The 56,893-nt window shown below is 39.3% G+C and overlaps 1 protein-coding gene across 1 annotated transcript; it reads left to right on the forward strand.

The window, feature by feature from the left end:
- The first annotated feature begins 17,569 nt into the window (after positions 1–17,569).
- LOC104465181 (baculoviral IAP repeat-containing protein 6-like) lies at positions 17,570–39,189 on the forward strand. Its single transcript, XM_010078122.1, has 9 exons — positions 17,570–17,774; positions 24,521–24,666; positions 25,471–25,581; positions 26,796–27,013; positions 27,701–27,862; positions 29,982–30,059; positions 33,616–33,804; positions 37,267–37,401; positions 38,337–39,189. The coding sequence occupies exons 1-9, from the start codon at positions 17,572–17,574 to the stop codon at positions 38,514–38,516; spliced, it is 1,422 nt and encodes a 473-aa protein (XP_010076424.1). The 5' UTR covers positions 17,570–17,571; the 3' UTR covers positions 38,517–39,189.
- The last annotated feature ends 17,704 nt before the right edge of the window (positions 39,190–56,893 follow it).

Here is a 56,893-nt window from a genome sequence, read left to right on the forward strand (position 1 = left end):
TTGCACACTGTGGTGAGCTGTGACATTGATTAAACATGCACTTGGCACTTGCTGAATAAAGAAGGAGCTACGAGCCACCCTTGCAGACAGTGAGTTGCATAACAATGTGCCGTGGCTCTGCTGTTTCATTGTCAGGCCCCGCACATCGCAATCCTCCACCAACCTGCGGTGTAAAAGAGGAGAGTTAACTGTACTTGGGGGTTTTCCGAGGAAGTGCTGCATGACAAATGGTGACATTAAGGCATTCAAGCTGAAAAAAAATGCCTTTTGTCTTTTTATGCTTTGTTTGACAGGCAATTGTTTCTATGGGAAATACTACTTCTAACGCTTTTCCTCTTTTTATTCGCCACCCAAAGAATTCAGGTTAGTCTACAATTAGTGTAAACACAGACGTAAAAGAAAATATTCCTGTTCTGATTTCATAGGAAGTCGTAACTCAGTTTTTTCCTGGGTAAATCAGAGAGGAATTTTTTCCTTGCCCTGTTGGAAAGGGTGGGGGGGAGCTCTGCGAAGTCTGTTCTATGAAGGCTACCAATGCAGTGTGTTTTCATTGGGGTAGCAGAGCTTCTTGACATGAAGGCAACTGTATTTTACATATATGGGAAAACTTATTAAAAAAAAAAACAGGCCATTCAGAATTCAAAAGTACACAAAGCTTATGCATATGAAAAATCAAAAGATAATCAATTATATTGATTTCAAAGGGTAGGAATGTAACTAGAAACCTTGATCACTTTCCAGAACAGCATATTTTAGAAATTACAAGGCATTGTTTGAAATTCAGTTTTCAGTAATCTTTTTGTGAGAAAACAAAAGAGGGTAAAAATCATTGCTTTAAGTACTTCCATTTTCAAATAAATTTACTTACATATTCACTTTTTTTCTCATTATTTTTCTAAAGTGTCTGAATAGATTTGTCAGTTTCTTAGTAATGGATAAAAATGCATATTTTACATGGGTATTGTCTGAATGATAAATATCATGTTTGAAGTACCATGAGTTCTATGGTATTTGTACATGATTTGCCTTTTATCCTGAAAGTAATGTTGTCTCTTCATTCTAGAAGAATTAAGTAATTAAGTTAAATGTCTTCAGCATAGCTTCCTTAAAATATTTTGTAATATGTATATATGGCCTTTCCTTTTAAGCTCTTCCCTTATTCTGGAAAGGCTGCTGCAACTTCAGTTGTTCCTGGAATTGTTTTCTGTCTATGTATCTTGAATATATTTCTGTATTCATTTCTATCCATCCAGAGACATAAAGATGGGGAAATTTTTCCTTGTGTGTTCTGACCATTCGTGTTGCGGAGAGCACCTAGCAATAATCAGATTTTCAAGCCATTGTACTGTATTAACCCTCACATGTTAAAAATCCAATCCTTTCCTTTGTGAAAGGGGGGAAATTGTGCAATGGTTTTTAAAGATGAATGATGTGTTTGGAGGGTAGGAATCTGTCACCTTGTCAGCACAACCAGGTATAGACATGCAAGGCCAGCAGAAGAATTTCTTGCAATATTGTCAAGTATAACCTGTTGGAATGAGTCCAGAGGAGGGCCATGAACATTGTCAGAGGCTGGAGCACCTCCCCTATGAGGACAGGCTGAGAGAGTTGGGGTTGTTCAGCCTGGAGAAGAGAAGGCTCTGGGGAGACCTCAGAGCAGCTTCCAGTGCTGAAAGGGGGCTACAGGAGAGATGGGGAGGGACTCTTGTCCTACTGCTACACTCCCTGATCAAGCGTTAACGGTTTTAAGCTGAAAGAGGGCAGATTCAGGTTAGATATTAGGAAGAATTTTTTTCCTTTGGGGGTGGTGAGGCAGTGGCCCAGGTTGCCCAGAGAAGCTGTGGATGCCCCATCCCTGGAGGGGTTCAAGGCCAGGCTGGATGAGGCTTTGAGCAACCTGGGCTAGTGGGAGGTGTCCCTGCCCATGGCAGGGGGGTTGGAACCAGATGATCTCTAAGGTCCTTTCCAACACAAACCGTTCTGTGATAACTAGGGACAATAAAGTAACTACAGCAGGTCCGCTGCAGATGACCGGCTAATTAAGATGTATCCACAGAGACCAGCAAAAGATTCACAAACTATTTCTTGGGCTTGTTGTTGCCATGGTTGAAGTCTCTTAGTGGTCTGCCATTTTCATTGTTGTGGTGTAACTGGTATTTCAGTGGCTAAGGAGAACCCAGGGAAACCAATCTCTCTGGGATTCTTCTGTGTGCAGTCGAGGGGGAGTGACACCTCCTGCACACCGTGATTGAGATCCAGCGTTTGCCAGGGACCTTGGTTTGGTGGCATTTCTTCCCTCCCATCCTTCCATTGTAGTGATAGGGGTGTCTGTGTGGACATGCTGTGAACTGGTTTGGAGAACAGACCATATCCATAATATTTGATGATATCTGGGAAGGTGGGGAGATATTTTACATTTTGTGTAAAATAACAGTAGAGTCTGGGAGTACATTTTATACAAGTCAGTAATAAAACCACCACTTTTGGGGTGAACATTACGTGTTACATAGTATTTGGGTTTGGACACTGGTATCCAAAAACACCCTGAATTTAGTTCTGTTACTCCCATCTAGACAGAGCTTTCAAGCACTTAGTGAGACTTTGGCAACTCCTTGGGAACTGATTGATGTAGCATCCCAAGAGCAGAACAAATTCTGTTGATTAGAGGTCATTCTGTTCGTTACCGCTGAGGTTTGAGCATTTGTATTGCATGGGAATAGACCTTAGGCAATACAGATGAATGTCCTATTTTAAAGATATTTGTACATCATGGGGGAGTTGCCAGGCTATCTTGTAAAAACTCGGTGGTGTAAATTCAGTGATTTACAGTCTTGATCCTTAGGTGATTATTATCCTGCTATGAGTCATGTGGTACACCCATAATATCACAGTTACAAAAGGAACAAGTACTCTTACCCAAAGTTTAAGGTTTCTTTTTCCTCATGTATTGTCATGGATTTGTATACTTTTGATTTTCATGTACTCTTAAGATTATTCTGTTTGCTGTATTTTTTCATTAAAATAGCATTTTTTTGAGTTATATTGTTCGCCCTTATGGAGGGCAAATTCTCTGAAGAAGATTGCAAGTTAAAACAGAACAGGAAGGAAGATTTGAAGGAGAAAATGCAAGGAAGAACATAAAGTGCTGTCTAGACTTTAAAATCTATTTAGGTTAAAATGCTGTAATGAAATCCAAAAGATCATTCATGCATCAGTTGTCTATGAAGACGGTTTTCCCTAAGATACAGGAAACTACATGAAATGTGACAGCATATGCATCCTGTCGGTGATGCATTCCAGTTTTCTTCTCTGACAACCTCCACAAAATTCTCTTTGAGATCGGACACTTTCAGTTAAATTGCAGAACAACAGAGCAAAGCTGTGTCTGTTGGGAGTTGTAATATTATGGACAAATAAAGACAAACTGGTTTGTTTTAGCCTAAGTGAGAAATGAATATCCACACTCCTTCCTTCTTCCTTAGATTTTTTTTTGTTTTTTTTTTCTTTTTCTTTAAATTTTTTTTCTTCTTCCTCTCTCCTGAGAACTAAATCCAGTTACTGTTTTCTTTGTGGGAGCTGTTAGCCTGTTTTTTATGTTATAGATCGATGTGTGATGCCCTTGAGTCAGCAGTGAGGGGAATGGGCAGTTCGAGCCAGGTTTCAAAGTATTTTTTCACTCTTCTGTTGAGAAAAGAGGAAGAACTCGGATCCTTCATCTGTAGCAACACAAGTTGCTTTTAGATTTCTTGTTATTCTCATTCACACCTCTTTCATGTGTTTCAGCCCAGCATTGATCTGATGATTTTGACACTTCAACTACATGTCTACATCTTGTTTTCCTTCCGACTGAGGAACTTCAGTGCCTTTTGGCTATTGTTTGGGGTTTTTTCTTGATTTTTTAACTTAGTTGTTGACCCAGAATATCCTTGGAAGAACCCAGAATTCTCTCGTAACTAACTACAGAAGTTCCTCTAGTTTGTTGCCACCCGTCAGTCTTCACTTACCAGATATTTACTTGTTCCAGCCTCTCACACTTGCTTTAAAATAGTTCTGTGTTAAGAAATCAATTAATGGACACGGAGCTGTACCAGTTCTTCTGCCACACACCTTTCGATGCCAGCTTTGCTCAGCACCAGTCGGGATCAACCGCTGCCTTGTTGTCTGTGGATACGGTCAGAGTGCACAGCGGTATTTTGTCAAGAGAAGTGGTAAGTTTGGCAGTTGAGTCATAGGTGAGGAAAAACTGAGCCAACCTGGCTTTGGAGGGTGTCGAGTGACATGTCGCATGTTTGTTTTGAGGGAACTATTTTAATGACTCTCTAGATGAACTGAAGCAACTCAGAAGTTGGTGACTGCTGGATGTTCCTGAGTCAGAGGTGAGGGTTTCAGCCCCGGCTGTGTGTGGTGGCCTTCTGGATATAGTGGAAGGGAATGATGGAAGAAAGGTGGGAGGCCTTTTTCTCTTCTTCAGTCTAGTCTCACATGGGACATCAGGCAATCTTCATTTTTCTCTTCTTCACTGGTATCAAAAAGAATCTCTTTTATGGGTGTTGCACCTTAAAGAAGTAGTTAGTAACTTTTAAAATGGTTCAGTCATGATTCAGCGCTGTACTCTGCACCTTGAGGTTGTTTTGTCAAAGACAGCAGGTGTCCAGGACTGTTCACGTTGGTTTGCGCGTAGGCTGCATGCTTCTGGTCGGAGTATTCGGTCTTTCAGGTGACAGGGTTTTGAGCTGTCATGTTAACAAATGCTGTGTTAGAGGAGTCCATGAAGTGAATAGTGGGTCCTTACCGGGCAAGCAAAGGGAGGCAGAGTAGTGAGAACTAATTCGAGTCCTGGAGGGTGGCTCTCAGAGAACAACAGTGCTAAATCCCCTAGTTCCTCTTTCTCCAAAAGCCCTTGAAGCATCTTACCTTCTGAGAAAGAAGAAATCTTGTCCATGTGAATTACCAGATGACTGATCAAACAAACCTAGGTGATGCCACCATGCCAGCACCTTTTGCCACTTCTCTTTCCTATAATTTGTCATATTTAGTTGGAAATAGTTTTACAATAAGAGGATGAAAATACTATCTAATGAAATATCTTATTTTCTATTGCAAAAGAATATGAATATATGATTATATTTTCAAAGCATTTGAAAGTCCTATTTCATAGTAGGCAGTGCTTTTGGAGTAGAACTTTAATAACAGGATTTTTTTTTTAAATGTCAAAACTGATTATCCACTTGAGTGGCTAATAATATAAAAGATCTATGAAAGAACAAATTGTAAATTTCTACTTCTAGCTCTACTGTGTTGCATAAATTTGTTGTAATTTATAGGGAGTAATTACAAAGTATGTACTGAAACATGGCATTGAGATATTGAGAATGAAAAACCTAGGTATTATGAGAAGCAATGCAGCTTAGATTTGGTTTGTAACTGGGGACTGGATTGCATGGCAAATGAAGCACTTAGCCCTTTAAAGACTGAAGTTTACTTCAAAGAGCTAATGGAAATATTTTTTTCAATAAGTTATTATTTAGCAAAGATCACTGAGAGACTGTAACTTCTGCTTCAGTTCTTATCTGTTTCTGCACTGCCCATTGTTTTATATGGCTTTTAAACATACATCCATTAACTGGAGAGCTCTGCATTGATTTACACAGCTGGTGGGGGGGGTTGCAGCCGCCTGCGCAGAGCATACTTCAGACTAGCTTTCAGCCTGTAGCCCCACTCACTTGATCACAGTGAGTTAATGTGCATGTTGGATTTTCCAGAAGGGAGTTTTGTGGGAAAGATAGACAAGAAATTGTGAGGTGAGAAATAGGAGGGGTAAAGGCTAAATTTCAGTGGGGCTTCTTGCATCTCACCTTCTTCTTCGTTCTGCTTCTCACCCCCATACTCTTCGTCCTGCTGCCTAAATAATACAGAGCACAGTACTCTGGAATCAGGAGTGGAGTGGGGTTTTTTGCCTATTTGTTTTTGTGAGTGTTAAATCATAGACATTTTTCCAAATTATGATGAAGCCAATGAAGGTGCTTTACAGGACAGTCCTGAAAACATAAGTATACAAGGTTTCTGCCTTATCTGGAGTCTACTGTGAAGTTCTGGACCTCTGTGGTAGCAGAACAGTATGCCTGTCTTGAAAGCATGAGCAACAGACTGCTTATGGATCTTTATCTGCCTGCCAAGGACCTGTAGTTTTTTGTTCTTCCCCTTTGGATCCACTTCGACATCATTCTTCCAGTACTAACATGAGATGTACTTTTTTGACAGACCTTGATATCTCGAACTCCACTGTGTAAGATGTTTAATGGAAAAGGAAACTGAGCTGTGGTGTCTGCCTTCCTGCCTCCCACAAATGAGTTATCTTTTGTAATAAGCTTTCAGGAGAAATGCAGTTAGATGCTGATCCTTGACACAAGGATGTGTAGAAGCTAACAAATCATATGTGAGGTGCAGCTGGTGTTAATTTTGTTCCTGAAGTTAGTTTCTATATGTGTATTTTGAATAATTCACTTGAGAAATAAAAGGTAGGGGCTGTTGTGTGGTTTGGCCATAAGTGTTCCATAAAATTCTCTCTGCCAATATACTGTCACCATCTGGTGAGAGCTGTTGAATTCACAGAAAACCATACAGGTCACTGATGTTGAATATTCAAGGCACAAGGCAGTAAAGCTTCTGCCTTGTTTAAAGTGGAGCTTTCCTGGTCTGTTTATCTCATTGCTAAGGCCCATGAGCATTTCATCCAGGAGCTCCTGTTTTCCCTTCATTAGTTAGAAGCCAACACTGGTAGCTATATGGCTGCTTGTAGGACAAGATTTGGAGCCTGTAAGTACTTGACTGGTTTTCCCTCTGCTGGTAATTGGTAAGGACATTCATCAGGCCTTGCAATTTGCGATACCACATTGCATCTTTCAAAATTTGCAGAGTAAATATTACTTGGCCTCCCATTTTTTCTTATTTTACTTTATTCAGACAGTACCTCTCAAGTGGATTCATTTAGACTTGGTAATTTTGGTTGGGAATATGAATGCTGGGTACTGAATAGCTTGCGGTGCGGCACCATATGCTACAAACATTCACAGGTTTTACTGGAGGCATTTAGAATTAATTTTAAAAATGATGCCTCTCATTACCAACAGACTCAGTCCTTTTTGAGAAGAGAATATGGCATCAGAGGAGAATGTGACACCAACCTACGGTTCCATATTCTATCGCAGAAATGTACCGTCTGCTTCTTTCCTTTATTTTAAACTTTTGTGCCTTCCTGGTCCTTGTTGCTCAAGATACAGTCACCATTTACAGGGCACAAATGTTTTATTGGGTTTTATTGGTACACACAAGAGACTCCTGTAAGGACTGTAAGTAATGCATTTTCAATTTTTTTGTCTTTTTCCATATTAGTGGCTTGGCCAATTAGTGGCAGCACAATTGGATAAGCTGCTAAAAATTTCTTGACCAAACAAACTAGCAATTGCTTTCTTTCTGTTCATGTACAGAGCAGATTGCCAGGGTTAGTTCTAGATATTTTTCCTTTGCTTTTCGTAAGAGCGAGCTCACTGTACTTGCAGGGAAGCGTTTTGTCAGCTGAGGTGTGTAGCTCAACGTGCGTTGGAAGAGGAACTGACTGGAACGCTGAGGTGAGGCCTGGCTTTCCTTTGCAGCAGTTGAAAGTCTCATTTGTTTGGTCAAGTAATAGATCTTCATTATTCCAGGCAGCAGCAGTCTCCTTTGTCTTTTATTTCTTTTGTGTTCCTGTTTTCTCTCCTGTTTTTGAAAATAAAATATTGTAAATGTGTCTGGCATTTCCCATACTCTTGTGCAGACACTTGCCATTCATAGTATTTCCTTTCTTGCTGCTCTCTGAGGGTATTCATAGTATTGAGTACAAGTCAAAGGAAATAAATCTCTGTGGCTGAAGGAGTTAGTCTAGAAAAAGAGTTCATCTATGGCAGATTATTCCAGCACACAAACTCTAGCTTTTTTAATAGCATTTATATCTTCTTGTCCTCTCTAGAGAACGACATCAAGATAATACCGCTCATTAACAAAGGAATTTTTTTTTTCTGTTAGTCTTTATTGATATACTGTAACATGATGGAGGATCACCTGTTTTAATAAGTGATGCAGGAACTTGCGTGAGTTTGCCCAGAAGGTGCAAATTCTCCTGTTCCACGAGTCTGGGGCACAGAGGTGGTTCTCCCCATTGTACGTGGTGCTTAGTTAAGCTGGTTGATGAATTCACCACATTTGCACCCTAAGGCACTTTGGATATGCAGAGAGAGCCAGGGGTTACCTTCCATTTAATTTAGACTCAGGGAGGCTATTAGGTTTTAATTTTTCTCCTCAGCCTGCACTATGAGTGTTTACCGAAAGGCCATCTCTTGGCATTTAACCAACCAACTGTTCTCTAGAAAATACGCTGAAGTTCTCTCTTGCATGTGCCAGGGGCTTTGCCATCTTGGCCAAATGAAATAATTAGATATTTAAGGCAGAATGAGATTCCCAAGTAGAATCCTTTCTGTCCCCTGAGGATGTGATCTTGTAGGTGCGCTCACACATGCGGAGAGTTGGCTGTAAAGCACAGGAACCACACGTCCTTTCGTTCCAGTAACAACGTTGGTATCCTCGCTGACGGTTGGAACAGAAGACCCAAGTCTTGGCCTCTTTCCATCTGCTGAAGTAATGGTTTAAAAACACCCCACAACTTCATTATCTAATTTTGAATGTCCACATCGATTTCTGCAGCATGTGCAATGAAATGGCAGCTTTCCATCTTATTTTCAATTCCCATCTTACTCTAAAATACTAGTGACTGTTTTATGGGCTGGAAGGGGCAACACTCAGACTAAGGACCATTTCAAGGTGGCTGCTTGCCCACTCCTCTGCCAAAAATAGTGAAATCACTATTCCCTCCTTCAGTGCAGGGAAGATGAAAGACAGATTAACTTCCTTAAAAATACTGCCTTGTGTTCTTAGACTAGAGATACTTTTCCTTTCACCTCTCTGGAGTGCCTGCCTTGACACACTAACATGAGGTGATAGCAAGTTTGCACCTGATTTGGTTTGGGTTTATTTTTACTTTTTCAAGAAAGGTTTTTGTCTGCAGAATATTTAAATCTTGTATTTTTTTCTCTATGGGCAATATTTCTCTTATTTTCTTGGCTAAGTGGAAGATTAGTTTGATACTTCTAGCCTACCTTTTATATTAGATTTATTTCATTATATCTACCTCAAATAGAAATTATTGATCCTTTTTATCTTACTAAAAGCAATAGTAAAGAGTTGTATTAATAATGAAGTTTATTTTTATCCCCTGACCAGGCAAAAAACTTTATTCTCATGTAGTCTCTGAATGGCTTTCTTTATATATATCTTGCTTTGGATCTTTTTTTTATATTTTTTCTTTTATCTCTGCCTTTCTTTATATCCTTATGTGTTTATAGGATAATCTAGAGCAATCCTGTAGCTTGATGTTGATGCTTCCTTACACTTGTTTTCTAGGTTCGGATTCAAACATGATTTGGTTATAGCTTTGTGCTTTAATTGTGTTTCTTCATATTTTGGTGGCTTTAAAGAACTGATGTGGAATGAAACCAGCAATCTCTCAGAGGAGAGGTTCTTAAAAGTTGGGCTGGGGTTGGAGTCCATGGCAGTGTGGGCTTCTCTACAGTACTCTGCTCACATCCTTTCTACCCTGATGCCTACTGGGCCATTTGTCCAAACAAACAAGCAAAACCAGTGAATATAGAATTTAGCATTTTTCGTTTCTATTGATTGTTCTTACTTGATGATGCATTCCCCACTCCCCACGTTAGCTGGCTCTGTAGCCTCCAAGAAGCATCCCTTCATTGCTTGACCACCTTTTCAGGATTATTTGGGGCACTATTTAATGCCAGAGAGTGAGCTCTCTAATGGATTCTGTTATCAGGGACCAGAGTGGGGCATGGAAATAGTGATATCTCCAAAACTGGGACCATGCCTGTGGGGGGGACTGCTAGTGGGCTCGGTGCTGACATCAGAAAAGCAATATTTTCAGGCTGTATCTGACCAAGAATAATCACTTGGAGGCTGACACTGTACATGTTGAATTCAGAGGCCCACCCTTCCTGCATTGTTTTACTGCTCTGACACAGGATTTGTAACTCAGAACCTCTAAAGGGGCTTAACCCCTCCTTCTCCTGCTTCATTACACAAGGGGATTGGGGGTTTTGTGCCATTTTTTCTGATACTCCAAATGGTACCATAAAAATGCTTGTGTTGTTCCTATAAAGAAAAGTGAAGAAAAAGTCAAGCTAGTTAAATGATTACAAGATTACAATGTTTAGAAAGCTTTTGTTTTATTTTTACCCAAAGGCTAATGTTTTCTTAAAGAGATCTGCTTTGGAAACACTCTGTAGGCAACCTTTATTTCTCTCAAAACAGAGCAGAACACAGGGTGTTAATTAGCCCTATTATAAAAGAGGCTCGCCCTGGGTTGATTCGGAAACAGAAAATCAAGAGGCAGCAGAGCATGATGTATTTGGAACTGACACTATTGCCTGCAGCGTGGACTGCATTCATAGATCATAGTTTGCAACGATGCAGTAAAGGGAGGCTGAGGCATGGCTCCGGTTTTAAAATATTTAGCAGAAGGACGTGTGGCCCTATTGGAAAGCCAGCGTGTCTCAGTCATGCTTGGCAGTGTCTGTGCCACAAGGCTGTGTCTGAAGGTTTTAATTAAAAATACAAAATTAGTGTTTCCTTTGTGTGGCTTTTTTGAACAGCGGTGTTTGTAGCTACTCAGAGTCTTTAATATGATAATGAGATCCTGAAGCCTTTAATTTAATCATGGCTGTGAGTTTTAGCTTTGGGAATAACACACTGAGGCATCAAAAATATGTCCTCAGAAATTACTAAAGCGTGTTTTAGAAATTGACAGAACTTTAAGATGTATTTTTACATTATTTGGAGTTTAAAAAAGGTAAAATAAAATAGAAAAATTTAATAGCAGGTGTGTGTGGCACTGCAGTCATTATTGGACTTAAACTTTTTACTAAGTAGCATGGTAATAAGAATGTCTTATTTTACTTTTAGCTGCTTAAATTGATGAGACCGGTGTCCTTTAAACTTTATTACTATAGAAGAAAAAATAGGTGTCTTGAAATACAAAGTTATTTTCTTGGGGGTTTTTGCAGGGGAGGTTTAGATACACTGAAGTAAATTTTGAGCATTTGTGCATGATGTGAATAGAACGGTTTCCTAATACAGCTGCTGTGAGTAACTGTCAGTGGTTTGCTTTCACATTCCTTAAAAGAGAGGCAGGGTTAGATGGCTGCTTCTGGGTGAGTATTCCATGAAATACGATCATTCATCTTTCCAGGAAGATGCAAAGTCTCACTGAAATGGGAGAAAAATAGATCCAAAGCAAAATAGGAAATTAGAGTTGAAGGCACCTCTTGGGTGTCTGGAAGCTCTACCCCATGCAAGATGGAGGCCTCTTGGAAAGGAAGATGGGAGCGTAATTCTAAAATCAGAATTCAGCTTCATCTTTGATCATAGAGGTCAATTTGTTCATTTCAAGTTTTAACCTGGTTTTTTCCCTCCTCTGATCTGTTAAATGTAAGCCACTCTTGTAGCTGTGTACAATAATTTTTTGGTTTAAGTTTACATTTCCTGGTTTGAGATGTGCATTCTCTCCAGAGTGCCTTTTTCTTTTCAGTTATTTCCTTTTAATTGTCCATTCACAACCATCCCTCTCATGTTTGCAGTGGCAGATCTCTTTGAGAAAACAAATCAAAGGCTGTAATTCGGAAAGAGTTTGCAGTGGTGCCTTCCGCTGTGGCTGCCTGCACACCCTTCTTTCCTCCAACAAAGGCAGAAAGTCAGTCGTGTGTATTGGTCAGAAGTAAAAAAAGAAATGGCACAGGAGGAAAGCAGTCATACTTTTGTGGGCCTCTAAAATAACTGAAATGGAAGAAGTCCTTAAATGATGCAAGACCAGCAAATGAGGAATGATGGACAGGAGATAGATGGAGAGGAAGTTAAAACAGCTTTTCTTGTAGCACAGAAGCCAGGAGAGTATGCATCTGGTGATGGGATGTATTTAAAACTGGTAAAGGTGTTTGGTTTTTTTTCCCCTCAAGTGTCTATTTTGTTTTATTTTACATCAAGTTTGTAGGTGCCTTTGCGGTAGGAATTCCAAGTTTGGTCACAGTGAGAAGGTTTTCACATTAGGTGCAAGTAAAGCAGAGCTTTTCATCATTTTCTTACAAATTATTCTTCTCTATTTGTTTCTTTAATCTACTGTAAAGTGTGAAGATTTTTTGATATAATGGATACGCTATATTAATAGTTTCCTGTAGTTTAAAATAAATGCACATATTCTTTGTGATATGGTTTAAATATCCTTTGCAATGGAAATAAGTTTTATAATCTTATTCATAGCCAGTTAAGTTGTACTGAGGATGTTAAATGAATTGCAAAAAAGAAATTTATTGCTGTTCAGTACTATCTATTTAATGGGCCATTAGGCTTGGCTATTCTTTGTTTGAATATGGTATAATACTAAAAGAAAGCAAAGGAGTATTAGACTCAGTTGGGCCATTATCTTGTTACAGACGTGTGTGTAATTTAAGGTGATACCTTGATCCTATGAAACTAGCTGCCCCCGTGTGCTTTTTCATTATATTAGGGTTGTCATTGCATATGGGTAGTCTTTAGGTCTTTGTAAGAAATAGATCTATGTTGGTCATGAATATACACACATGTGGAAAGCAATTGAAATGTTCTGAAATCACACACGCAATCTCTTAAACAGTTGTTTCCCAGGAGTAAGTAGGCTGTGTCTGTAAGTTTTCAAAAATTCGATCAGTGCCTTAATATCTCGTGACCTTTAGGCATTTGTGAAGGACTGCAGTTTTCAAAAGATGGGATGCTCAGCAGCTTCTGAGAGTCGAGTCATCTTAAAATAACTACAGTCAGACTCTTCTTCCCTCCACCACTCACCCAGATCAGATGGCTTGTTATTAGCGTGTCAGGGAGATCTGGTTTTATGAAAAGTCTGGCTTTTACCTATTTAGCCTTCAGTGTCTTTCTAAATTGCAAATACTGGGGCAAGAGGCTAAGTGAATTGTAGTGATTCCAGTAAAACTTGACCATTATTACCCAAAGGAATGGGAGGAAGGGATAAGACCTTATCCCTCTAAACCATGAGATGTTTTCCAGATGTTTGCCTTCCCTACCTACCTTAGGAAATGGCTGTGACTTTGCTGAGATTTCAGCTTTTCATAAATGCTGCAGAATGAATTTTGACCTGAAACACTTTTTTGATGTGAATTGTGAGTATATACACATGCTGCCTATTGTCCAGGAAGGCTGCAGTGAACTTCCTCACTACTTATCAAGAACCGTAAGACATTGGCCTGTTTTTTTTGGACATGTCCTCTCATCCTTCTAGAACTCAGAATTCTTGCAGTTAATAAAACAAAGGTGGTAATAAAGATGCTGCAGCTACTGTCCTTTAAATCAGCTGTCTGTGGTAGCACGGGGATTCCAACCTTCACGACTGCTGCTGTCGTGCTGGGGTTGCCCACCCGTGCTGGGGTTGCCCACCCGTGCTGGGGTTGCCCACCCGTGCTGGGGTTGCCCACCCGTGCTGGGGTTGCCCTGCTGCTCTCCATCACCTCCTGGCCCCGCTCCCCCACCAGTGGCTCCTCCCGGCCCTGTTGAAGGCAGGCAAGGAGGCAGGATAAAAAGTGAGTGCAAATCCCTGCTCTGAGTCTGTAATAAAATAATTACATCTTTACCTCTCTTTTGATGTAAGTATGGGGCATATAGTAGTCATTTGAAGAAATGCTCAGGAAACTCAGCAAAAGCTCAGACGGGCTCTCTTGGGCAGCAGTTGTGTTTGAGAGTCAGCACGGGGGAGCTCCTGAACCCTGGTACTGTGGGTTGGACCTTCCTGAGCAATTCACTGCCCCGCAGCATCGGGGAGCACCGGCAGCACAGCAGTAGATGGGAGAGACCCCCCGGTTTGTGTGTGCTCACAGCCAGGAGGGTCTCAGAGCAGGGGTCTGAGAGGTCTGTTTGGAAAAGATATTTGTCATTATTTAATAAAGTTTTTGATTTGGGGATAACAGAGAATCCTGGATAATATATCCATCTGTTGTTTTTTACAAAGCCAAGAGTTTTCATCTCCCGTTTTCATTTTCTTAGGAATGCTGTGTCTTTGCAGTTTGGTGTGCTTAGGTGCGTGCCCATATGAATCCAATGCTGTTAGTGCCGCCTTATACAACTGAAGCACCCATATAAAAAAAAAATCTGCCATATTTAAAATATGCTAATGCTGTTCACATTATAGCTCTGATATAAGCAAAAGTATTTGTTTCTATTTTGTGATGTATGGGATTTTCTTTCCTACACAAGAAGCTACGTTATTTAATTATTTGAGTAAAATCTTATGCCACACCTGCATTGCCCAATTCAGTCGGGCAGAAAAAAAGTTGGTTATGTTCTGAAGGAGCAGCATTCTTTGAAGAAAACAGTGGATTACTTTTAACACACACTGAAGTTTCTATTTGCTTAAAATCCAAATTGCTGGCATCTTAGTTGGTAAGATACCTGCATGTGAGGATGGTAGTCCAGAGGTTCTGTTGCTCCTCTTCGATAGAAATAGGATTTGTTAATTTGCAGGATTTGTATTTTTTATTTTCATTGGTGTTTTTAGTATTTTAATTCAATTCCTTTAAAGGATCTAAATACATTTTTACAAAGCTGTATCACTTGTATTTCTGAAGTACTCTCCCCAAATATGTACATCATGATATCTAAAGGGAAGACATCTGTCATAAATCCCAACTAACTAAATATGCTGCAAACGCTAAAAGCAGTAAAGGTGATACATCTGGAGATGCAGCTGCCACACCAGGAGGACAGGGACAGGTCAGCAAACAGCAGCGTGGGCCAGGGGAGTGTCTTGTCCTAGTGGCTTAAACATAGTGGCTTAAAAACGGGGTGTTATCTCATTTGGAACACCTAATGGCGTGTAAATATAGAGATTAAAAAAATGCTCAAGTCGTTTTAAGCAGTCTCAGAAAGCAGCACTGTATCTGCAGCAAACGCTGCAGTCGGTCTGGCATTCTCTTTCAGTTGAAAGCAGAGCAGGCACAAAGAGGAGATGAACTGCCAAATGAAGGTAATAAACAGTAATTTGCCAGTTTTGAGTTCTTTTTCTGATACTTATCCAGGTACCCAGTCTTGTAGGATTTAGACTGGGGATAGGGCGAGATTCTGGCGTTTTGGACAAACACACTTGCGTGGGTCGTAATCCTTGGGAAGTATAATAAAGGCCTTGGACAAAAATAGTGTAAGACACATCATGATATCAAGAAATTGAGTTTAGAAGAGTCTGGCATTAAGGTAGCAGAAATTGGTAGTTGTTCCCTGAAAGACTGTTTCAATTGAAACCAAGTGAATGCATTTCATTTGTTTCACATGGGAACAATTGCAAAGCAGTGCATGTGAGCTGAACCTGCTGAAAGCAGAAATTCTCTCCTATCGTTCTGGAAAACATTCCCGTTTTAGAGTTATGTCAGTTCAGTTTCCCTCATGACAGTAGTTTTGAATTTAACTATCCATTTAGCAAGGGAGAGGGCAAGCAAGCATTGAAGGATTTGAAATTAGATATTCTGGCCTCATGAAAATTTCATGGTTAAAATAAATAAATAAAAGCTTTCCAGGAGTGAAATGCTGTGGTTAGCTAAGAGGTCGTATCTCTCCCTTCACTCACTGTCTTCCTGATAAACAGCTATTGATTAAATTGAGGAGCTGCTTGATCTTTAGCACTGCAGGGGAGAGGTGGTTTCTGGCAAGGGCTATGCGCTGTGGGGTTTTAGGGTCTCCCTTTCTTTTGCCCTGGTTTCTCCCACACACCCCTCTTTCTTTTTTCTTTGTCCTTTTTTTTTTTTTTTTTTTTAAATTCACACACCATCAGATCTATTCATGCTGACGTTAAGGACATTTTACACACTGGGGATTTTTCTGTAAGAATCAACAGATAATTGAAACTGGTTTTCTTAATGACAATCTTTAAATTCAATGGAGTTTGCTTTAAAAACATGGAATAATTTGACACAGGATCTTTTTAGAGCCATGATACCAGGCCTGACAGATTAATGCTTTGTTTCAGTAAATCTTCCTGTTCAACACAACAGAACGTCACCCAGCGAGGAGTTTGTGACGTTGGATAATTTCAAAGTACGAATACGCAGCTGTTGATCAAAGACCTCTTAGTAGAGATAAACCCAGCTTTAAACCTGGATAAACTGGGTTGCTGAATTTTGCTTGGCTCTTCATACCGTCCCATTGTGCTGAATGTCAAGCTAAGGGTTTGGTGTGACAGATGAAAGTCCGTGATGTGCTTTAGCTTGGAGGGTGAGATGTGCTAAATGAAACATTAAAGAGTTCTTCTGTGCTTTGTCCTGCCCTAATGCAGGTTGTCAGGGGCTTTTTGTTTGTTGGTGGTTTTTTGCTGGAAAAAGCGTAAATTTGTTTTATCATAAACTCAGTCATTTGTAAATACTTTGAACTAGAGCAATATTTTTCTGCAGTCAGGTTAAAAATAGCATGTCCTAGGGACAGAGGAAGCAGCTGTGTTGAAGTATCTGCGTATTGCTACGTTTTCAGTATTTCTGTTAATGATACAAAGTCAGGGAAATGACATCCATTACGTATTTGTCCAAGCAAGTGGAAAAGAAAAATAAACAGTGGCGCTGGAGAATCCATTAGAGCTGTGTGTCTCTGCCTGGCTCTCCTAGTCAGAGGAGCTGATATCTGTATTCTGCCCACAGTTACTTCTGTAATACGTGTCCATCACACTGAGCAGCACTAAGACAGTGAGGTTATATATGATATCTAACATATATTATTGTTCATCTTTACTGTTTTGAGGTTCATATGTATGCAGATAAAATTTGCATCTTATTCAGAGCCTTTGCACGCTCTGAAGAATGCATAATGGTTTTTAACGTGATACTTTCTCCGTGGAAAGAAGCAAAGCTAGACTTCTTAGTAGATAACTTTATTTATTTCGTGACCATAAGTATTCACGCAATAATGTGGACAAATTTTTCCAGAGGAGAAGATAACTATAATTAAAGTGGGTGATATGAAAGTCTGTCTTTATTAATGCTTATGCTGTTAGAATCAGCAAATGCTACCTTGCTACACAGTAGATTTTCTTCCATAGGTATTTGTTTGTGAGTACCGACAGGCTACAACTTGAGCCAGGATTGTATATTAAGCTACTAGAAATGCATATAGCATGTGGTGATCCTGTTCCATACTTTGTTAGCACTTCTGTCCTCTTGAGTCTTTTGCTAACCTTTGCTTTCCAGATATCTGACCCAATTTTTTATGGACAAGTCCATTAAAACACAAATTACAAATGGCTATTACAAGATATTGTATTTTATCATTGAATGTCATTAATATTTTAAAAATTATGAAAATCCAGCTTTTCTGTTTAAAACGTCTGTACTAAGAGTTGAAGAATCATCAATTTTAGTAACTTTTGTAAACTGCTTTTCTCTCTTAGTTTTGGATATGGCCCGACACGTTCCCCTTTACCGAGCTCTGCTAGAATTGCTCCGTGCCATTGCATCCTGCACATCCATGGTACCGTTACTGCTGCCTCTGTCGGGAGAGAGTAGTGAAGAGGAGGAGGAACAGCTGGAGTCACAAGCTTCTGTTGGGACTTTGTTGGCTAAAATGAAGACCTGTGTAGATACTTATACCAACCGACTGAGGTAATTGCTTTCATCATCCCTAACCTTAATTTAAACTGTATTTTATGCTTACATATTATGAATATAGAATTTAAAAAAGGTTCAGTTCTGTGTGTTTATCTGAATAGGTGCGGCAGTCCAGAGTGCGAACATACCACCTGTTTGATCTAAATTTCTGTTTATATGTATATGATCTGTTTTACTGTACTATTTACAAGGAAATTTTTTTGTGTGACACAGAGAAGCTGGTAGGTTTGCATACTCTTGTCCCTTCATCAGTAACTGCTCGCTGATCAGAAAGAGGATTGCTGCTCAAGAGTCTAGGAGCTTCACATCTTTCTTAAATTTCTTTCCGTCTTCAGTGAGGTGAATCTTTATTTTGCAGGACTGCGCTTTTCCTGCTGTCAGTCTGAAGGCAGGAGCATTCTTCAGGAGCTGTTGAAGCCCATTCTGTAAAAAATGGGACTGGGGAGGGCCAAACCAAATGGTAGTTTTTAAAAGAAGTGTCCCAACTGTCTTCTGTACGCTTCTGTGCTGCTTTACCCAGGGAGTAAGGACTGGGTTCCTCAGTGGATTCTCCATCAGAGGAACTGGTTAGGAGAGAATCCTTTGCCTTCTGTCAGGAAGAGTAAGTTTCAGGAGGCAAAAGATTTGGGAGTTACTATTTGAGGTGAGAACCCTAACTGCATAGAGCTGGTTGAAAAGTTTTGACTGGTGGTACCTGTTGGTGCTGCATATGCAAAGCATGTTTGTATTTGTTGGTGATTTTATGACAGCTGGTTTGTCCATTAGTACAGGCGTCAGAGGTGAAGCTGGTATGATGAAGATGATGTGAAATTACACACGAATGCCATGGAGTCATCCAGACCAGGCTTTGGGGTCTTCCAGGCTCCTCTTGTGTTTGATGGTTCTTGTCAAACACTTGCAGTCCGGCAGAGCAATTAGCAAACAAATGGAAAAGTATCCGAATATCCCATCTTGGCTGTGATGCCATAGAGCTGTGGGAGCGTTGCAGTATAATGCATGATCTAATGCTTGATAATAATAATTAAACTGCCTAATGCAGTATATAGAATCTAGTGGGAGGTGTCCCTGCCCATGGCAGGGGGGTTGGAACTCGATCTTTAAGGTCCTTTCCAACCCAAACAACTCTATGATTCTATGCTTCTAAATATTCTCCTTTGACAAAGAAAAACCAAATGCTCTGGATAAATACAATGCAGCTTTGTATTATTTTAACAGCCAAATCTACTTACTTTTACCTTCCCGATGTTTCTTTTGCCTTTTCTGACTGTTCCAAAGGTCACATCATCTCCTCGGAGCACTTCGCAGTGATTCCCAGGGTGTTGCTGTGTTCTTGCTTTTCTCATCAATTCTTGCACTGCACTATGGCTTCTTGTCTTCGGAAATGCTGCTGTCGCCGAGGTCTGACTGCCACCTTCTGTGAAATGTTGCACTTGTGTTGTGGCTCACGGGCCAGGATACCAGTCTGAGAGGGCTGGTTCTTAGTCCTTTGACCAGTTCGGTCGGTGCTGCATGTGGTTGCTGGTTGAAGGGACAGTCACCAGAGGAGCACGCGCACCGGAGCCCCGGCATGCCTGCCATACCACCTGCTCTGGGAGGCGCTGTGGCTGGTACAGGTGGCACAGCCAACTCTCCCTTTCAGTTCCTGTGGTCTTGCAATCAGTCTGGTTCCCAGAACTGACGATCCGGGCGGTTTTAACAGCTGAATCATCTTTTTCTGCCCTGAGTGAGCTGGAAAAGCAAATGCTGCAATACAGATCTTTATGGCTGTCTTTTACTAATTTTCTGCTTCCAGCACTTAATTGGTTTCTTGATTGTGTTTATTTGCTTCCAATTTAAAAATGGCTTGTTAGGTTATAATACCCATCCCTCCCTGCTAAATTTAGTGTTGTCCCCTAGCACGTGCTGAAACATCATGAAAAGAAAGTAAATGTAATGTGAGGAAAGTGCATATGTGGAATGTTCTTCCTCCCTCTGTAAACTGAGAATATTTACCAACCAATACATCAGAGATTTTTCTGAGCAGGACTCCCATTATTGGGAACTCCTTCTAGTATCTCCTGATGGACTGGACTTTGCCCATGAATTTCTCGAATCCTTCTTGCCTGAGATTGCTAGTCTTGCATATTGAGCATGGAACGTACCTGTAGTGGGGGTTTTTTTTGCTGACTTAATGCAAAAGAGAATTAGGAAGGACAAGTAACAGTTCTTTAAGTTGGATACCCATCTAAACATGTCAGCTTTAATAGGCATGGAAACCTCTATCTTCCTATGTCACTTACCCAGGATGAAGTCTAAAAAGTTTATTTGTGAGAATGGCACATGACCACTACTCATAAGCTCTTTTAAATTTGGTAAAATAAAATACAATATGACTATTTCTTCAGGGTCAGCTTAGGATCTGAAAACTAAGAAGAATTCTAGAAGCACAGTTGGTATTATTTTAATAATTGATGAATTTGATAAAAATTCCATGGTTGGTTCAGTTACAATATCTGTACAATTTTCTTGTATTACTTTGATATATCAGCACAAAAAGAAATCTTGTCTTTCACTGGTTAGTTTAAGCATAATACTGTTTGTCTCTAAAGCCGTATATAGACAAGGATGAAAACACCAACAGCCTGAACAGCCTGGAATCAGTGGGGTGGAAGGTTTTAATTCTCAGCATTTCAGTGGAAGGTTTGCCAGCAGTCTAAGTGTTGGCATGGATTTCTGAAATGGGACAATCTGCTGCCCCTGTTAGGTAAATGCCAGAACAACAATGTAATGATGGGATCTGCTGTCAAAGGCAAAACTTTATCTGAACAGCAGTTCTATGTGTGTTGGAGCAAGAGTGTCCACTTGGATCCAGAATCTGAAGGGGAACACTTTTGGGTTTGGATTCCAGTTAGCATTTGAGTCATTTACTTTCAAAGGCCATAGTAGGGAAAATTCTGGATAATGGAGAAGACATTTAGGTATGAGATGATTTCTCATGACTGTTTGTTGGACTGCTAGGGAGTCAGAAGCCATCTCCAATTTGAGAGTGGTCAGGCTCGTGCGATGGGTTTCCACACAGGCAGAGTTTGAGGCGTTCGGTTGCTATGATGGCTGAGCCCTCTGCTGCTGTGGCGCGGAACAGGCTCGTCTGAACCACCGGCTGCTAGGTGAGCTTCCTGGCAAATGGTTATATTTGGCAGCACAAGCTGATGGCTTATTTGTGTAGTGTGGAGTATAGCAAGCCTATGGCTAAAATTCCCTTTCCACATCACCCCGGCCACCCCCAGAACTGCTTAAGGCAGATCAGAATTCTGTCATCTTTACACTTCTGTCACTTGTACCACTCCTACTAAGGGTTAATCCTGCCAGTTGCAAGGTTGTCTAAATGTGAGGGCTGAGCGATACCACCACTGCAGATCGCTGGCAGTGTTATCCCAAGCCAGTGAGTGTCAATGTAGAACTGGGCTGAATACTGCTATAAGCACCATCTGTGTAGTACAGAGGGGCTGAAGGGTTCATTGGCTTTATTTTGTGGATACTTTGATAAAGGTATCATTCCATATCATCATGTTTACCTCGAAGTATCAGGCATGGGTGAGTAAGTATTAGTATTGGCTTTAAAAATTAAACTTGCCTTGGGAGTGTATAATTCTTTATTCATTTAGCACAGCGTGAAGAGAAGTCTGTCATCTTCCAGCACAAGCTAAATTAATGGCTTAAATTATTAGCATGTACCCTGCTGTCTCTTCTAGCAAGTACATTAGTGACTGTCATCCCTTTAAATATGAGTTGACGTGATTTTGTCTGCTTTTTCTTCAATGTTTGAAAAACTGGATGGGGAAGTTTCTAAGTCTAAATTAAATATTTGGCTGCTTCTCCACTCTGAAAATCGTAACATTTCGATAAAGGTTTGGCCTGTATTAAATAACTGCATTAAATTTTGCTTCACAAGCAGAATCTTGGCTGAAGGAAATGTACAGTGTCAGCCAGACATTTAAATGTTTTCTAAAAATAGAAACATGTACAGCAAAATATTCATATGATTGTATATTTCACTGTAGTTTATTATTTTATGAGTATTATTGGTTCTTGTGTTTCATTGGAATATCATTGAAAAACATACTAGAGCTCTGGAGTTTGGTACCGCCATTAGTTTTTCTGCATACATACGTTTATATGCGGGCTGCTAGAGTGCCGGGAAGGAGCCGAAGGATCTTTTACTGGCTTTATCACTTTAATTTTGGTATTTTGTCTCATTCATGTATTTTTTGGGAGAGCCTTGTAATTCCCAGCAACTCCCTCTCTCGAGCTGGGATTCTGCTTGTCCCTCTGGAACACTGGTGTATCGCGCAGGGGCTGGCGGGAGCTCGCTGCAGCTGGGAATCCCGGCAGGAGGTGACACCGAGAAGGGACAATGACATTTTCTCAACTAATAATTTGGTTTTGCCCATGTTATACGTGCTCACAAAAGGTAGAATGGTCACCAGGTTGCTTTTTCATGTGCACACCAGTGGTACCATGAGTTTCAGACTATCCTGAGAAATGGGCTTGGGGACCAGAAACTCATCTTGGGCATTGCTCCAATTTTGTCCTTAGATGTTTCCTCTTCCTACTGCTTCAACTAGATATATATTCCTTGTCTGCTTAGGTATCTGACTGTCAGTAACTCAGTGTGTCTGTAGGAGGTCTTAAGCACGGGGTTGAGCCTTTTGTCTAATGACATTTAAATTTTTGTTGTACTCTAAGACCAAGTTGGAGGAAGGGGCTGGTAGTCGTAAAACCATGTGGAAAGTAAAAGCTCTACATGATAACTCTCTTGAAAATGAATTTGTAATAATTAATTTCACTTTCAGTATCTTCACCAATCACGTTTTTATGGTTTTTCACGCATCTTTCTCTTGGATGAGACCATTGACGTTTCATTTTAGCCAAATTTTCTGCAGAGGTTTTGTAGCAAAGAGCTTACAGACTCTACACCAACAGCCGGCAGTTCTAGGTCTGTACGCCTTCCTTGGAACTGGTGGCTGCTAGCATGTCTGTGGTGTTACAGCAGGTATCAGAGAGCTTTAGTGGGATTAAATATACATTTCTGAACCTGTTTCATAGGTTATTTACAAAATATTGGCCTAGATTTCCCCAAGGAAAAAGGCAGTGATGAGGATTTTGAACAGTATGAATGAGAGAGGCAGCTGCTGCTGCTGTGTCTTAAACTGTTCCTCAAACGCTGAGCGACACCGTTTGGCTCTGATGGTTTCCTCCGAACTTTGAGCACCTGAAAGCTCAGTATTGCTTGAAGACAACAATGGGATAACATCCTTTTGGATTAAATCTGGGACCAGGAAAATGTACCATGCTGCAGTAATGGATTTTGTTATTAATGTAGTCCAGGGATACTCTCATTAGGTACAGTACAAAGAGTTTCAGCATTGCTGGAATCACCTCTGCTGAGTAGTTCAGAGCCTCATTCTTTATGCATGATTTCAGTCTAGATTAAAATACAGAAAGGATATAATATTTGGCAGTTGCTAAAATATGTTTGGGACAGAAGAAAACATTAAATTGCTGATTTTTCTTGTGTAGATAGCTCTGTTTTGCATCTAGGTATGGCCCTGGGAGAGAGAAAACCAGTGCTGCTTGGCTATTGAACTGGTTTGGATCTTAAAATGAATGAGTGCTATTAAATGTACAGAAATTACAGTAGAATAATTTGGGGGCTGTTAGCATTAAAATCTCATAAGTTTTGCAGGATAACAATGTAAATTTATGCCAGCTCTTCAACACACTCTTAAATGTGCTCTCAAAAACCTTAAAAGGTTTGAAATATGCACATTTCGGTTGCAGTGTTATCAAATACCATGGCTTCATTTCAACAGTTGAATATATATGCTAGCAAAGACTCGGTTATCACAATCAAAATATTTAAATATATCTTAAATTACCTGGCAATTAGCTTCTATCAAACAAGGGTGTTAGTATATAGTGTATTTGTAAATTATTTCATTGTAAAAGTTTGAGGTGTTAGTTACTGACATTTTAGTTTGCAATACATTGATTATAAACCTCCAATATTACATGATTCTTCCTATATTTGTAAGGCTTTAAAAATTATGTTACATTAAACTGTTTATTGAAATAAAACATCTTAGCCCAGAAGAGAACTGTAGAGAGACAAACTTCAGTTTTGACCCACTCTCTAGTGTTGCCTAGGTCGTAGTCCATCCACACGCTGCGAACTTTGGAGGTTTCCTGGTGTTTTCCCGTTAGCGTATCCTACAGAATCATTAGTGCATTGTGGAACAGGCAGGGGTTCTATGTTACCTATTTAGGACTTGATTTTGCACCGGGATCTACGTGGGCGGATGAAGTGCACATTGGTGACAATCTTTCTGACACTCATGTTTTGAAGATGCGCAAACACAATGCCAGCGTGCAGGCATTGCAATCCCAACCAGGAAATGGTTGAGGCAGAAACTGGTGTACTGGTATCACTGGCTTTGTGTTCAGAGCTTTACTCGTCATGTCGGCTGTACTTCTGTTTGCCAAATCAAGGCGGTATGTTCAGTGTTGTCACAGCTGGCTGCTCCATTCGGTGATCGAGCTGGAGATACGTGGACATTTTCCATTTCAGGAGACTTGTTTTAATCTTGATCGTTAATTTTTGGTATTTTACCCTGTATACAAATACGCTCAGTACTGTCCGATTGGTTAAAAATATCCCTCATGCTATATCTTATTTCTTTGCCAAAAAACCCCCCGAACAGGTCTAAAAAAGACAAAGCCAAAGCAGGAGTAAAACCAGATACTTCTGATCAGGAACCAGAGGGACTGACACTTCTGGTACCGGACATCCAAAAGACTGCGGAGATAGTTTATGCTGCTACCACCAGTTTGCGCCAAGCAAACCAAGGTAAAATAGAAATACTTCTGTAAATACTGCAGGGTGTTTATTTGTAATAAGTTCACAAACAGATAACTTATAAATTAGCTTAAAAGCAAGAAAAAAGGCTTCCCTCCTGCCCCTAGCCACTGACTATATTTTCAAAGGCGGTTGGAATCTTGTAGTAGTCTGAAGTGCTTAGGTCAGGAAATTGAATAATTCAAGTTAGAGTACATCTCACTACCTTCAGCACAATGATGTGGCGCCTTTTTTTATGGCAGAAGACAACATACGTGACCTTTAATAGTAAAGCGTTTGCTGTTAAAATTAAATCTTATGAATTAGATTAAATCTTAACTTAGGTGAATACAGAAGTAAAATTTAAATCATGGATTGAACCTGCAGACATTCAGAGGGCCATCTGATCGTCTAGGAAAGAAAACTAATGATTAAGGAGCTTAATCTAGGGGAGTAGATTTTGCTCCCGATTTTGGACAGTGCATCAGGAATACGTATGTGAATGTCCATCCACACCAGCGTATGTCATACTTCCTATTTTAAAATAGAAAAAAAATAATAGAAGCAACAATAAAAGAATATTCATAGCAGCAGGAGTCATGAATTATTTCTGAGCTGAGATAATGTTCTTTATTTCCTACGAAACATATAGTAATGAGAAAAACAGATTTGTACGTTGTGAGTGATCCCCAGTTTTCTCTGCAAACAATGTGACTGTAAAATGTCATTTCAAGTTCAATAATCCCCACATGCTTACTGTATTTATCTCAAAATGACATGGTTAACTACAAATAAGTATCACATTTTATGTAACAGAAAAGAAGATGGCTGAATACTCCAAAAAGGCTGCTGTGAAGCCCAAGCCTTTGTCCGTTTTGCGGTCTCTTGAAGAAAAATACGTGGCTGTCATGAAAAAACTCCAGTTTGGTAGGTTGAGAAGTGTGGATATTGGTGTCTTAGAGAGCAGATACCTAAGAAATATACAGTCTGTGGCATTGAATCCCTAATTATTTTAGAAAGTTACCAACTTTTTTATGTATGTGACCACTGATCCTTTTCACACATGGAAAATTATAGAAGTCTGCATTTTCAGGTTGCCAACTAAAGTGCTTGTTGAATTAATAAGGAATGTTTAAACATACACTAGGTTAATTCAAGGGCCTCGTTCCAAATTCAGTGATGGTGTTCATGTTTTAATTCCAGTGACAAATTGTGTGTTTTTTCAGTCCTCAAATCATATTACAATGTTCAAATTCTTTTTTTAAAGCTCAAATACAAATTTTTATATATGTTTGTTAAAAGTGTAGCTTTTATTTTTTTTAAATGGAATAGAATTCAGATCAAAATGTGTTTTTCAAATGAAATTGTAGCAAACTTCACTGTGTCCTTTGATGGAGTGCAACATGTTGTATTTGGAAAATGTGATGGGAATAGGTGCTAATTTTGGCCATAAAGGAAATGTGTTCAAAAAAAAAATTCAGAAAGAACAAGTAGTATCTCATCCAAAAAGAGCTATAAAATTATTGCAAAAACTTCTGATTTTTTTTTTTTTTTGAGTTGCAGTGACAGCATTTGCAATCACATTTCTTTGCTGTTGTATTTGTAAGGGATTTTCCTCACCAATGTTTGTGGAGTATACGCCAAGAATAGGAGGTAGGGAAGGAGGTAGGGAAGCTTTTCACTCTGGCAGCCGTGCTGCGGATTTTATGTAGTAAGTGATTAAAGAAAATCAGCTTCACTGTAGTTTTTTTATTATTCTTTAATAACATCGCAGCCACCACACAAGTAAACGCTGCTGGCACTCTGCTTCGCACCGATTCCTTTATTAGCATCATGATGTATTCCTAAAAATCCTTGTATTCCTGGTCTGGAGTAGCTGGTAGGTTTCCACATCAGCAATGGCGTACATTGGACAAGTTGCACGTGAAAGCCTTGTACATTTGCTGCAGAAATGAATTTGACCCAGGAGTGTTAACGCTTTGTTTTCTGTGATCCCTGTTAACTCACCAAATACGTATTTTTTGCATTGATATAATGCAAACTAAACTTTCCTGATTTTAATACTCAGAATCTTTATCCAAGACTAATCCATTATTAACTGCACTGTTTTCCTGATGCATTAACATTTTCTTCTCTTCTAGATACATTTGAAATGGTGTCTGAAGATGATGACGGGAAACTGATTTTTAAAGTAAATTACCACTACATGTCTCAGGTAAAAAATGCAAGTGACGCCAACAGTGCTGCCAGAGCCCGACGTCTTGCTCAAGAAGCTGTGACTCTTTCAACATCGCTGCCTCTGTCATCTTCATCCAGTGTTTTCGTACGTTGTGATGAGGAGCGGCTGGACATTATGAAGGTAAAGAAGCAAAGTTATTTTTATTTCCCTCTTTCAGCTTGGCATATAAATGCTTAAGAAGGTGCCTTAAATCTTAAAAAAGAAATCAGAGGTATTTCGTTTGTACTTTAGTTGCTGTCCTAACTTCTAAACTAATGTAAGTGGTGGTATTTTAGAGTCTGAGCCCGAAGTCTCAGTAACTTGGCCGAGCGGAGGGGGTGCCCATCTACCCCTAGAGCACTCTGTTAGCGAGGTGGAGACTTCAGAGGTCAGGATTCACTCTTGCACCTATTCTGAAGGGAAAAGTTTAGTTTTGCTACTCCATTGTGGTCCAAGTGTATCTTTGCCTACTGCCATTTAAGTCAGTTAAAAGTAGTAAGTATGGAAAAGTACCCTGAGTATCTCCGGACCAGAAGTTTGCAGGCAAAATTCTATTAATAGCGTGCAATAGGAGGTAGATTTTTAGCTCCTTCTGTTTTGCATTCCATTTTTATTCTGTCTGGAGAAATGGACGTTCGCAGAGGGCTCCACTTACGCAGAATGTCAAAACAGACAGGACTCAGAGCCTGCGTCTGACGATAACGTCTAACAGTGTCTTCTGATAAGTACCATGTGGCAATAAAATGCTTTGTGTAACTTCTAAAAATCTCAACTGTGACAAATATAAAGGTTTTTTTAAAAACTCTTTTTTTTTTTTTACAATGATAGGTTCTCATTACTGGCCCTGCAGACACCCCTTACGCAAATGGGTGCTTTGAATTTGATGTATATTTTCCACAAGACTATCCTAATTCCCCTCCATTTGTGAACCTGGAAACAACTGGAGGCCACAGCGTGAGATTTAATCCAAACCTCTACAATGATGGCAAGGTAGGTCAACTTCGTTCTTATGTATAGATGTAAGAAGGAAGTGAAACAGATGAAACTTGTCTTTTTCTTTTTTTGTGTCTTACATATGATAATTCTAAACTTCAGAGATTAAATAGTTTAAGAATGATCTTACTGGTTGGGACCAACCTTTCTAGCCCAGGATCTTGCCACCTCCTGTAAGGAAACAGTCACGACCAGGAAGGTGATTTTTCCAGCGCAAGGGATATTATTTTGTGCTCCAGGTTTGCTGACCCCGGTACTTTCCGCAAGTACAGGTTTCTCATCTGGGTGCTTTGTGACAGTGTGGAGACTGAGCTTGCTGCCCTAAAGCTGTGGCCAGCAGCGGCTCGTCGTGGGAGAGTGTAAGAAAAGGGCAGGAGTTCAGCAGTGCTTCCCCAGCCCTCAGTGATAAAAATCTCCCAGTTTGTCCCACTGCCTTTTGAAACCCATCCACCGCTCTGCCCAGCGCTGAGTTACACTGCTGCACGCTGAATGGAGAGTAGCTCCTTTTCCTTTTCTGATGTAATTCATGAAAATTGGCTCTTAATTGACTCTTAATTTTAATAGACAGCTATGTACGTGAGCCTGAGGGAGGTGTTGTGTGCTTTCTGAATTCAGAGGCGCTTGTTCGTTTTTTCCTTTTGCAATCAAATTATCAGCCCCTGCTAACAAACTGGAGAAAGCTGTTTGGTTAAAACTGGTCTGCAATGGTCTGAAAAGCAGAGTGATTGAATGGTTTCAAATGGGAATGATCTCCTTTCTGAATAGTCTTGGAGATTATTTTAAAGCCTTTATGAGCTGGATTAGACCAAAAAGCAAGTAATTTTGACCTAGAAGAATGTTCTTTTCCACTTTCTTTCCTAAATTAGCCAGGCAGAAATCTATTTTGGCTAGCTGAAGTACCCAGGGTCCTGTCCATGGACAAAGTATGCTTTATATCAGCTGCCACTGAATGTGCTTGCCAAATGCCTTGTCTCTCTTTTTCCATGCAAAAGTGCTTTTTCTTGAGCGAAGATGAAGACTTTCCTTAACCTCGCTATCCTTTATAAAAGAAAATGTAATTCTAAAATATGGACTGCATGACAGTTTTCTCAAAAATAGTAACGCTTTTGGAAATAAGATTAAAAGTTAAGACAAGCTTTCCCCCTTCTCTCCTCCCATTTCCTTGGTATGTTGTGGCTCATTCTAAAGGCTCCAAAAAGCCAACAAAAAGTCAAGTGCATGTCAGGGAGATGCAACTTGTATTTATATTAAAAATCAGCACACATTAAATTCTCTACAGAACTATAGAGATGGCTATGTGCATGTCTCCACTGAGGCACAGACCTACAAAATAGCTTTGGCTGTATGACTGTGGCACTCCTTCTGCATTTTTTTTTTTGTGTAAACATTTAACCCATAGGCTAATCTTTTTCCCTTATTCCCCTGTCATTCAAGGGTTCCCCATGGTCCCTGTTTTCGCAGGCTATAACACTCCTTTCCAGTTCTAGACATGGCATTTTCTCTTAACGTGGACACACAATGTCATTCACACTGGAGACGTCATCTCCTTTTTTTCTTTGCCCAGCATTAAGCTTGGCAAATACTTCCCTTTAAATTTATTTTCTTTCTTTAATCTGATTGTTCCGTTTTGTAATAAGGTTCAAGAACTCCACAGACTTCCCTGAAGTCCAGATCAGTCATAAAAGTTAAGAAATATTTTAAATTCCTTGATAGTCCATATGACAGAAACCACCTTTCACATGCTTACGCAGAATGATTGTCTTTAAAAATCACAACAATAAGTTTTACAACAGTACTTAAAGAGGAAGGTAAAGCATCGGATAGTATTTGGGACTTCAAAAATAAATTAATCACTAGAATCCATAGGTTTTACTTGAAGAAAAGTAATCTGCCTTGCCTCGTTCATTTATTAACATGCTGTTCTTGCTTAGCCACGTTATTTTTATCTGCTTTCATTTCAAATTGGTTTCATAGGAAACAAATTTCTCTTTTAGAATGCAGTTATACAAAAGTTTGTAAAAAATAAAATTAATTTAATGTTAACCTTCTGTTGTGCCCCAGCAGAAGAATTTCATCATAGTATTTTCCTGTGGCATTAATAATGTCATCGTTTCAGGTGTGTTTAAGCATACTTAATACATGGCATGGGAGGCCAGAAGAGAAATGGAATCCCCAAACATCGAGCTTTTTGCAGGTGAGCATTTCTTCTTTGTCTTCAGTAGATGCCATTTAGGAATTAAGTGGTCTGTCGGTCCTAAGGATTCTTTATAAAGTGCTTTTAAACCAGAATTTTCTTCCTCAAATAAGCACAAATAAGACAAAAAAAGTCCAGAAGACATCCTTGGAACACTAGAAAAGAAGCATTGTAGAGTAGACAAGTTCTTCAAAGTGCTCTTTCCAAACAATATTTCCAACCAAGAGTGGCTGTTCATGTGTGCAGCTCATTCCTCAGAGCTGTGTTCAGTAACAATTAGTGTTCAATTCGAATGGGATTTATTAGGACATACAGTCCTTATAATTTTCAGCTGCACTGACTAATAAGCACATACATCAAATAAAAGGAGAGAAATTTAGGAAACCAAATCTCAGCTGGTGTTGAAAACAGCAAGGGATGGAAAGAGGAACAAGAAGGGTTTCTTACAGGTACGTGGGCAGCAAGAGCCCCATTTCCATGGGCTTTCCTGCTGCTCAGTGGGGCAGGGAGCCTGCTGACAAGGACATAGAAAAGGCAGAGGTCATCTCTGCCTCACTCCTCAGGGGTAAGGTTTGCTTTCCCATGTCCCTGAGCCCTCGCTAGGAAGGTCTGAGAATGAGGAATTACCCACAGTAGAGGAAACAGTATCCAAGCTGATGGAACCCACAGGTTTATGGAGCCAAATCTCATGCAGCCAGGGGTGCTCAGGGAGCCAGGCAATGTCACTGCAAAGCCACTAACTTTGAAATGTCAGAACATCAAGGGAGCTCCATGGCCACTCTCACACCCAGCTTCAAGATGGGCAAGAAGGAGGATCTGAGGAGCTGCAGGCTGGTCAGCAACACCCGAGTCCTTGGGAAGATGATAGAGCAAATCCTCCTGGAAGCTGTTCTCAAGTACATGAAAGATAAGAAAATGATTGAGAACAGCCGGAGTGGATGTACAAAGGGAGAGCAGTGGATGTAGCTTTGCTTTGATTTCAGCAAGACCTCTGATGCAGTCTCCCTTAGTACCCTTGTAGCCAAATGGGTGAGATGTGGATTACAAGTGGGTGAAAAAGTGGCTGGACCAATGGCAAGGAGATCTTGCTGTCTTCAAGACCTAAATGGGGAAGGTATAGAGAGGATGGAGCCAGACACCTCTTAAAGATGCAGAGCACTAGGACAAGTACCAGTTGACACAAGATGGGACATGGACAATTTTTATTAAATATTAAGAAAAAAAATTTCACTATGAGGGTGATCAAACACTAGGACAGGTGTCCAAGAGAGACTGTGGAATTTCCATCCTTGGAGATATTAATGTTCCCTCTCCCTTCAAGGAACAATTACAATATGGAGAGATCTAAGTTGTAGTTCCTTACATAGTGTCACCTTCCCAAGACAGAACTTCTTAATCAAGAGATGAACTGAAATTTTGGACCATAACTATAAAAGCAGTGTAGACAGATGCAGGTATTATGAAGTCTTACTTTCACTGAAGTCCTTTTTCTTAGATTAAAATGTTAGATTTGATTGTTAGAAATCTCATGCAGCATTTAAGTTTCAAATTTTAAAGTTTTTTTTTTTTAGGATTTCATTTTGAAGGTAGTAAGAAAGCTGCTAGAAAAAGTTGCCAGCTATACTGGGAGAAAGACACTTTGTAGCTTGTAAATGGAAAACAGCTGTAGGGCTTAAATAAATTGCTTGGAAAGGATTAAGCACTGCATGTTTTTTCTGGCTCAAAGATTAAACTATTGTCAGACCACCCAAAATACTTGAGAAATTAACTTTTATAACCCAAATGAAACTGAAAGATCAGTTTAGAGTTTCTCATTCATTGCAATTATAATTCTAAGTAACAACTGGTTATTAAGGCCCAGAAAGTACAGTGCTGGGTAGTATCAAACTTCTCAGCCGTAGCTGGTTAAAAATCTCCCTCTCTCTCTCAAATCTAAAATTAAAAAAGCAAACCCCAACAACTTGCAGACACGCGCAAAGGCCACAGATCACCAAAACGCCTTAAGTACCTGAAGCGTTGGACCTGAAGTATTCTACCTTGTCTCTACATGTTTGCATTAATATTCTGCCTTTTTAGTGTCAGAAATGGCCATTTTCTTGCTGGGACCTGATTTGCATACATTCTGTATATTTCAATGCATTTATCCATATTTTAATTTTTAAGTGTAACACAAAATAGCCATGGCTGCTTCTGGTTGGGAGACAATGTGGTGGTGCACACAGTGTCCTGTAAACAGTGGCTCGCTGGAGCACCTGCCTGGGAAACAGAAAAACTTTTGCTTTTGTGCTGGCATTGCTAGAGGAGAAACTGGGAGAGAATGCCACGCTTCCACAGAGCACAGCTCCCTAGTTGTTGGGGCACTGCCCTGTGAAAGAACCCAGGTCTTGAATTGTCACCAACACAACACCTGATGTAAGCTGTGTGTTCAGCATGTTCCAAGGCAAAGGACAACTGTTGTCTTCCATATCCAAATGTGCAAAGCGGGCTGCTAAATTAGGGGATGGCTCCGTGCTGGCAATGCTGTTCTTCAGCATGTAACGTATCATCAGTTTTGCAATATTTGAGGAAATATAAGTGTTCAAATCACCTTTTTTGAATTCTTTACATTTCTGGAACTAAGTTTGCATCACAGAATTGTAATCCCTAAAATTCTCTTGCTGGACTTTGTCCTAAGTACAAAAGAAAAACCAATCCTTCATTTAAAAGAAAAAAAAAAAAAGTCAATCGTGCCTTTCTACCTATATAACAACATTTTTGCATGTAACAGAATTTTGATTAAGTACAAGTTGATATGGATGAACATTCTAATACTGCAAAAATTAGGAAGCCATGATATGAATATGCAATACGTGTACATTTGTATTCCAAGTGCCCTATATATCTGTTTAATTCTTTGTTTTATATTGGGAATATTTGGGTATATACTTATGTGCCTTGTATGTATGTATGTAAGCATCTCTTCCCACGTATACTTGATTAAAAAACTGAAAGGGGGAAAATTCTCTTTTATTACCATTTCCTTATCACAGAATAGTTGGTGCTTTGTTGATACAGTACTGAAAACATTTTTTTTTTTTCCTGTCCCAAGAGAATTACTGAGGTTTGGTTTTAATGGCGCATGCCACACAGTATTATACATAAAATCTGAAATGAAAGGGCTAAAAACATTCCTATATCCATTTAATGCATTTGAAAGAAAAAATGGGAGCCTGTATACCAAGATTAACTTAGTGGTTTGCATTTCACCTCTCCTGTTCCTTTTCCATCTAGTTCAGAATTAGAAGAATTAGTAAGCTCAGCCCCAGGAAAAGTTCAAGAATTGTTGACTGAGATCTAGACAAATAAATACCATTTCTTTCACAAGAGGGTACAGTCAGACATCTCTTCCTTTAAAGATTTTCTTTTACCGACATTTATATTTTTGTTACTTGCAGGGAGCTGGTATTACAAGTGACAGGACTTGGCCACACAAGTGGTTTTGCTTAAGCAAAATTATGTCTATTTGTAAAAACAAGCGGGTGGCACAATTTTAATATTTCCTTTCTTCTCTTAACAGGTTTTAGTGTCTGTCCAATCCCTAATCCTGGTAGCAGAACCATATTTTAATGAACCAGGTTATGAACGATCAAGAGGTACCCCGAGTGGTACCCAGAGCTCCAGAGAATACGATGGAAATATACGACAGGCAACAGTCAAGTGGGCAATGCTTGAACAAATCAGAAATCCTTCGCCATGTTTTAAGGAGGTAGGTTTTGTGAAATGCAGTAAATCTCTTGTTATTTCTCTTGTTTGAATGTTAAGAATATTGCAAATATTTGGAAACATCACGCACAAGGTGTGGGTGTTTGTTAGTCAGCATAGCTAACAGGAATTCATTTTTCCAAGAAACATGAATTTGAAGCGAGTATTAGGAAACACTTTGGATACATCAAAACAATGCAATTGGGAAAAATACTTCAAAACAAATACCAGCCTGAATGTTATTTATGGAAGGATCCATAAAGCATCTGTGCTAAACTAGAAATACACGCCTTTGAGAACAACTGTCTTGATGCTGACATTTCGTACATTCACACGATCTTAAAAAACTTTTTTGAAAAGAAACCAGATCTGTTCACATTCCTGAAAACAGACTAACTCACCCCGAGCACCATAGAATAATTTAGTTGTTAGGGATTTCTCTCGGTGTCTGCAGTCCAATTCCTTTTTCAAAGCAGGTCAATTAGATCTCAGGCACTTGAACGCATATGGCAAAGGATTCAAGGGAAAAAGAGTTGAAGATACACTAACTAAGAGAATCTGTGTGAATATTAATGCAAAGTGGCGTCAAACATGAGTCATCTCACAGTACTACCAGCAAATACAAAAACAAATTTTGCTTTGAACTACTAAAACTGCTGCCAGTTCTAAATTGAGGTGTGGAACCATCTTGTAGCATCACCTGTGCTTTCAGTTGCCTACTAGAATGCTGAGAAAGCATCATTATTTTAGGATTATGCACATTGCTCAGTGTTGCATCTGACTGCCAGGGTAGTCTCCCATCCCTTCTTCGCTGTCTGTAAAAACATCCTTTGGAATGCAAAAACCTTTTTCCATTAAAATTACTGTGTCTTGTGGAATAAGAAACCATAGACACTTCACCTGCATGACAGGAGTTAAATATTTTATCTACATGAAGGTGGAGGATTTGCAGTGTACTCTGGTGTCCTGAATTAATGAAGAAAAACACAGCGGTTGTTCTAAATTACCTCTTCAGTGTCTTACTCAAGAAGTTGAAGACCATGGTAACGATAATAATGTGACACATTATCGAATAACCTCTGCCACTATGTCCTTTTTTTCTAGCTAAATGGAACAATTTCAGTTTTGCCAAAAAACTCCTCAAATTACAGTAAGTTTAAATGAATTGAAGATATCAGAAGGTGGTGGAGTCCCTGACAATAACCCTCCATCTTTCATTTCACATATACAGAAACGAAGGACATGCAATATTACAGTAATTGGTAAATGAATCCCAGTTTGCTGTTAGTGCTCTTAGCTTTGTTACTGCTTGTATGAAAAAGGCAGCTTGTGAGCTGACAGCCTGCCCCTCTTTAGGAAGGTAAATAACGTGTGTCCAAATGGTTACAGACCAGTCCTTCCCTGAGAGCGGATGTCTTATGCATAACACTTTGTTACCAAAAGGCAGATGTTCAAAATACAACCACCAGCTTTCTGAATGTGGTGTGTAGCTAGGGCTGAGGTAAGCTAAGCCACACACACGTAAATGAAAAGCAGCATGAAGACGGAGACAGCAGTTTGCAGAGATACCTTGAACATTTGGAACTCCTTTCTGTTAGCTGTGAACAGAGAAGAGTTTTGCTGCATGGAAGAGAACTGGGCAACACCTAAAAGCTTTGCCTCCGAATTGTTTTGTTCTGGTTTAGGTAACTGCAGTTTTCCTCATTTCCCAAGATACAGTATTGTTCCGTGTTGAGGTCTTTAGGACAGTATGATTAAATCCTCAAGATTCTGTGAGGTTTGAAGCTACAAGAGTCTGCTTCTGTAAGGAGAAGTGTGAGGCTCAGATAGCTTGCTTTTGTGTTAAAAACACAACCATAGAGTTTAACCTTGGGATCCTACCCAGTGCCTTACCAGCCTGCACATGAGAACTCCCTTTCTGCTTCTCTGAACACCTATTTCCTATCATTATGTAAAGTGGCACCTATCTTTCTTTACATATCAAAAAGTGGAAATTAGGCATTTGGAAAGCATCACATTTTTTCCTGATGGAATAGCTGAATTTTTGGAAGAACGCTAGATTCCATCCGCAGCCCATCCAGATGAAATGGGTCTCTAGCGTAGGTTATCTGAGCACTTCTCTGAGAGTCTAGCTTGTTGTTAACAATCTCTAGGGTTTTTGTAGGGTTGTGGCGATCATTCAGTAACAAATGCAAAGGCATCCTGAAAACTTAGGTCTAAGAAAGAACATACATCCTTCAGGTCCTAAGATCTTCTGTCTTTACAGACCTGAGCTGTCTTCCCTCCAGTGTTTTAAATGACAGGCTGAGGAGCTCTAAACTGCGGTCTTTGGGAGTTCTTCCAAGCTCCGTTATGGATATAAGGAATGCATCCAGAATTGAAGTCAATTATGCTTTCAATATGCTGGTTTTCTTTAGACAGATAGCTATATTCTCTAATCTCTAGAGGGAAAGATGGTTTTTGTCAATTATGTTGCAATATTGCCAAGAACTCTCTGTGCTCAATAAAATTTCTTTGATTTTATTGTTTCTTTCACCAGGCAGAGTTTAAGACAAAGCCAACACTAAGCAGAGTTTCACAACTTTGTCTGAGGATTGATTGGTTGTTTTTTGGTTTTTTTTTAAACTCGAATCTGTACAGAAATACCAAAATTACCATGCAATCAAATACTGGTTCCCACCCAAACTGTGTGCAGCTCAACTGCTATCGCCTGGGAATTCCAGTGTCCCCAGAGGTGCTGCCTCTGCATAGGGAATGTCACTGTGGTTGTGCCTCTTCCACAGCAGCTGGTACGATCCTTCTTCTCCGTGAAGAAGCACGTTACATTCTTCTGCTTGTACTGCTGACAGTTTCTGCTTCTCTGTTTTCTGTTCAGGCTGCAGGTGGTTACTGACAGGGGGAGACATGGTGCTTATACTTCCTGCCTATGCTGCTTTAATAGAACAGGGCTGTGAAACCAACAATCAAAATATAAGATCTGTATAACCCTGCCCCTATGCACACACAAATGTCCACACAGTAAGATCATCTTTGAACTGAAGAATGTGTCTAACGTTCCGCTATCGCGTCCTCTTTTCCCTGGTATAATAGTGTATTTTTGGCACTCGTTGGCCCTTCACCCAGCTAACACAAGTGAATGCTGACATGGCAGACTCCACAGACATCGTAGGTGTGTACAGACTGGAAGAGATGTCCAGGCCCACCTCCTCCACAAAACAGGATCAGCTGAATTCAGACCAGGTTCCTCAGGGCTTCTTCCAGCTGGGTCTTGGAAACCTCCAAGGACAGAAATTCCACAATTTATCTGCAACCTGGTTCAGTGCTGAATTATCCTCATACTGATTTTTTTTTCCGCCTTATATCCACTTAGGTTCATAGAAGTCTTGAAAATTTTGTATTGTTACAGTATATGGTTCTTAGAAAACAGTGAACACTACGTTCTTTCATTTGGAATATTTTCTTGCAGGTCATCCACAAACATTTTTACTTGAAAAGAGTGGAGATCATGGCTCAGTGTGAGGAGTGGATAGCGGACATCCAGCAGTACAGCAGTGACAAGCGGGTAGGCAGGACTATGTCCCATCACGCAGCAGCTCTAAAGGTGAGACCTGCTTTTAATGATTTAATGTTCTTTAATCTAAAGATGACAAATGGCAATGAAATTGCTCAGCAGCTGAGTTTTATAATAACAATAACAGAAAACCCCAGCAACTTTAAAACATGTGAACAAACCTCCGTTTCCCAGCTTTCAAGAGGTGGAGTGTACGTGCACTCCCCTTCCTCAGGATTTTTTTCTACAGGTTCGATTTTCCTTTAACGCCTGTCCTGCTTATTTTTCTGTCAACACTTATGTAAGATACAGAGAGTTTATTTTGTTCTCTCTAAGGATGGGTGGTGGTTTATGATAAAGTTTTGTACTGCAACCAATTCCTTGCCAAAAAAGGAACTTTTTTAATAGACAAGCACAGCTCTTGAACTGTGGTCCATTACAATTAGTTTGACCCTGTGTTAAAATTTTCTCAACAGTTATAACTGTTATAATGTTTTCTTCCATTCTAGCCAAGTACTATCATTTTTGTATTTTGTGTCCACACAGAAAACAGACCTATATTATTTTTATATTTCTTTTCTTTCTTGCCCTGAGGAGGAAAAAAAAAACAAACCCCAAACCAGGTGCTTTTATAAATTTGTGTTTGGACTGTATGACCTACCCAGTCCAAGCCAGTTTCTGCTGTGATTACACACCGCAGATGTGACTCAACTGCAAGACAAACAGCGTAGCGTTTATATTGATCCACTTGCTTGCTGCAGTTCTGTTTACTGCTTTTAATTTGTTCCTAGCAGCACTTGCTAATTATTCTGTCACTACGAGGAAAGTACGAATAGTTAAATACAGGGGAAAAGTTTATCCAGTCATTGAAACAGTACATTTACACCTTTTCTACTTGCTCCTTTTTCTGCCTGATGTTGTCTAACATAGTGAGGAGTATTGTTTTCACTATGGTTTTCCACACTGACTTCCTTTTGTATACTCAGCGTCATACAGCTCAGCTGCGGGAAGAACTTCTAAAACTTCCCTGTCCTGAAGGACTGGATCCAGACGCTGACGACTCCCCAGAAAAATGCAGTGCCACAACAAGTTCAGAAGAGACTCTGTTGCACGAACAGGTTAAACCCAGCAGCAGTAAAGATATCCCCACTGATTTCAAGTTATGAGTTGCATTGACATGGACTTTCTAGACACAGAGGCTTTGAAGCACAAGCCAAATATGTCAATATTTGTATGTAAGAAGCTAATTATGTAATAGGTAATGAAATTGAAACTATACTATGCCCTTAAGGATATACAGTTTAATTCAAGATGATCTTTTATTTACCTGTACAAGAGTGTAAACTTTTTTGTGCTTTTATTTTTCAATTGTGAGAACCACTGATTGGTATGTTTAAAAAGGTATGTATACAAGAAATGGATAAATCACTGATATATAAGGGAAACTACCTTAGGAAAGAATGTTTACTGAATGTTTATTATTTTTTTTTACTTGTAGAGTGAGGGCGGTTGTAACAAAGAATATATATTGGTCATTCTTACAGCTACTATTTAAAGTCAGAAAATTTTCACTGAATTTGATAGATTTTACGTTTGGCCATATATTCATGCTCATATTTGATTCTAAAGAAAACCTCCTGTATACTTCAATAAACGTTAAATGGACATGATCCCTCTTTTATGATTTACTGGTACATTTTTTAAATAAACTGCCATAAAATACGTTCTAGGTGAAGACTTGCACTTGTATGACTGAATTCATTCCAGTCAACGTATTTAATTTTATGCTTACTAATTCTAAAATACAGATGAAATAAATGCACGTGGTTTTACCTCATGCCAAAATTTGGACTTTTGAATTCATCTTTTGTTTGGCTATTTTATGCAAACTAACAGTATTCAAAATTTCTGAAGGGCTATTCTGGAACAAAGCCTTTTCTCTGTTGAAATGTCTGATTTTTATACAACCAGCTGTACTCTTAAGTACTGATAGGGGCTCATGGCGTGCCACGCAGGACTGGGATGTTCTGTAGTTCCTACTGTACGGACTTGTTTCCAATTTTATACTTGCAGCCACAGATTCCTAACTACAAGGGGTAAGGGAGTTGCTTGATTTAATAATCAAGTCTTGCTTTTAACATAACATGCATTAGTATCACTGTTCTTAATTTTTGAGCAGTCCTTGAAGGACTAAAACGTAATTACTGGTATTACCTCAGACTAATGATCTGTTGTATTATAAATAATATTATAAATCAGGCAAAACCGAAGCTTTTTTGTTTTCTATTTGTTCTTTGTTTATAAGTATCACGCTGGAATTTTTTCACTTTTTGTTTTACAATGTATTATTTCTAATCATTAAAAATGACACCAACTGAGGTTGTGTTCTTATGCTGATGGTTAACAGACATTGACAGTTCTGACCGAAGTACAATTTTTCCGTTACAGTGCTATGTTGTGTTAATCCAAGGCCTGTCCTCATTGTACATACCTCTCACAATACCAGCTTAGGCACATCTGTGTTACTTCAGGGGATCCTTAATCAAAAAAGCAAAACAACAGTAAATACATGAAACAGAGAGTTTATGCCACACAGCCGAGGTGTTAGAACTTCATCAGTGTTAGAGCAGCACTGCATTTTTCTAGATGGGTATTTATGTACCTTCTGTTACTGTACAAAATGACTGTGATACTCTTGTAAAGGCTCAAAACGAAAAATTACCTACTGGCCTCCAACTCTATTTAAGTTAGTGGTTTCCATTAAAGCTCTCAATTTAGTGCTTAAACTGTATGCCTACAGGAGCATAGTCTTTTTATAAAATCCTGGCACTTGTACCAAAACCAAATGTATCAGACCTGAAGATCCTCCTTAAATGCAAAGACATTTTTTTTCCCTGTTAAAAAACAACAGTGAAATAAAAGGTACCTACCTTGCATTGATTTGACGTTAAGAGGGTGGCTAACATGATTGTATCCTTTTCTCTAGTGTGTATTTCTGGTATCATAGTAGTGCTCATGTGAAGTCACTGCTGCTTAATTAAGCAGATGTAAACAGCTGCATGGGATATTAAACTCTGATTTGTGTCCACGTACTAATTATCTTGTTTTTTGCTCTAACCTGAGCTAGAATGGTTTTGTACCAAATTACTGCAGAGATTCAATCTTAACGTGCAACTGTGTTACAGTCTAGTAGGTAAATTGTGAACTTGGCAACAGGTACAAAATACATATTTTCAGTTTTATAGGTATGACACACAAAGTAGCTGTTACTTTGCAGTAAAATCACAGTAAATCCTGAGGTATGTAGGCAACTGAGTATTTTTTAACCAGTTCCCCTCATCTTTTACCATTTTATCAAACTGAATACAAACCTTTATAGATGGATCACAGTTTCTAGCCATCACACTCAATTCCTGGGGCTTAACTGTTACGCTGGTTTTGTAGAAAATATTTTAAAAATCAACAAATTATTTTCAAAAGCACAAAGGGCAGCAAACTGCTAATTTAGATCATTACGGAATTTTCCCCGTGGTTTTTGGTACTGCCTTTGGCCCCAGGCTCACCACTGACACGTTGCCACACAGTGTAGAGTGGGATGTCGCCAGCCCTTGGAATTGCTGTAGCTGCTCTGCTGAAGGAAGGGAGCCCCACGTAAGAAGTTTTCATATATAGACATGAAGGACCCCTCTGCAAGACTTAGTGGTTTCCTCTGGAATTTCCTTTGGGTGCACAGATGTATGGATTAATGCTCCTTTGTAATCCTGCCACTGCTACACAGGAAAAAACAAAGATGACCATCTAGAAAAACCCAAGAAAATTTGAAACATAAGGTATTAGCAGAATAAACATGCGTGACTATAGACTGACTGGGTCTACAGCAGCCTGTCTGGCATTGCTGGTTGGGTTTTGCTGCTGTTTTTCTTCTTTGAATTGTTGACCTAAGTTCAAGATAGAGATTGAGCACATCTGCTGGCCTGTCGAGGCGACTCCTGTGCAGCTGGTAAAATCACGCCAACCCAGGTAAGGCACTGGAGTACTGATTTCTTCTAGGGAGCTTCAGTGTGAGTCTGGGATGATGATCTGTTAAGCAGCAGCAGAGCTTGAATTCTTTACTGGGGAAAAAAAAAGCAAGTTCCCGTACAATACAGGAGATAAATTTACTAGACTACTTATGATAGCCTTAAGTCAACCTCTGCTTGCTGTAGCAAATAGGGCATTCAGCACCTGGCAGGAATGACATGGTTAAGAAAACATTACTACAAAACAATCTTTTCTGTCCATGCGACTATGTAATTCTATCCTAGGATGTTTATTAGGGGAGCTTTTCTTCCCCAACATGTCTCTGGTGTTACATAAACAAATGTTCTGTTTTACACTGTGAGGCAAGCACCTTGATACGCAAACAACCACATTACTAATTTACCTTGTTCACCTGTAAATAGCTGCACACTACATTTAAGCTGGAACTAATACTGTGTTACTCAGATCCCTGTGAAGGAGAATTGTTTAGGCTTAGGTTTTTCTTTGGAGTTTCTTGGGCATGTCCTCACTCCTTTTACCTCCGTGCTGCCTTTGCATTAGTGTGTTTCAGAAGTGTTGTCTTCTTGTTGCTGATTTGTTTCCCCATAAGCCAGTCACCATCGCGTGGACTCGCCTCCCCGGACTGTCAACTCGCTGTAGTTAGAAAACAGAAATGAGAAGCAGATTTCAGTAGAAAGGAGACAGAGATCTACATGTATCTTACCATAAGGAACAAGTATAAGGTACAGAAGCTATTTCAGATATATGTTCTTTTTTTTTTTTTTTTACCTTATATATACACATCTATACACACATTTATACATAAATAAATCCATCAGATCTGTCAGTCTTCAAAAAACAGTTTTCTGAGCTGTTATTTTCCCTCTCCTTTTCCACAGCTGGACACATTAGGTGGTGGAATGTGCAGGCATGAACATGAGCTTTCTGAAATGCAGCAAGCTGAGTGGGGGTAAAAGTAAGTTCCACAATTACTAAAACGTATCACAGGTAAAAACATTTCATTCTCCACAGATTTTGTTGTTGCCATTGTTTTATTCTAGAACATGAGTACAGAAAATACAGTATCTACCCCCTCAATTACTGTAGAAAAGCTCTAAAGTAATCTCACCACTGCCTCTATTTTTAATAAAGGCTCAGAGAAAACAAATCCCAAACCACAATGCTCCATCTTGACTGAGAGAGTTCTGCATAATGTGACCTGTCATCTGTGCAGGCTCCACTCTCTTCTTTTTTTGTGTTTCTTGCCGCAGAAGCAACTTTTTGGCTCTCAAAAAGTGATAACCTGGTCCACTTAGTTCTCCAGGTGTATTAATGCTACTTATCCATTACATTAAGAGTGCCTGGAATATCTGCATCATTTAATAATAGAGTATCATCCTCAAATGTCTAGATAATATTAATGCTGGAGTTGGCAGCATTTCTGTAATTCAGATAGCAAAATTCTGTATTTACGGTTGTTTAGTTGAAAGTCCAGAAGGGAAAGAAGCAGGTTCTGTATCAGTCAGAGACTATGCAGGGCATTAGCAGCCCTGCCTCTGATGGGAAGATAGCGGAGTTAATCTCAGGAAGCAGTGCAAGCAAAGCACTAAGAGAGCAAAGCTCTCCCAAGAGTAAGAAAAGGCGTGTCGTTGGCCCCCTGAAAGACATTTAGAAATTAGGTAAATGGTGAGCACTGCACACAACAGAAGTTGTTGAACGTCAATAGTAATTGCCCAAAATACTTAACCCATATGTAAATGTATATTTGCAAAAGTAACAAGTAGGCTGATCTACTAAGGTTGCCGGACCAACAAGTCAGATGTGGTTTTACATGGTGAACATGCTTCTCAAACATACCATGTGTTGCTGCGTTTAAAAACCTACAGACGCTTTCCTGTTGCCACTGTTGAGCTCCATAGTTCCAGCTTACCCTCTTGCTGCATTCTTTAAATTTATTTGTCCTGCACCTCCATTCATTTTTCTTTTCCTGATCTACTGACCCCCATCCACTGATGTGCACGAAGCCTTCCGTAGTTCATAAACTCTTTGCATAAAGCTCTATGGGTAGAAAGCAACCATATCCCAGTCCTCTGACAGCAAACCTATGAGCACATCTTAAAAAAAAAGCAACCCTTCAATGATAAAATTAAAGCAAACTAAAATCTCATAATAAAAAAAATTCAATTTGCTATTATTAAAGCCTGCCTCTGTTGCTTCATTAGGCATTTTCTCATTTACCAGGAGAGCAAATGGGAAAAGCAAAACACAGAGGTGTTTTTTTTACATCTTTTCTGTTTTCTTTCAGATATTTAAACAAGCATGTGCTTCAGAAAAAGAATACCAACAGAAAATGTCTTGCAACCTACTCCTAAATAATGGTTTGGATGTTTCCAGAAGTCCTGTTCTCTCACCTTGAAACTCTAAGTTTTCAGCCACAGAAAACCTTTGCCCATACATAAATTAGCAACAACCACATAAATGCAAACTTTCGGGACTTTGTCAGTCAAAATTTCTTTGTTTCAAACCTCTGGTAATGATAATAATCTTATTTCTAAAATTATTTTAAGCAGCTTGTAAGAAGGTGGCAATGACTTGGGTGCCACACAGCTGTACAGCAGTTATAGCTGAAGCCCAGCCCAGCGCAACTCTAAGCCTACAGCATGACAGCAACTCTTTAACCCTGCCCGAGGGGTACCAGTGCAGTCAATTTAGAATGTAACAAGGCCATCCTCATTACATATGCCCAACCAGCCTGGCCAAGCACCAGCATCCTCACATTCGGGAAGCCAGGGTGCCAGATACCTGTGCATGCTGGCTGGTAGCGGTCCTGCGGGATGCGAGTCCAGCCTCCATCCTGGCTACAGCTACAGTTCAGGCTGTCCTGAAAACCTTGGAAATGTTTGCTGGCACCGTACTGTGGCAATGGAAGTGACACGGCCGACCAAAAACTAATAGCCAGCAGCAGGATTGCTGGAAAGGGTCTGCCAACAGGACCTATCCTCTCAACTACCAAGTTGTCACTGTGCAAATCTCAATGGCATTTTTGAGATAGTTTCAACCAGTGAAACTTGGTGTGTGAAATGCACAGGGGCTGGCCTCCAGCTCAGCAGCAGTCACAAGAGAAACCATGCAGCCATCGGGCTGGCTGAGGTTTGCCGCAGCATGTGGGATTCTGGATAAGTCCCAGAGCACTACAAAAGCCCTAAACTAGAGGGGAAAAAAAAATATTCCAGATTCAATTCAACACATCTCCCATCTGCCTCATGGTCACTAAAGGCAACAACAGAGTGTGCAGGCAGGTCACACAGGCACCGGAACACCTGCTGTCACACGGCTCCCCTGGGAGGCTTTAAACATTAGCAACAAGCAGGGTCTAATAGAGACCACCTGAGCCATGGGACAGAACAGGGAAGACAAGGGTGCAAACTGCATCTGCGTGATGATTTAGCTTGATATGGATTTCACTCTAGTTAAAAAAAAACCAACAAAAACTCCAAAATGACCAAAAAAAAAACCAAAACCCAGCACTAGAAATATATACTCGGTCACAAACAATTGCTGTTGATGACAGCAAATGGAGACTGAAGCAGAGGTACTCCAGAGAACAAAATATCCTTTTGTATCTGCACTGCCTACTGATGTGTTAAACCTCCTCCCGCTCTTTTCTAGCTGTTCCTCCAAGGAAATCATTCATGTTAGAAAACAAATAGCCAGATGAACAAATGACACGCAGCAGGGAACTGAACATCAATAACCTGTATCAGAGGAGAAGACAAGCCATTTAAACAAAGAATAGGAGAACAACAATACATGGCTCCTGATAAACAACTGTGTAATTCAGGAAAGATGGTTCTGTCTTGAAGAGCTCTCAAGAGTTGGTACTGCTAGCAGAAATCAATGAAGGACAGGGCTGAAATTTCAAGACTGCATACAGAGAACTGCAATAGAATGCTAAGTTCAATTTATGCCTAATGCAAGACATGGATTAATCATCTGAATAAAAATAACACAGTTGAAATGCTTGTTGTGATACTGCTGTCTTCCTGAAAACGTTTGGATGACTTGCGTAAGTGTATTTTTAATTACTACTTTAAATACACTTTTGCTTTTACTTGCAAATGCGTTTTCAGGCACAGAATCCAACAGCAAGTGATTTTCCATTGCCAAGTGTACCCTCAAAGACAGTCGTCCAGTCAATGGACAAACCAGGACTGTAAATTTCATGTTCCCCTGATAGTTCATTTTCCACGTTTCAACACACTGACCTTCTATGCATCAAAACTCCACTGAGGGAACAGAATGATGCTCAGTGCCCCAGCGTTCATCGCAGGCTGCAACTAAGTGTCTGCTGGTCAGAATCTAGGGTCCCACAGCAAAGTGTGCTTGATCTGTCACACAGAAATTATTCTATATTCAGTCCCAGATACCATCCTGTGACTGATGCAAAGTTTCCATGAAGAGTGAATTGCCAGCAGTGTTCACCGCAACCTTTGCCTTTCTTTTATCAGACTGAATTTGTTCCGTAAGTCCCCTGGAAAAAACACCACTGTTTACATTTTTCCTAAATTTAAGTACTTCCATGGCTGAACAACTTTTACCTTAGCAGCCTTTGCGTTTTACTTCAGTTAGCATATGTAAAGAAAATATTTCAGAGTTCTTATTCAGCATCATCTTCTCATCCTAGCTGAGGCCTTTGTGTATCACTTGTTATTTATACAACATCTAAGGAAAACAGCTCTGTATGAAGCTAAAAGAATTGTTACGTGTCATTTTAAGGCATGTATCGGAAAAGATGATTTGCTCTTTGCTTTCTTGTTAAAATGCTATTTCCCCATTTGTACGACTATTCTGTATACCAAGTCCTCTACCTGAACTCAATTGTATCATAGGCTCACAGAAATGCAGCCCAGGATGGACAGCTGGAGGTGATCACCCTTCACCCTGCTCTTCCCCAAACGAAACTTCTCGTGCCCTCTACAGCTACTCATGGGATACGTGATCTGGGTCCCCTACCATCACCATAGCTGAGACTCTGCTTCAAGGTAACTGCCTTCTCCCTTTTGTCTCTAGCTCCACTTTTGTAGTGCTGTTACCATGGATACCCTGCGTTTATAGCTTACTTCAGTTATGTGACATAATTTGTACATTTTAATTTACTCAAAACTAAAACCGGTTTACAATAGGTGAAGAAAATAAGGAGGAAAACTGAGCAGAGGTCATGTGTCACTTTAAAAAGGCCGGCCATTTCCAGTTTCTCTCATACTTGCAGTAAAACCATTCATCACCATAAATTCATTTTGTCTAAAAGCAGAGGTAATATATTTTTCCACGTAAATCACTTTATTGCCATGACAGAATGATGTCAGAGAATCTAAATAGGTGATCTAATAAATTTTCCTTTTGGAACATTGTTTAGCACCAAAGGTTACTGGAAGGGGGCAGGGCATGATTGATGCCAGCTGCTGGTAAGAAAAATTTGGTTTTAATTTTCATAAAATAGACCTAACTACTGTATTGACACAGACACACTTTTGCACACTGAGGAAATATACAAAACTTAGTCCTGGAGCAGTAAGAACTCTAGACCTTCCTAGAATTAAAAAAACAGCTCCAGCTAATTGTAAGATTTTCTGAAATTTGTGAAAGACGATTAAAATAAAAATTAACTTTTAAAGTTGTATAATTTCATTCACCTTTTTAAGGGCATATCATTAACATGCCCTTGCACCAGGAAAACCCTACTACATAGTACAGGGAAAAAAAATGAAAAAAAACAAACAATACATCACCAGTACAGCATCCTCCTGAATACACACAGAAAACAAACAAAAATCTTTCTTTTTTCATAAGTCTGCATAATGTCCATGAATCCTTATGCCTCTCACATGACACATCAAAATAAAAACCAGCCACTTCAGGGACAGTAGATTTTTCTCCCCCTCCTTCTGTTCATATCCTTCATAAAGAGAGATATTGTATTTCTGTAGTTGTATCAGTGTGTGAGCCCACTGATCATGACAGAAAACCAAAATAAAATAAAATACTTCTGCTTTGTTCTGACAGGGATGACATGGTCTCTTTCCTTCTGATGTGCTTCATCAATTTGTCAATACTGGTATGGGAGAAGGGAAAGGAAATAGGTCAATGCGCAATATCAAGTGCTTTGGATTATCTATATGGGTTCTGTGGCATCTTGGAGGATGCCACCTTAAACAAGAATAACCCTTGATAGCAATCAGTCTGGATCTGGGATAGTATAGCTCCCCAAAACTGAACGTTTACTGCTGACTCTCAAGAGACACAACACAGAATCAGATCCAAAAAACACTGGCTAAAACAAGTATGAATTTTCTCACTAAAACATTTTAAACTCAAACACTGTGTTCTCGAGTGCTGTTTCACTTTATTAATCCATACATTTTTCCATTCACTTATCTTGTTCTCACTGCAAAAACTATTAAAACTTTTCTAATGTTTCCATTGTTCTCTCCCTTTTATATTCTCCTTGCTCACGCAAAGCTTGACTTCTTTCTTTAAAAAATGGTCTCTTCTGGTAATGAGATCCTTTGCTTCAGACTATTCAAGTGGTGTTTAGTACTTACCTCATACTTGGATGCCTAATTCTCTGAACTCCTACAGTATTTTCTAGGTTAACAGTAAAAATTTCACCAGTTTTCCTAAAATGGCACCCTAAATAATCCTATTTGATCTAAATTATTTCTCAAGCTCTTCACCTTTCTGCCCCTTTTAAGAAGAAAATATAAAATCGAGTTCAGTAATTGAAACAGCGATTCACTTAAGCAATCTCTTAATGTAATGTTTAAATGATAATGACAATACTACTACAAAAGGAAAGGGAAATGTGTACATTCTCCATATTGCATTCAACTTAGGAACAGGCTGCAGCTGACAACCTTGTATTTACCTCAAGAAAACTGAGTATTCATATTTTTGTAGTCCTTGATGTTGATAAAAGTAGGATATTTTTAAAATTCATACTGAGGCCTAATATCATCTAATGCCATGCTAAAAGCTGACAAATTAAACCTGCCAGTTATGGATATATTAAATTCCCTCTAATTCCCTCAACCTACTATGTGCTGAAACCAATTACAATTTTTTTTAAACTCATGGTACTTTCGTGTGCATATCTGTCTCACTATAATAATTTTCTGCCAGGTGCCCAGCAGCAAGCCAAAGAATAATATTAACCAATTTGCAAAACTGTTGTCTGCAGCATTTGCTAAAGTAAAATTTCTCCTTACTCTGTTTTTGACATCCAAGTGATGGCACTGCAGAACAGCTCTAACCACTGCACTCACAGGTGACTACATGCTGATATCTTTTTTAAATTCTGCAAGGGTACCATCTGCCCTGTGTTTGAGCTAGGAAGCTGAAATGCTCTTTATTCCAAGACAACCAAGAGGTCTTTTAGAGAAAAGGATGTAAATTGTGCGGGGGAGGAAAGAAAATTGACTAGGTTTCATTTGCTTGGAAAATTCTGTTGCACTCCAAAGAAACAAAGCAGACTTCAAAATAGTCTCGGCCAACCACTGACCCTCTTGTCCAGATGCTTAACCTCTACCAGCAATGCTGCCACAACTTACCAGGAGGTTCTTCCAGAACATGACTCTCAGCATAAAAGGCTACCATTAATAATTATTTTCCTTGTCAGTAACAGTAATGTATCAGACTTCTTAAGTGTCCGCCTGCTCCCCTTATTCATCACCTCCTGAACAAGATACTAGAGCTCTTAATACACATGTATATAACTTGGTACAGCCTCGTCTCACACTCAGCTAGCAACATCCATTTCCATCACCTATTTACCCTTTCCTCCACAAACACAGTCATGCCGTCTTTCACACCGCATTATGGACAAAATAAAACAAAACCCTTCCAGGCTTGTCTGTAATGCCACTTCTCGACACTCTTTTTTCTCATCCTTTTTTAGTATTTACCATGACAGCTCTTGCAGTGCACTGATTGTAGATACATGGAGGGTTTGCAGCAATTTCCCTTATTGGTGTAGCATTTAGATCTTTTTATTAAAAAGATAAAATCAGACAAGATGCAGCTGTTCACACAGCTGGCTTATGAAAACATTGTTTTCTCTGCCTTTTACTAAATTAGCTCTCCATAGCGTTCTCCAAATACATCTTACAACCGCTCTATCTTCCCATCCTAAACACCGAAAGAGTTCTTGTCAGGGCCCGTAACAGCCCTTAACGTTGACCAGCCTTACCTGGGGTGTCCACACACTCTGCCCACGGGCCCAGGAGCCCCATTTAAGCCGTGATTAAGATTTCCAGGCCCGATTTTAATACAGTTTTAAAATACAGGATGATGGTGATAGAACTAAATCAGGAGTTTTGTATACACAAGAGTTAGCGAGGCCTGGTCTTCAACTGATTTGTGTCTCAGTTGACTGCAAGCTGCAATTGAAGCTTTTTCTGCTCTCAGGACATTTAATGGTTCTCCACCCCCATCCCCCTCACCCCCAAGGTTAGGTTCTCTGTTACAGAATAATCCAAAAGTTTTCATGCAGGAGAGACAAACTCGGGCTGTTATATTTCTCTTATCAATCCATCTTTTTCACAAACCTAGAAAAAATAATCTTAGAGACAACCTATACCTCTGTTTAAGTTTGGGTGAATGTGGCCAGTAGGTTCTGAATGTATTAAATGAGAACAGTCAGCAAGAGACTGCACAGATGTGTTTTCCCCAGGAAATCAGGCTAGCAAGAACAGTAATACAGGGGCTGGATAGTTCATATCTGCTCCCTAATGTTAAGTGCTCTGTTTATTTTCAATCGTATGTATGACTAAGATGTTGGTATTATCCCATTATTGAGATTTGTTAATGTATTTTTATGTATCGGCATCATCCAATAGACTGTAAAGTCTATTTATTTCGGCAGTGAGTCTGAACACTCTGTTATTAGACCAAGCTTCTGGCACGACTTTTTCCTGGAGGTTAAATGGCATCTTTCCAAATTGCACCTTGGCAGAGATTTTGGCTGTGCTTAGACCTGTGGGATTTCCCTCTTTTTGTATTTCTAAGTCATTAAGCAACAATAAAATCTTTATGATATCTGATGTCTTGAATTTTACAACTATTCTAGCAGTATGATGATCATATAGTTTATAATGTCTTAAATTTTGCTCCCACATGCTGCATTACCTTCCAACTGAATGTGTCAACAATCTCAAGGCTTTACGTAGTGACAACAGGTACTCTGTACATGCTGAGTGTGGGACCTTTCTACAGCAGGACAGTGTGTGTATTTTGATACCAGTCCTTACCATAAATAATATCAGAGAATACAGATTTTTTTTTTAAGCTGTTTGCAAAGCTTGGAATAATGCAATAATATCTAAGACTAACTGAAACATCTGCATACATGCTAAGGTGAGACAGTTTTGATTTATACCAATGTTACAGCAAATTCAAAAAATAATACTAGGGAACACAGGTGACAAAGAATTAGATTTTTGATTCTAGGGTTTAAAAGCCAGTTACTGAAATAAGCTTCTCCCCCCCGCAAGTGCCCGATGTGCAAGTCTGAAGCAGTTAAAAGACTCTGGAGTAAGTCTGAAGATAATTACAAATGTTTAAAATTAACTATTTCTGATGGCACTAAACCAGAAATGTACTATATACTAAACTAATAAATATGAAGCATCCCTGCTACTAGGCCTATGCTCCATGGGGTTTGGAATACCGGAGTGCTCAGCCATTAAAGTAAAGAGGCGACACATTCAAAACTCAGTTCATTTGTCAACCTGACAGCAGCTGGAAGGCTTCTGCATGCAAAATATAGCAGCATCTGGCTATCAAGAATATTTAAGACCTTACCTATTGATCTCTTTCATCTGCTTAAATTAATTCAAGATGTTAAGATGTCAAAAAATGGTGATTAAAGATCCCAGGCATATAAAACTCAAATCCCAATAAGCAGTAAGGAGATGATACAAATACTATGAAACAAAACCAGCAGCTGAGTTCCCAAATAACTGATTGAAAACCTGGAAAGACCAGAAAGTTGACTGCCAGAAATGGAGAACAGTATGGCTAAGAGAGAGAGAAAATAAGTTTTGTTACTTTGTCAAGGACTTCAAGGAGAAAATCATAGCAAGGAGAGATAAGGAACTAGAGATGGGAAAACGTGTTTGTGATTCTACTACATGTTTAGAAACAAAAAGATCAAGACATAATATTACTTACAAGTATAAGGCAGGTGTAACTCCCCTAACAAGGACCTATAGTCTCTGCAAAAGTCAGGCTTCACATACAATCCCTGCAGCAGATTAATTTAAGTTGGAAACTGGAGGGCTTCACAACATAAACCAACATATATTGCTACACTAACTAGGCATCTTAAAAATACAAGCCTTCTCTTATTTATTAATTTTTAAGAGAGCAGGATGAAAATCAAGTCCCCAACAACTACTTTGTTCTTCCAGAAACAATTCAACTATAGCAAAGACACTATCTTTACCCTGTACCTTTTTTCCCTTTTTAGTACTAGCATAGACATTTTATGGCTTGAAAATGAGATGTAAAAAGAAATAGCTATTTTTCTATGTCAGGAGCAAATAGATGACATTAGAGGAGAATCTGTTCACACTAGAAGCCAGACTAAATTAAGTCTTGACCTGCACCACACTGTGATGCTATCAGAATCTGGCTCCATGCCGGCTAGTCTCAATGTCAACCTCCACAATCTAAATTCGACTATTAAAAAATATACTTATCTATAGAAAAGAAGGAAAGCAACACACTATTGTTGATATGCCTTATTACTTTTCTGTAAACTTAGAAAGTTTTATTTTAGTAGATGAAACACCTAATGCCATTAAGACTGAATAATATATAACTTTAAAAAACAATAAAAGAGCGTCAGCAATTACCAATCAAAGCTGTAACTCTACCTAGTTCTTCTAAGGTCACACAAGTGTCATTCCCACAATGAGACTTCTCTTTCATTTGGAGGCTCTGCCATGGTGCAGAGTGGGAGATAATGAGATAAAAGAGGAGAGCAGAGGAGGAAGAGGAGAAAGACTTCTTTTTTTGTTGTTCTTTTGAGAAACATTTGACTAAATGCTTTGAATCATTTGTCTACAATCATTAGACTAAAAAGGATTAAAGTATAATTGAGCAGCATTGCAAATGGCATGCATAGTTTTAAAAAAACACACGTGCTTATTTATCAGATCACAACCATCTATGGAGAGATCTCATCTCCCTTTTCCTGACTACATCTTCAACAGAGCAGACCAGTAAAGCTCTATACTAAAGAAAGTTATTTCAATGCCAGTACAGCTGCAAAGCATATTTCATGGCCGCCAAATGTGAATGCAACCTTCTCCCATCAAGGTCATTCAAGGTTCAGAGAAAAACTTGAGACAAAATCACAAGGAAAAAGCTTCATTGGGGAGGTCAGGAGATCATGTTGGCAAAACTCCTACCCTCAGAAGACCACAGAATTCTGGATGGTGTGCTGAACATCCTGTATGTCATCTTTATGGCAACTTTTACAAAAAAGGCTATCGTGAATTCAATAAGGCCTCTTTTTTTTAATTAAATACCAACTTAACTCTTTTCTCATAGTCTAGTTCATACAAAAAAGCAAAATTGGGAAAGAAACCAGAGAGAAGTTGAGAATTACTGATTAATGGAAAAAATAAAGCTAAGAAATTTAAGCAAAACCTTCTGGATTCCTAACTCATTAGCCATTATTATAAATAAAAAAAGCCCACTAAACAAAACTACCTTTCTCTAAGGGTGAAGAAATTTTAATTAAATTGTTTTTGAGCATTCAGAGACCCTGTGATGACACATTTACTTGATTTCATTGAGTAAATTTTAAGTTCTCATACGTTATTTCTGTAATTAAAAAAATATTAAAACGTAATGCATAAATCTATAAATGCATTTTCACCACTTCAAAAAGCTCTTGCTGAAAAAAAAATAATTTATAAATTGGTTCTAAGAAAGATTATTTAACAATAAGGGAAAAATTTAGCTAAACAGTTTTATGAAGTTTAATTGCATTAAAGGTTGAAGTGGCATGTGAGCATCCAGCATAGGAATGATGAATTAGTGCTCAGCCTTAGAATTACCGCCAACTCCAAAGGAAAACTTGACTCAAATAATCTAAGCTTCAATTTCCTGGATAAGGCAAGGCAAGGGTTCACAAAGTTAAAAAAAAATCTGGATAAGAAGATCTGAGAATATTATCAAGATGCAGGTAGCAGCAGAGACCCAAAACCTATTCCTTGGAAGTTCAAAGAATGGATGTTTCATTCAGGAGGGCATTATCACTATGCCTCTTTGGCCTGATCTCTCTTCATCTTGTGCGGGCTTATAAATTTTTAGAAGCAAATCCTGTAGGACTTTTCCCAGACATCAAGTCATACGCTCTTAGCCCAAGTGTGCCGACAAGGATTTGGCAGTAACACGAACATACACCTGAAAAGACCTTGTGAAAAATGCAGAAAGTAACACTTATAATGACTTTGTGGAAGGACAGATCACCCATCATGACACCAAGGTTATAGAAGATGACAGGCATAAGAGGAGAAGAAAAAAAACAATCATTATTTCTGGGAAAATGATGTTTTGGGTTGCCCCCTCCCAGCATAAATTTGGAAATTTGCCCTGAAAACACAGTGTCTCATCTACATCCAGAGAGACTAGAAGAACATATGGTTAGTGGAGCATATCCTCTTTATGTGCCATTCCTGGCTCACTTATTCTAGGACTGATCTGTGGTGAAAAAACGCAGTGTATGATGTACAGTTTCATCCCAGGCAGGATAGTTCTGAGCTGCGTGGAACTGAATACAAAGAATTTGTGGCACTGGTCAATCATTGTATTTAGAAGGGCTTTTCCTTCAGTGCCTGCTCACTTGCTTTTTTAATAAGAATTAGTATCTTCATTCTAAAGGGCTTAGATGTTACATATATAAAGGAAAGGTGTACACAAACAGTACAAATCTGCATTGGTGCTTGTGTTGCTATCCTCTTGTGTGCTGACATGCGAAGGGACTTCAGTTATAGCAAAGCCCCTAGAGACATGAGATTCGATTTTATATTCCTTTTCCATTAATACTTGCTTCTAATACAGAAATAAATTACCTACTGCACCTGCAAAACAGTCTCTGTCTGCCTGAAGAAGGCAACCTCAACGGTAGATGTCTGTAAGAAGAAAAACTTCACTTGGAGGAGCAAACAAAAATGTGCAAACTGAAATTGCTCCAAGGGACAGACAGCAGTTCTCTCCCAGCAGTGATGCCAGTATGCAATGAGAATGAGTCATTATGATGCAGCTCTGTGATTCAATTCAAAGCCACTCTGCGATGTCAGACCACCAACATATTTTTGCTCTGTGTGAATCCATACAAAGACAAAAAGTATTCTCCAGCTCTTAACAGGCTCCCACATCTCTAAGAACTTTCTGATAAGCCTTTTTTCTTTTCTTCTTTTTTTTTTCCAAATTGTTACTGCAAATCTGGTTTTAGCCAACTTTTGATCCTTAGTAAAGTGACCACATTTGTTTCAGGCAACTCATTATCTGTAAAGCTGGAGGTACTACATAGCCAACTTAGGCAATTCAGACAAATATCCTAAAACCAAGACCCAAGACTTGATAAGGATCAAAACACAGAAGTGGTTTGCCTCTAGTAATTTTTGTTATTCATAAAGCTGAACAAGAAGAGGTCTTCCTCTGAGACACAACAAAAGTCTAAAGCAACTGCTTGTCTTTCGAGTGAACAAGTTGAGGGCAGTATGAATATTTTCCCTTTTCTCATGTTCAAAATATGTTCATAATGCCCTGTAATTTATTTTGAGGCAGAGCATAAATTAACGTGTAGACATGAACTAATCTCTTACTATTTCCTAATTTATTTTTATGAATAATTGCTACAAGCAGCCTTTGAACAGAATGGATGTACAATAGATCATCAAAGTTCAAGCACACAACAAGATATAAAGTGATTTCTCACCATGTGCATTTCTAGTCTGCTCTCTAGTCATAACCCTACTAGAATGTTCCTTAACCTACAACAGTGGAAAGAAGAAAGAATTTCCCACAGCAACAAAAGTAAGGCATAGTTCTGCTACTGAGATGAAAAGCTGGAAAACCTGTGGGAACTTATTTTCATCCTACTAGCCAGAGGAAACCTGGAAGGGGATTGGAATATAACAGATACCATTCACTTTACCACATAATCTCAAAGACTGTACAGGAGTTACACATGTCAATGAAAGTCAAATCCTCATCTTATCGACACCACAAGTTTTACCTGTGGAAGGTAAGAGATTGTGAATGACACCAACAGATTTCCTGATGTTTGTGGAGTTTAATGATTAGCAGATGTGCAAAATGAATGAAAAAAATCTCTTTGAGTGCATAACGGGTGCTTGCAGTACACAGAAAATTCGTGAGATTCGAAGAATCCTTTGGTTACCTTTGGGGACTACAAAAGAATGGGTCAGTTTCCTCCAACCCTCTAGAAGCCTGCTCAGAACACGTCAGTTTCTCCTTTGGGCAGCCAGAAGTAAAGAGCACAGCAGAAGCAGACATGAAGGACAAAGAAATGAGTCATCCTAGTCCACTGTTAATGACCTCATCAGTCCTTCACAGTGTCACATTACAAATATATAGTTAAGTATTGACAGGCATTTTGAGGCAGGTTTTGAAAGAGAGCATTTATCTTGGTTTAGTTCTTACCAGGGCAGATAATCCTCAAAGAAGCTAGTAGTTTCAAAGATTTACGCAGAAACTCCTTATGGAGAATATGAAAATTCATTTTTAGGGCAGATTTCAGGTTGCTAGGCCAGTCAGACCTACTGGTGTTTTAAGTGTGAATATTCTCTCTCCATCCACTTCCCTCCCCTATAATCTCATTATTTATTTTGCTAGAACCTTTTTCTTTGCAACTTCTAACATTTACAGTCAGTTTTGCCTACCTCAAACTTCGGAGGAGAAAGAGCATCCTCAGTGATGCTCTGTGTTATTCAAAATCACATTTGAAAATATTGTAAAACATTAATTTATGATAAACATTGTGGAAGTGATTATCTAAATTTACTGTAACAACTGAATTTCTGTCATTTCCAGACAGGTGAACATGCACTTTTTACACTCTGTATTCAAAGGAGATTAAAGGTACAGCTTTGATACAAGATTCTATCTGTTCCAGCTAAAAATTCTGTTTGATGTAGTGTGATGGGAACCAGTTTTGCTTGGCTTTCTGCAGACCAAGAAAGAGAATCCAATGACTGAACGCCCTTTAGTAAGTACAAGCACAGGAACAGACCCAAGCACGGTCCTCAGCTCCTCTGACACCTCACGAAGCCAATTCAGCCGCGTGTCTGTGTCCCAGCCACCTTCAGGCGCGCAGGTACCTGGCCCACACCCATCCCAAAGCAATCCTGCCTGCTTACTAATCCTGCTTCATGTTTTCTCTCTTCATCTACTTTAAATCTTAAACACTATCATTTTTTCTCACCTA

The sequence above is a fragment of the Pterocles gutturalis genome, unplaced genomic scaffold (genome assembly GCF_000699245.1).
Source record: "Pterocles gutturalis isolate BGI_N339 unplaced genomic scaffold, ASM69924v1 scaffold30188, whole genome shotgun sequence".
NCBI lineage: Eukaryota > Metazoa > Chordata > Aves > Pterocliformes > Pteroclidae > Pterocles > Pterocles gutturalis.

Excerpts from the sequence above, each read along its gene's own strand:
- LOC104465181 (XM_010078122.1), top strand. The coding sequence starts at position 17,572 with ATGGCCCGACACGTTCCCCTTTACCGAGCTCTGCTAGAATTGCTCCGT. Across the intron at positions 24,667-25,470 it reads TTTGCGCCAAGCAAACCAAG|AAAAGAAGATGGCTGAATAC; the intron begins GTAAAATAGAAA and ends TTTATGTAACAG. Across the intron at positions 33,805-37,266 it reads CTTCGCCATGTTTTAAGGAG|GTCATCCACAAACATTTTTA; the intron begins GTAGGTTTTGTG and ends ATTTTCTTGCAG.